Source organism: Oncorhynchus nerka, linkage group LG7, assembly GCF_034236695.1.
Source record: "Oncorhynchus nerka isolate Pitt River linkage group LG7, Oner_Uvic_2.0, whole genome shotgun sequence".
In the NCBI taxonomy this organism is placed as follows: domain Eukaryota; kingdom Metazoa; phylum Chordata; class Actinopteri; order Salmoniformes; family Salmonidae; genus Oncorhynchus; species Oncorhynchus nerka.
Window position 1 is genome coordinate 88,184,000 of NC_088402.1, and position 72,089 is coordinate 88,256,088.

Below are 72,089 nucleotides of genomic sequence, written 5' to 3' on the forward strand. Positions count from 1 at the left end.
GTCATCAACAGCTCATGTTAGCTCAACAGGTCATCAACAGCTCCTGAAAAGTGTGTGTGTATATGTGTGTATGTGTGTGTGTGTGTGAGAGAAAACACACACACAGGTGATCATCACGCAGACGTCTCTCCTAGTCTCCTCGGCGCTAACAATCGGCAAAACGACGTTTGGTTCCCTTTTCTTGTGCCACAATTCAAAGTGATAAAACACAATTCCTTTTTTTGGAAACACAACAGACGAGATAGTCACAACAGTTCTCGCTCTTCAATTCATTTCCACGGCAGAAACAAGTTTCCAACAAATGAACATTTATTGATATTCGGAGGACAAATAAGTGCATAAATGCACTTTGTCTCTGTGTGTGTTAAACAGCTTGGCAGTAAGCGCAGTGTGGGAAGAGGATTTTCCCTTTTCTTGTCTTCCCAATGAAACCAGGTACACAGCACAAAGCCAGAGGGTCATATTACTCCATTTAAAACAGAACACAAAAGAAGACAACTTAAAAGTTGCTTTCTCAGTGAAAACACACAAATACTAAGTAGTTTCCTTCTCTTCAGAGTTTCCTGCGAGGTTTGAGCCATAGGAAGTCCACAGTTGAGGCGGTGAGACAAATACAGATTTTTTTTCTCATACAGTTTTTCAAACAGATAAACCAGACCAACCTCCTCTTAAAACATCCTAAAACTACAACTCAGTTTAAAAAAAAAACTGCCATAAAATGTTACCAACAGTAGGTTATTAAGTCTGACAAATCTAGCTGTTTTCTGCTGGCCGCAAAAGGGGAAAACATTGTTGTTTAAAAATATTTAAAAAATAATAGCACTACAACTTATCAAACCTACAATTTTAAGTTTTCCTCAAAAAAAAAAAAAAAAAAAAGATCAGTTTCTCCAAATGTTGAATAGCCTTTTAACTGATTGATTATTAGGATTACCGTAAATCATTTGTTAGCAATGATTACCAATAAAATACTGTCATATTCAGACAAACTTGGCAACAAACATTGGTATATTAATTGAATGAAACCGGACCAACAAATGTCAACAACAACAAAAGCTTAAGTTTGTTTTTTATCTCTAGTGTAATTTTACCACACATTATAGGTCAAAGGTTATAGGTCACAAGTTACTACCAAGGGTCAGGTGGTGCTAAAGAAAATGCACACAATAAAATCTACCCTTAGCATCTCTCTTAGTGGGCTGTGTGTTTGTTGCGTCATTGCATTGATGGGCCCATCCTACAGTATATTAGCTGGGCAAAAATCACCTCTATATTTCTCATTCAGCCTCTCAATACGCCCAAGTATTACTGGTGAGTAGCTTAAACATTAAAACACATTTGGAAACCAATTGAATACACTATATTCACACCACAGACAAGTTAGGTTGAGTTTACACTCAGCAACTAAACCCCATTGTCTCGGCACATTTTGTAGTGTCATGAACCATTCCTTAACCATAGAGGTGTGGGCTAACCTAACCACAGATAGCCTACTGTGCATAGGGACATTCGATTCCTAGGTTTGAACCATTGTCATGTATTACAGAAAGACAGGAAGTCAATTTTGTCAAGTAATGACATATCCCAACATAATTGTCCCCAAATACTTTTTTTTGTGAGAAATCAAAATATGATTTATATCCTCGTCAAACAGATCTGGTGGTATCTTTCTCAAAATGTGACATGTGGCTTCATAATTCAGGACTTTTAGAAAGGGCCTTGAGGTGAAAAATATATAATTAGCTGTAAATGACACGAAATGATTGTAATGAAGCATAAAGCAGCCTAATCTACAGAGCCTTCTAGAAAGTATTCACACCCCTTGACTTTCCCCACATTTTGTTGTGTTACAGCCTGAATTTAAAATGGATTCCATTGAGATGTGTCACTGGCCTACACACAATACCACATAACGGCAAAGTGGAATTATGTTTTTTTATTTTATTTTTACAAATTAATTTAAAAAATGAAAATCTGAAATGTCGTGAAAAAAGAAGTATTCAACCCCTTTGTCATGGCCAGCCTAAATACGTCCATGAGTAAAAAATGTGCTTAACAAGTCACATAATAAGTTGCATGGACTCGCTCTGTGTGCAATAATAGTGTTTAACATGATGTTTTAATGACAGAGGGTGGATCAACAACGTAGTAGTTACTAACCTAACTGACGGCGAGAAAAGAAGCATAATAAATGGAGTGGAAAGTTCTTAAGAGACTGACCCCAGAAAGACTCACAGCTGTAATTGTTGCTAAAGGTACTTAGAAACAAAGTATTGACTACAGGGGTGTGAATACTCATGTAAATGAGATCATTCTGTATTTAATTTTAAATTAAATTTGGCAAAATTTCTAAAAACATGTTTTCACTTTGTCGGGTATTGTGTGTAGATGGGAGAGACAAACTTCTTTTAAATCTATTTTAAATTCAGGCTGTAACACAAGAAAAATGTGGAATTAATCATAAAATCATAAAATAAGGTGTATGAATACTTTCTGAAGGATCTGTATATAATAGGATCAATGGAACACTAACAGTGGACCAAATGTTGGAATGGAGCCTTCTCACACACAGCGGTTGATTCAAGTTTTCCTAATTGAAAACGGGTGCTATTTTACCTCATTTCAAGTTAGATTGTATTTCTAGAATGTCCCCCTTTTATAATACTGTCTGGAAATGAGCACACACTTATTTAATAAAACAGGGTTGCACAATTTGCCTACACATTTGTTGACTTTCAAGAGGGCATTTCATATTTATTTTGGTGGAACAAATAGGTGACATAGCCTAGCATCATACCCCTACTCTAGTAGTACCCCATCTAGTAGTACCCCATCATACCCCTACTCTAGTAGTACCCCATCTAGTAGTACCCCATCATATCCCTACTCTAGTAGTACCCCATCTAGTAGTACCCCATCATACCCCTACTCTAGTAGTACCCCATCTAGTAGTACCCCATCATACCCCTACTCTATAGTAGTACCCCATCATACCCCTACTCTATAGTAGTACCCCATCATACGCCTACTCTATAGTAGTACCCCATCATACCCCTACTCTAGTAGTACCCCATCATACCCCTACTCTAGTAGTAGTACCCCATGGAGCTGAACTCAACACACAGCATGCAATAGTAGTTACTGACATCTTTTTTTCTTTTGTACAATATCACTGATGTCCTGCTTCCTCTCTGATTGTAGTTATGATGGCCCTCGCACCACGACCATCACCAGATAGTCCTCGTCGGTTTTGGCCAGAGCTTTAGCCGAGGCATCAATGAACTGCTGTGAGAACTCACAGGGAGGGAACGCATGGAGAACACCCTGGTGGTCCTTATCCCGGCTGCCTCCAACGGGCAGGCTGATGACTCCAGCTGCCTGCTTCTGTTTCAGGTAGGACACCAGATTGCGGAGAGGACGCTGGGTGGAAGCTGCAGGGTCCGTCGACGACACCTCCTCGCCGCCGGAACCGGGAACCGCCAGGAGGACGGCGTAGCCGCCGGGGCCGGCCGCTTTGATGCGTCTGGAGACCTCGTCCAGCTTGGGCTGGTCGAGACGGAGACGCTGGGTGATCTTGAGTTCGCCCACCTGTCTCCCCGTGGGGCCGTCGACGAGGAGGTCCTTGGCCACGCCCTGGTGACCCTCCAGGAGGTGCATGTTGGCGGGGAAGTTGCTGTTCTTCAGGAGGAGCATGCCGTGCCAGGCCAGGCTCAGCTTGGATGACTGACTGCCTTTAGAGCCGCCCTGGTCTGAGGAGCGATCCCTCTTAGCTCCGGGTCCTCTGCTGCTGCTGTCGCCGGCTTTACGTTTCCGCTCCCCTGTTGAAGATGTGAGGCCACTGCTGGAGGCCCCTCTCTCAGCGAGATTCCCCTGGTTCTTCAATCTCCTGTCTCCTCCGCCAGGACGCTCCAGACTGGGGCGGCGGTCTCGTCCAGGGGAGGGTCTGTCGTCACCGCGAGGGGGGCGCTCTGAGTCACTGAAGCGGCCTCCGTCGGGGCTACCGTCTGGGGATGGGCCACCTCTGCGCCGGCGTGCCGTGCGGTCAGTGCTGTCAGGAGAGACATCAAGATGGCGACCGTCGTCCATGAGGCGTCGTTTCCGTCCCGGGTCACCGCCGCGCCCCACCAGCTCACGCTCCAGAGACCAGGGCTCCCTCCCCCCCGGCCGCCGGTCTCGCTGCAGGTGATCTGGCAGCTCAAAGACCCCGGGACGTACTCGTTCACGCATAGCCGGGTTAGGGGGCCACTCACCCCCGGGGAAGCCCAGATCTCTCTCTCTGAAGTGGAGCGGCGGTGGAGTCCTTTCTCTGTCCCTCAGCGGCTCAGCTGTGGCTCGGTGGATGAAAGCCTCTGCCACCATGTCGAAGGGGGGTAGAGGAAGAGGCTGAAGGAACTGCTGCTGGTAGTGGTGCTCTGTGTCTGCAAAGTCCACCCTGAGTCTCCTCTCTGGCCCCCCCAGAGGGAAGCCACGCATGTGAGTGCACGCAGCCTGAGCAGCGTCAAGGCTCTCATACTGTATATAAGCCCAGGTGTCCCCCTTTCTGTAGTCAATGGTCCTTATTGTACCAAAGCGGTCAAACTCTCTGGCCAATGCTGCTAGGGGGACCCAGGGTCCGAGCCCACCCACCCATAGGCGTGTGGTGGGGGTGGCCTTACCATAGCCAATCTTTATGGGGTTACGGCCCACTATCTTCCCAGACATGGTGAGTTTGGCACGATGGGCCATGTCTAGGTTCTCAAACTTCAGAAATCCGTATGTGCTGGTCTGTCCCCGTGTGGGCTTTATATCCACCTCTGTTATCACCCCAAACCTGTCAAACGCCCTCCTCAGGTCCGTCTCTGTGACTGTAATGTCCAAGTTGCCCAGAAACAGCGTTCTGTTAGCTCTTTGGTCATCCTCGGGAGAGATAAAATCCTCCTCGCGGAAAGCAGCAGCTCTCTCTGCAATGAAAGCAGGACCTGGGCGTGACCTGGCTTCAAACAGGGCAAACTCCCTCTCCCGTTCTAGGTCTCTGGGCAAAGGGGGAAGTGGGGGAGGAGGGAGGCGCCCAAGTGCCAGCTGCTGTAGTCTGTAGTCTCTGTATCCAAGCCCTGATGGGGAGAGGGGTCTCTGGGTGTGAAGGTGTCTGTGCCCTGGGGCTCCAACATAAGGGTCTCTGTCAACTCTCTCAACTGGAGAGCGACTTCTCCGTCTGTTTATGTACACTGCGTCGATTTTCAGAGGACGGTCGTAAAGTACTAACCTACCCCGGGCGTGTTTAGCTGCTCTGGCATCCTCGGGCTTTCTGAAGTTGACAAACGCGATTCTCTCGTCGTTGCTGCGGCTTATTTTGACACTCACGTCCCCAAATTTTTTGAATTCGTGGAAAAGTCCGTCTTCGATGTCTTCATCGCTCAACTGAGTTCCCAATTCGCTGATTTTAAGAGTTTTGTACTCACTTTCGTTGTTGTTGGGGGGAGGCAGAGCACGCTCGCCACGAGAATTACTAGTCCTTGCGGTGGCTAAATCGAGAGTCAAGCCCAAGTTGTGGTTCTTACCGATAGCGCTAGCAACAGCACCGGGATAACTATGGTTACTCACGCCGGATCGACTGGAAACATGCCCGTCAAAATCCCTGTCTCTCTTTTCGCCCAACAAACTCCTTCTTGTAGATCCTGCGTCACTTTTAGTCGAGCTATTTCCATTATTGCTCCCACTGGAAACTGAGATAGCCCCCATTTTCTTGCTGGGCGGATGGCCTCCTCCCCTGTCTCGGATATCATCCAAAACCCGAGAGCGCTTTTTAATCGGCGACCTTTCTTTGCCTTTCATTACAGTCCACCTCGCAAACCCTTACAACGATGAAGGTTGTCGCCAACGATATTATGTATGTATTTTCTTACAGTAAATCGGTGAAAAGGCGAACTCCGATTAGCACTGACCCTGCGGCAAAACAACAACATCCGCCATTTTGTCTGGAATACTGTCAGAGCCCGCCCCTTCGAGCTGATTGGAGGAAATAGTGGGTGGAAGAAACAACTACAAATTTACAGTGTATGTCAGTCAAATCGTAAATTACAGAAACTGGGGCATTATTTATTTAGGGTTATATACAATGTTGCATAGAGCCTTACTTTTTATATTTTGTTATTCACTTTATTCAAATAGCTAATTTCTCATATGAAATTAAACAACAAATTATTTGCCCTGAACCTTTGGGTGTTTCATATTTGGTCTCTTTCAGCCAATTTCTGTGAACTCAGTGCTGTTCGCTTATTTTGTTGTGCAGTGCGAACATTCCAAAGTAACTCAGACCCCTCAAAAGAGCCCCCGAAGCGAACCCGACTGAGACCATCTCAAGAGGTGTTCTGAGTTCGGTTCGCTTAAATTCCGGGTTACCTTTTTATTGGACAATGTGAATGCAAAGCACCCCAGGATCGCTTGTCATTATTTCCGCACCACACACTAGACTACTGCTACACCTTTTCCCTGCCATAAACCCTCACATTGGTGATGATGATGTCCAGGTTCGCGAAAAAGAAACGTGTGCTGTTTTTGGATATTGGTTAGCGATTGTCAAGTACACAAAGAAATTCCTAAATGTGTGGAGTTTTAAGTTCATGTGATCTAAAATCTATTATAAACTGGGTGGTTGGAACCCTGACTGCTGATTGGCTGACAGCCGTGGTGTATCAGACGTATATCACTGGTATGACAAAACATGTATTCTTACTGCTTTAACTACATTGGTAATAACAATAAGGCACCTCAGGGGGTTGTGAAATATCAAATTAAATCAAATCAAATTGTGTTTGTCACATGCGTCGAATACAACAGGTGACAGTGAAATGCTTACTTACATGCCCTTAACTAACAATGCTTTAAGTTAATAAAATACAATAAGTGTTAAGTAAAAAATAGAAAACAGAAAATAAAAGTAACAAATAATTAAAGAGCAGCAGTAAAATAACAGTAGAGAGGCTATATACAGGGGTTACCGGTAGCGAGTCAATGTGCGGGGACAGCAGTTAGTTGAGGTAATTGAGGTGGGTACATGTAGGTAGAGTTAAAGTGACTATGCATAGATTATAAACAGAAAGTAGCAGCAGCGTCAAAGAGGGGTCCTCGGGTCTGGGTAGCCCTTTGATTAGCTGTTCAGGAGTCTTATGTCTTGGGGGGTAGAACCTGTTAAGAAGCCCTTTGGACCTCTCGACTTGCCGTGCTCCGGAGGACAGTCTCGCTTGCCGCTTAGCAGAGAGACAGTCTCGCTTGTTTAGCAGAGAGGACAGTCTCGCTTGCCGTTAGCGTCTAGCGTTAGCAGAGAGAACAGTCTCAGAGAGGACAGTCTCGCTTGCCGTGCGTTAGCAGAGAGGACAGTCTCGCTTGCCGTGCGTTAGCAGAGAGGACAGTCTCGCTTGCCGTGCGCTTGCCGTGCGTTAGCAGAGAGGACAGTCTCGCTTGCCGTGCGTTAGCAGAGAGGACAGTCTCGCTTGCCGTGCGTTAGCAGAGAGGACAGTCTCGCTTGCCGTGCGTTAGCAGAGAGGACAGTCTCGCTTGCCGTGCGTTAGCAGAGAGGACAGTCTCGCTTGCCGTGCAGTAGCAGAGAGGACAGTCTCGCTTGCCGTGCGTTAGCAGAGAGGACAGTCTCGCTTGCCGTGCGTTAGCAGAGAGGACAGTCTCGCTTGCCGTGCGTTAGCAGAGAGGACAGTCTCGCTTGCCGTGCGTTAGCAGAGAGGACAGTCTCGCTTGTGCCGCAGAGAGGACAGTCTCGGCTGCGTTTAGCAGAGAGGACAGGACAGTCTCGCTTGCCGTGCGTTAGCAGAGAGGACAGTCTCGCTTGCCGTGCGTTAGCAGAGAGGACAGTCTCGGTTGCCGTGCGTTAGCAGAGAGGACAGTCTCGACAGAGAGGACAGTCTCGCTTGCCGTGCAGTAGCAGAGAGGACAGTCTCGACAGTCTCGCTTGCCGTGCGTTAGCAGAGAGACAGTCTCGCTTGTGCGTTAGCGTCTCGCGTTTAGCAGAGAGGACAGTCTCGCTCGCTTAGCAGAGAGGACAGTCTCGCTTGTTAGCAGAGAGGACAGTCTCGTCTCGCAGAGAGGACAGTCTGCCGTGCGTTCTCGCTTGCCGTGCGCAGAGGACAGTCTCGCTTGCCGTGCGTTAGCAGAGAGGACAGTCTCGCTTGCCGTGCGTTAGCAGAGAGAACAGTCTCGCTTGCCGTGCGTTAGCAGAGAGGACAGTCTCGCTTGCCGTGCGTTAGCAGAGAGGACAGTCTCGCTTGCCCTGCAGTAGCAGAGAGGACAATCTCGCTTGCCGTGCAGTAGCAGAGAGGACAGTCTCGCTTGCCGTGCAGTAGCAGAGAGAACAGTCTATGACTAGGGTGGTTAGAGTCTTTGACAATTTTTAGGGCCTTCCTCTGACACCGCCTGATATAGAGGTCCTGGATGGCAGGAAGCTTGGCCCAAGTGATGTACTGGGCTGTACGCACTACCCTCTGTCGTGCCTTGCGGTTGAAGGCCAAGCAGTTGCCATACCAGACAGTGATGCAACCAGTCCAGATGCTCTTGATGGTGCAGCTGTAGAACCTTTTGAGGACCTGAGGACCCATGCCAAATCTTTTCAGTCTCCTGAGGGGGAATAGGCTTTGTCGTGCCCTCTTCACGACTAATCTTAGTGTGTTTGGACCACGGCTAATGGCTGTGTCCAGGCACTCCGTGTTGCGTCTTGCGTAAGAACATCCCTTAGCCGTGGTATATTAGCCATATACCACACCCCTTCGTGCTCTATTGCTTAATTCTAGCTATTCTAATTCTAATTCTATTCTGGCTCTTAAATGGGCAGTAGCCTACCTTGGGTGTACAATTTTCAATTACACCATTATTTATTCTGCAGTCATTCTATTACTATTTATTCTGTTACGAATCAGATGTACATGTTAATAGTATCTTCTATTTGCAATTATTATGTCTCATATTTTAACTAAATGCAATCCATTCGCTTCATACATGTAAGTAGGTATATCTAGCTGTCCAATAACACATTCTGACTGAATGGCTTGCCCTGCACTTTGTAAAAAAACAGAGTGCATGATGAAAAAATATCCTGGGTCCTTTCTAAACATAGCAATGTGAATGCAAAGAGGACTCAGTCCACAAAATAGGTGAAGTGAACTGGCAAAATAGTTGAGTCCTCATGCAAAGGCAATGTGAATGCAAAGAGGACTCAGTCCACAAAATAGGTGAAGTGAACTGGCAAGAGTTGAGTCCTCATGCAAAGGCAATGTGAATACAAAGAGAACTGAGTTAATTTACCTTCTTTTTTTTTATACCCAAGTACACCTTTAAGAAGACTGAGATCGGTTATTTTAAAAGAGGACTGTGTGAAAACACCCTTAGTTACTGTTACTAGCCAGCTACCACATGGTACTCTACCCTGAACCTTAGAGACTGCTTTTCCCTATGTACATAGTCATTGAACACTGGTAACCGATCTACCACAATACTTCATAATGACAAAGTGACAGCATGTTTTTGTAAAAACTTTTGCAAATGTATTGAAAATGAAATACAGAAATAACTAATTTACATAAGAATTCACACCCCTGAGTCAATACATGTTAGAATCACCTTTGGCAGTGATTACAGCTGTGAGTCTTTCTGGGTAAGTCTGAGCTTTGCACACCTGGATTGTAAAATATGTTTACATTATTCTACTGCTGTACACACCTTTTCTATTCATATACTGTCCATGTTGTCTGTAGTCCGCCACAGTGGACACATTCTACAGATGTAATGTCATCAATCAAATGAAACTTTATTTATATAGCACATTTTTTACAACAAATTAATTTCAAGTTGTTTAAAGTCGTGCACTGAAAGGCATGTAGCACTTAACATCCTTCCTGTAGGCATGTCTCTAGAGGTGACCACTTCCTGTTGACAGGTCTCTATAGTTGACCACTTCCTGTTGTCAGGTCTCTATAGGTGAACAGGGGATTATTTCTACCACATGTAGCTCTTAACCTCCTTCCTGTTGGCAGGTCTCTAGAGGTGACCACTTCCTGTTGACAGGTCTCTATAGTTGACCACTTCCTGTTGTCAGGTCTCTATAGGTGACCAGGGGATTCTCTCTACCACATGGGAATGCCTCCATCGAGCTCATCCGTGTAGCCATGAAGCCTATTTTGGTGTTTACCGATATTGTCCGTACGGATATGGAATGCGAGTGAAGGAAGCCAGCCGTGCCCAACGAGGCGCAGTCAGTGGAGGATCTGTACCTGGCTGAAGACTAAAACCCACTGTCCCGAGAGCCCACAGAGGAGGTTCTTCAGTGACTAAGGAACCGGTTCAGTGGAATAGCATGTCTCCTTAAACCTGAGCCAGAACAACCGCTGCCCTCTCTGGGGCATGCAGGCATCCTGGCTGGCATGACTCTGTCGGTGGAGCAGCAGGAGACTATACGGCAGGCAACAGTTGGACAGCACACCAACCTCAACTGGCACATCATGAGGAGAGGAAAGTTGACGGCCAGCAATTATGGGACAGTGGTTAGGGCTAAGTGCGTTACTTCGTCGCTGATTAAAAAATAAAATAAATAAAAAGAGTCCTCAGATCACAGTTGTTGGATGGGGTGATGTCTGTAAAGTGGGGCACAGTTAACAAAGAGGAGTGCATCAAGGCATTCAAAATGTCTACAAGGATGGATGTGCAGGAGTCAGGGCTTTGGGTCATAAGGTCTGGGATCCTAGGTGCCTCACTGGATGGTCTGGTGGGCACCACAGCAGTGCTGGAGGTCAAGGGTCCATATGGTGCACGGGCCCTTACTGTACCATTGTAGAGGCAGTGAAGTCAAAGGATTTCTATATCTAGGAAGTAAATAAAATAAAATCAAAGACATACAATCAAAATTTCGATGCATCTACAAATTCAATGTTTTACACACTATTGTATCATATTTGACGTGTTACTGAGCTGTCCGTCCACAGACTCGATGTGCTGTAGTCTCTGCAGCTGGACGCTCACATCCCACTGGAACAGGATGTCCCGGATGGTCTGAAGGATCCACTCCTGTTGGGACTGGAAAACAGAAGAGACATTTGATCAGTGGTGGGTCTTTTTTTAAATGCCGTATCAACATCTTTATCTGGACAGAAAATGCCTTGTTTATCATAACACAAACCCACCACGGACAATGTGACAAGTTGTATCCCTGAACACCCAATCGTCATGCCTCATTGTTTGTTCTTGTTTCCCCAATCAACAGTTCTGGATCGTTCTCTCCTACTGGTAAATACAGGGCCCTTTCTCTTTCCCGTCAGGAAAATGGCAGCTACAGACCCGAGTGTCGTAACTGGGTTTCCGATCCAGCCTTCTGAAAGACAAAAAATAAAATACTTTTACAAGCTAGCTAAGTTGAGTACTAAAATGGTAACAGTTATATTCAAATACCATAAACCTACAGATTTGACTATAGTAACAGTGAAAATACCTGCACATCTAAAAATCCTACTATGTGGATGGGACGTTTCTACCGGGATGGAGGAATGATCTGGAATGATCAGATAGTGATCTAGGGTACAATTTGCCCGAAATGGTGAAGTATTGCAATGATCTATCCAACTGTACTTCTGATTCTAATTCTCAAGAGGAAACGTTCCAACCCTCCGCCGGGAGGTCACTGTAGAGGACTAACAGTGATAGAGGGATCGTCTGAAAGATACTAACATGCAGGGATGGAACATAAGGATTTTGGGCACTGGCCAGCAGTCCTCCTCTTTGTAATCTTCAGGCCCATTTCACAGGCAACACCCCATCCAACATCTAAACACCTTGAAATGCATTCATTGTAAGAATTGTGCTATATAAATAAGATTTGATTAATGACATTACAGCTGTATAATATTTAAGTGCTGTTTTTCCATAAACTTTTAATTGATCATTTAGGATTTTAAATCACTTGACATATCAATTATATTGTGGAAAGGATCCTAGATATCAAAGACTGTGTGAATGCAAGTGCCACTCCAAAATAAATCAATAGTGTCCTTTAGAAGATTTGTCTCTGGTCATGAAACTACAAGCTGGATGGCTAAACTAAGTCAATTCTGAATGTCAATAGATTATTACATTCATTTTCATCAATGACAACATTCTAGAACGGAGTTATCACTCTTGGAATTCTTGTATAAGAGATAATATCGCCAATGATTATATAATTGATTAAGCGGCTCTTTCCTTGCAGAATGTTGACAGCTGTATACAACACATTGTACTGCTAAGATGCTCAAAATGTACTTAATAGCTTCACTCACCAACAAAGGATAAACTTTATCCCTCATGCTGGGCCTGACCAAACCGGTAAGTTGCTCCTCACTATAGCTGCACTTCTCCACATGGCCAGACTTCTAGTGGTCTCCTCTTATGCTCATCCTTAAAAATGCCTTAAGGTCTGAAATAGACACCAAAGTCGACATACTGTACAAACAATTATCTAGGCTTGTAACGGGGTGAGTGACTGGTTGCCGGGAAGTCAGGCGCAGGAGAGCAGAGATGGGTGATAACAGGAGAGCTTTAATATACACCCTGGCCCAAAGGCACAGGCGAGGAAGCACAAAGCACAACCACAGTAACATGAACCGGATAAAACGAAACAAACCTAGGTTAGAAACAAACCTAGCGCAAGCCAGCCTGTAGCGTAAACACCCTACACAAAGAACAATTCCACACACAGACATGAGGGAAACAAAAGGTAATAAACATTTAGTCTGATGAGGGAATGTGAAGCAGGTGTGCAGGAAAACAAGACAAAACAAATGGAAAATGAAAGGTGGAGTGGCGATGGCTAGAAGACCGGTAACGTCGACCGCCGAACGCCGCCCCAAGAAGGAGAGGGACCGATTTCGGCGGAAGTCGTGAAAAGTCTAAGTAAAACAATATAAATATATATTTTTTTAAATATACACACAGGTGAAGTCGGAAGTTTACATACACCTTAGCCAAATACATTTAAACTCACTTTTTTACAATTCCTGACATTTAATACTAGTAAAAATCAGTTAGGATCACCAATTTATTTTAAGAATGTGAAATGTTAGAATAATAGTTGAGAGAATGATTTATTTCAGCTTTGATTTCTTTCATCACATTCCCAGTGGGTCAGAAGTTACATCCACTTAATTAGTATATGGTAGCATTGCCTTTAAATTGTTAATTTGGGTCAAACATTTCAGGTAGCCTTCGACAAGGTTCCCACAATAAGTTGGGTGAATTTTGGCCCATTCCTCCTGACAGAGCTGGTGTAACTGAGTCCTCCTTGCTCGCACATGCTTTTTCAGTTCTGCCCACACATTTTCTATAGGATTGAGGTCAGGGCTTTGTGATGGCCACTCCAATACCTTGACTTTGTTGTCCTTAAGCCATTTTGCCACAACTTTGGAAGTATGCTTGGGGTCATTGTCCATTTGGAAGACCCATTTGCAATCAAGCTTTAACTTCCTGACTGATGTCTTGAGATGTTGCTTCATTATATCCACATCATTTTCCTACCTCATGATGCCATCTATTTTGTGAAGTGCACCAGTCCCTCCTGCAGCAAAGCACCCCCACAGCATGATGCTGCCACCCCCGTGCTTCACGGTTGGGGTGGTGTTCTTCGGCTTGCAAGCCTCCCCTTTTTTCCACCAAACATAACAATGGTCATTATGGCCAAACAGTTCTATTTTTGTTTCATCAGACCAGAGGACATTTCTCCAAAAAGTACGATCTTTGTCCCCATGTGCAGTTGCAAACCTTAGTCTGACTTTTTTATGGTGGTTTTGGAGCAGTGGCTTCTTCCTTGCTGAGTTGCCTTTCAGGTTATGTTGATATAGGACTCGTTTTACTGTGGATATACATACTTTTGTACCGGTTTCCTCCAGCATCTTCACAAGGTCCTTTGCTGTTGTTCTGGGATTGATTTGCACTTTTCACACCAAAGTGTGTTCATCTCTAGGAGACAGAACGCGTCTCCTTCCTGAGCGGTATGACGGCTGCGTGGTCCCATGGTGTTTATACTTGCATACTATTGTTTGTAAAGATGAATGTGGGAACCAGACTTGTGGAGGTCTACATTTTTTTTCTGAGGTCTTGGCTGATTTCTTTTGATTTTCCCATGATGTCAAGCAAAGAGGCACTGAGTTTGAAGGTAGGCCTTGAAATACAACCACAGGTACACCTCCAATTGACTCAAATGATGTCAACTAGCCGATCAGAAGCTTCTAAAGCCATGACATAATTTTCTGGAATTTTCCAAGCTGTTTAAAGGCACAGTCAACTTAGTGTATGTCAACTTCTGACCCACTGGAAATGTGATACAGCGAATTATAAGGTAAATAATCTGTCTGTAAACAATTGTTGGAAAAATGACTTGTGTCATGCACAAAGTAGATGTCCTAACCGACTTGCCAAAACTATAGTTTGTTAACAAGAAATTTGTGGAGTGGTTGAAAAACAAGTTTTAATGACTCAAACCTAAATGTATGTAAATTCTGACTTCAACTGTGTGAGATATTTATATACTGCTCTGCTAACTAGCCAGCTAAAGTGTAGTCAGTGGCTAGCTAAAACAGAAAGGGGATGTAAATGCATAGATTGGGCACAAAGGTCCGATTGCGCTGTTGAAGCGTAGCTGACAACAGGGTTGCCAGATCTCGCTCAAAATTCTAGACCATGAACTCTGAAAACCCACCCACAAGGCCTGAAAACTAACCCCCCAAAAAAGTTTTCGCAGCAAGAGAGGAGTTGCCACATTTATCCAATAAACCCCTTTTTCTATAACGCTATTGAGCGAATTAAGGAATATCAACATTTTTTCACAAAGTAGGCTAAGAAGCAAAATTCGGTTTTCCATCAAAATAATAATTATTGCGAGTTTTAAGAATATGTCTCAAGAGAAAAAATAAATCCCCTTTATTAAACTCTCCAGATCATTTTCCATCAATGGATGTAGATTTAAATTGTTTTAACTGCTATGATTAAGCAATAAGGCCCGAGGAGGTGTGGTATATGGCCAATATACCACGGCTAAGCGCTGTTCTTAGGACATTGGCCTTAGACGTGGAATCCATATACCACTTATTGCTTTATAAACTGGCTACCAACGTAATTAGAATAGTAAAAAGTATGTTTTTGTCATTCCCCTGGTTCATGTCTGATATTCCATGGCTTTCAACAAATTAGTATTCAGGGCTCAAATCACCCAGATGTATTATTGTAAATAAATCCAGTTTGCGCATGTGCATAACTATAGGAAAATTCGATAGGAGAGTTTGAGTGATGAAATTGACAGATGATCTCAATCTCTGTGAAGAAACACTTGGACGGACTTCAAAAAAATGAATGTTAGGCTATTTTCTGGCAATTGTGCCATTATTATATGCCTGGTGTTGAGAGTACAAACCGTTGTAAATGGCCTATTTGCGAGATTGACTTATTATTCCAATAGGCATAGGCTTGTAAATTAGGACTTTAGGTTTTACTTTGTGTTAGCGCCTGTGTGCTGGTAAGGTGGGCGGAGCTACAGTTCTGATATGATGAACTGACATTACTGAATTGTTTAACTACAAATAATTCACAGCCTTTTGTACAGTGGCACTGACTAAAATCGGGGTTCATAATTGTAATTAAATTTTGCCGTGATTTGCTGAGATAGGCTACCTGCATCTATAGGCCCTGATAGGCCAACATCTCATTTCAGGGAGAAGTCCACAATGAAACTGACATTAAATGTGGAGAACGGTACATTTACGATAGAGCTGTGACCATGATCACAATTGATAACTTCCAATTTCCTTAACTAAACATGGCCATTCATGATTGCATAACAAACTGAGTTATAGGCTATTTATTACATCCGTTTGCCAGCTCCAGGCAGGCTACACAAGTGGCACAAATTGATTTGCAATAGCTGAAGTGATATCGTCATTTCAATATATTTATTGTATCAAATGGTAGGCTACATTAGCCTGTAATGGCATAGACATTTTCCTACTTGATGACCAACTGATGCAAATGTAGACTATAATTCTCCACATTTAATGTAATTTTCATTGTGGAATTTTTACCATAAAACACAAGCATGCGAGGGATTTCATTTCATTTCAAATTTCCACTCACATTTCCACAAGCGCTCCAGACCCTAGAACTGAGCATGAGTAAAACCCTTCGCTTGATACTGTTGATACTTTTCCAGAAGAAAAGTGGACATTAGAATGTAGTTTACTTTAAACCACCCCTGGGCGAAGTTATCTAGAGCGCCTAAATTCGTCTTCCAGTACTTTGTCGCCATTATATCAGTTCTATTAACATGTTTTATGGGCAATAATGACTCATCTTAATAGTCTACCTCCAACTGTTAAAAAGTTGTCACGACTTGAGGACGTGCCGCTGTCTCCGTGACTCAGCTATGGAACGGCGTTTGCCGTATAGGTCTTTGCATGTCAAAAAAGATACACGTCAAACAACACTATTTTACGCGTTAAATAAGCTTTTAATTTTGACCCGTCAAATAACACAAGTCTACTATAGAATGTTGTGTGTGCTGAATTTGAACGTGCAAGCCCAGCGCCACCAATACTATCAGTGGCACTGTCAAAGTTGTACAACAAAAAAGTCTGCAAACAAGCACACAAACAGGCCACGAACGTTGTGTTTAAAATACCACGTTGGTAATAAGGCATTATTAAGGCATTATTTGTTAGACAGCTACTTCTGGGGTAGCTAGCTATATTTAGCTTGATACCTAGCTAGCACCAATACAACTAGCCTGAAAACAATAACCAGTAGAAACTGCAGTCATTTTCATTATTCTTAGCAATGATTTAGGAAACCTTGTAAGTATTAGCTAGGTTGCCACTTGTTGTTCGTCTATTGAAACTGGACTTCAGTACATGAAAATAAATATATAAATAAATTCAGAATAAAACCAATCAATTCTAAAAGCTTTAACAAGAGCAAGGTGACCAGCAAGAGCGACATTTGAAAACAGCATCACATTTTGTAAAAGCAGAATATTTCAGGTCATCCAACCCCCCTAACCTTTGACCCCCTAACAGTTTATTCCATGGGTGAAAGCACATGCAACCCTGTCGCCCAAAGCTAACCTTTATAAGCAGCCAGATAGCTTCATCTGACCAGTGAGACTCGCCTGGACCGTGGTGTGAAGCTAGCCACAATAAGGATTAGGCACAATAAGGGGGAATTTGCGATTTGCCTTCAAAATAAAAGTACCTCTTTGAAAATTATGTAGAAGGTTACAAATTGGTGGAATCATGCAATATATATTCTAAATAATGTTAAACAAGATTGGAATGTGAAGCAATGGAATGGGGGGGGGCATCAGTCTACTCGGTGACACCGACAGAACACAACTGTGAAGAATTTACGCAAATATTAGGGTTGTAAGCTCTTATCGCGGGACTGTGACTATGAAATCACCTCCCAGTCAGCCTATTGTGTGTATTGACATTCATATTGCACTGTACAGCTTTACCTTTCCGTACGTTAACCTACTTTTCCTAACCTGTTACGTTAATTCTCCAAGCCTTTACTGTAAATTCTCCTAATCTGCTATAAAAAGTAAAATAGATGTTAAAATTTGACAAAAATATGATCCCTTCTAGCAATGACTATAAAAAAGAAGAGACACAAATTGTACAATATGAGGTCCATATAGCCAGGAGGTGGACATTGTCAAAAATATATAATTTGTAGAGAACATGATTCACAAGAGAAAATGTATGGATATTACAGCACATGAGAAATATCTCACTGGGATAGGACAAAATACTGTGACTAAATGGTTGTTCCAGCCCAACAATAGATTTCATCTTTATGTGACACGAAAACACCTGAATTTAACACAAACAAAACATTAAGAGCCCTGGTGGTATAGGTGACCTGAAGAAGTGATTTTCTAGCACCAGGTGCGCTTTTCATTTGTTAAGGTACAGTAGGTTCACCAGCTGACCTCAATCAAGGCACCCATGTGGACTGGATTCCCACTGTGAAGATGAGCAATGTTGCAGCAGCATCAGATTCTACTTTGTCCTTTTCCAGATGTGACAGGAGACGTCCCTCAGTTATACATGGCGGTTGTCATGTGCTGCACTTTGCTCAATCGGAATGATTCCCAGTTGTGCCAATTGAGTAAAGAGCACCTTCACCTTGTTGTCATGACAAAACCTGCATGAATATATATAAAATGTCATTTGGAACATGTAAAACACTACTGTTTATGATATTGTAAACATTCTGTACATTAATAATAGGTTACTGTTGTATGGGTGAAATGAAAAGTGTTTTGTGTGTCATCTCTGCTTTGCCTTTAACCCATTGAAAAAAATAAAAATGTATTTCTTATAGCCTAACTAGTCATTATTTTACAATTTAAACACATTTATACAATGTAATTGTGGTAGTCTTAAGCAAACCATCTTCATGATCACAATGGCACCTCCAACTGCCACTCAGACCTTCTGGGGGGAAAAGTATCTGGCATTGAACTTGGTGGTGGTAGTTAGTTGTGTGTATGTTTTAAGCTATGGATACCATCATCTCCACACATTTCGCCATCTAGATTACAAGGGTTAGATTTGCACACACAGACAAAAAAATGTCCTGTCAGCACAAGGCATGTACAACATCTAGTATAATTAGCCTCATATGCAGTACATGGTCAACTTGTATTATATTTGTTAATGAGAACATATAACTCAAACAATATGTAAACAATTTGAGTTAAACTATTCTCTGCTTCAGATGCACAATGTAAAGGGGTGCATTACAAATGCCCATAAGCAGGGTGCAGACTGCTGAGGGCCCAAAAAGGTGACACTTCTTTTTATTTTTTTGCACTGAAACATGCAGAAAATCCCTGCTAGGGGGATATGCAGGTTTTAACTAATCAAACAAAGAATATGATCTACATGATCAGTCTCTGTGTGTAAAATAAAAAGTAGTTCATGTGAACCTAAGAGCAGTTGGAGGCCACGGAAGGAGGGTTGTATGGCATTGAAGCTCGTCTGGAGGGTTGTTAACACAGTGTCCAAAGAAGGGCCAGAAGTATACAGAATGGTGTCGTCTGCGTAGAGGTGGATCAGAGAATCACCAGCAGCAAGAGCGACATCATTGATGTATACAGAGAAGAGAGTCGGTGGCACCCCCATAGGTGAACTCTGTGGCACCCCCATAGAGACTGCCAAAGGAGCGGACAACAGACCCTCCGATTTGACAACACTGAACTCTATCAGAGAAGTAGTTGGTGAACCAGACGAGGCAATCATTTGAGAAACCAGGCTGTCGAGTCTGCCGATGAGGATGTGGTGATTGACAGAGTCGAAAGCCTTGGCCAGGTCAATGAATACGGCTGCACAGTATTGTTTCTTATCGATGGCGGTTAAGATATTGTTTAGGAGCTTGAGCGTGGCTGAGGTGCACCCATGACCAGCTCTGAAACCAGATTCCATAGCGGAAATTAAGGAACAAGGTGGAAGGTGTGTTCCACCCCGCTCTAGCGGAGTGGAACTCACCTTCCAAGGAGTTGCATCCTTTTCCAGAGAACGCATAGAGCCAGGACTTGATTGTCCCTTTTATACCATGGCTATAATTGAACACATTTGCCTCTATAAATGTGTTCATTTGCCTCTATAAATGTGTTCATTTGCCTCTATAAATGTGTTCATTTGCCTCTATAAATGTGTTCATTTGCCTCTAGAAATGTGTTAAACAACCACTGAAGTAGCTAGTAAGTTTACTAGATTACTACTACTATTTTCCAACGTCATTAGAGCAGTACAAATATTATTTTTTTCATACCTGTGGTATACAGTCTGATATACCACGGCTGTCAGCCAACTACACATTTGATCAAATTAACCAACTCATCTTCAAGCTTTGATTTGAATCAGCTGTGTAGTACTAGAGCAAAAACCTAAATGTGCACCCAGGGGGGTCCTAAGAACGAGTTTAGGAAACCCTGCTCTAGAATGCCATTCAAGCCAATCAGAAACGAGTCTTCAACAATGCCATGTTATATAATATTCCGGACTCTGGCGTTGCTCGTTCTGAAATTTCCTTATTTTTACTTTTTTTGGATTAGGTGTGTATTGTTTTGTAAAAATGTTTTGCTAGGATATTATTACTGGACTGTTGAAGATAGAAACACAAGCATTTCACTGCACCTGCGATAACATCTGCAAATCTGTGTACACAACCAATAAACTTCGATTTGGTTTGACCTCTATCTTAAACTGCACCTTTGCAATCTCGCCACAGGATGGCGCCATCTGAGTTGCATACAAAAGCCACAAGCTATTTGTAACCATGCAGTAGTGTCTTGTAACCATGCAGTAGTGTCTTGTAACCATGCAGTAGTGTCTTGTAACCATGCAGTAGTGTCTTGTAACCATGCAGAAGTGTCTTGTAACCATGCAGTAGTGTCTTGTAATCATGCAGTAGTTTCTTGTAACCATGCAGTAGTGTCTTGTAACCATGCAGTAGTGTCTTGTAACCATGCAGTAGTGTCTTGTAACCATGCAGTAGTGTCTTGTAACCATGCAGAAGTGTCTTGTAACCATGCAGTAGTGTCTTGTAATCATGCAGTAGTTTCTTGTAACCATGCAGTAGTTTCTTGTAACCATGCAGTAGTGTCTTGTAATCATGCAGTAGTGTCATGATGAGCAAATTCATGAGCTACTGTATACAGTGGGTGAGTTCGCAAATTCGACTTGGCTATCTATTCCGATTTCAGAGCACTCATTTGAGTGTGCCAGAGCGCAGAATAACTAATGAATTTACCAACGCTCAATACCAACACCTGCTGAATATGGCTGTTGTAAGTAAACATTGTCAAAAAAGCAGAATTCAATTGTTGCCAGCAGCACAGTTAGTTACCAATGCTCTGGATAACATGAAAACAGCCTAACCAGCTCTCCTAGGGTGAGTAAAATGGTCAGAGTTAAGTGATCTTTGTGTCTGGAAGTAGCTAGCAAGCTAGCCAACATTAGCCAGTTAGCTTTGACTGCTTTAGCTTGACTGCCGTTGTGAGGTCAGAACGCTCCGATCCACCCTACTCCTCGGCCAGAGGGTCAGAATTTACGAACACCCAGAGCGCACTCTGAGCACCCTCTGGCACTCCAGATTGAATTTATGAACACACCCTGTTCCGTTTTTCAGAAGAAACATTTTGTTGTCTGTTATTTTTTTTTTTATTCCCTCTCAAACCAATCCTAAGTGCTTTTGGTCGAACATTTTCTAAGACATCTTATGAGTCTCAGTATCAGCGGCCTGCGACAGACCTAGTAATCTTAGTTTGGGTCAGTGTTTAACCTGGGACCCTAACTAGGGGGAACAGGTCAACAGGTATTTAAGCCCCTCAAATACACCTGTTCAGATTAGATATTTGTCACCGATAGGCCTATAGTTAATACTGTGTTGTCACTGATAGGCCTATAGTTAATACTGTGTTGTCACTGATAGGCCTATAGTTAATACTGTGTTGTCACTGATAGGCCTATAGTTAATAGTGTGTTGTCACTGATCAAGTCTATTTCTGAGGGCAACCATTTGGTGACCATAGTGTTTTGAAGAAATGTTTGGGGTGTGGTTGATTGAACTAATTAGGTCGGCCTATGTGTTAACTCTGGTTCTCAGTGTTTGTTTTTTCAAGTTTGACATACAGCATGTCTACATATTGGCTTTAGATTTGGTGCTAAATCTATCCTACTTCCCTTCTCTCTCCCCACATGAAAAAATACTACAGTTTACTAGAATACTGCATTACTTACAATAGAATTATGTAGTGTACTGTAGAATACTATACTACACACTGTAGTATCCCTTGATCGTGAAGTACTTACTATAGAATATTGTAGTATACTATAGAATACAATAGTAAATACTACAGTAGTTTCTGAAAAAAAACACTGTAGTAAATATTACAGTAATCTTCAAAAACACAACACTTTTTTAACTATAGTAAATACCACAGTATTTAATTAGCATATATGCTGCTCATTCCTCTCCCCCCATATCTCAATTTATGCCACCCATAAGTGAGAAACTTGCATGTTAAGTATAGACCATATTGTGTTGCCTACAGATTTTAGAAAATGTGCTCTTTTAGTATTTCTCCAGTAGATTTCCTCAAGGAGAAGGTCTACGCATTTATGTCAAAGATAACGAGACAAAAACACTATAGTAAATACTACAGTAATGTCTGCAAAAACACTACAGTATACTACAATTAATTACCATAGTGCATATACAATAGTTTTCTTTTACTGCAGTATTAATACTATAGTTAACTGTAAATACTACAGTGAATACTACAGTAATATAAATATAGTAATACTATAGTATTTTGTTCATGTGTTTCCTTTCTCCTGTGAAAGCAAGCCAATGCAACCTGACACGTATAGCTGAGCTCTCTCACCCTAATTCTATTACCTCTCATGTTTACAGTTACAGTAGGGATTAGGCCTGCAATGCAGGCTGCCAACTGTGGACTTACAGTATAGGTACAAAACTATTAACGCCATTTAATCACAGCAACCATCTCAGAGTAGGAGTGCTGATCTAGGATCAGTTCCCCCTGTCTTATATTTGATTAATTATTATCAAAAATGATACCATGGCATTGTTGAATAGTCATTTCTGATTGGCTTGAAGGACATTCTAGAGCGTGCATTATTTCCCTACAACGCACTGTATATCAGCACGGTACAATTCAATGGCTATAGTTCATCCTTACACGGTCTATTGAGCTGCTTTTGAAAGCAAACGTCGAATTGAAAACATTATTGGTGTTGTTGATTTCAATTTTCATAATAGCAAGCTAGGACTGATGGCCTGGTAAGCTAATAGTCAAGTCTGTTTATTTGGTTACCAAGGCAACTACTGTAGCTATCTAGTAAACTTGCTATCTACTTTAATGGATGTTGAACACATTTCTAGCGGCAAATGAACACATTTCTAGCATGGTGTAACAGGGGACAATCAACTCCTGGCGCTATGAGTTCTCTGGAAAATAATGCCACTCCGTGGAAGGTTAGTACCACTCCGCTAGTGCTTCGTGGAACAGCAACTTCCACGCCAGTTCATTATTTTCCAGGGAACTCATAGCGCCTCATTGATTATCGCTCACGTATAATAACGCTAAAACAGATCTTAGATTTGCACTCCTATTCTGCGAGGCTTTTATGAGTACAAGGCCTGGATTTATGGGCATGAACCTGATGCGTGAGTTGTTCAAAATAGAAGCACAGAAACTGCTTCTCTGGTTTATGATTCAGGAACTACTCTTGCAGTCAAGGTACATCTCTGGCCTAGATCAAAAGCTTGGTGTACTTTTTGAAACTATGGTCGGGACGACAGCTTTGCAGATTTAATGACACGTTCAGAGGTCTTTTCTTTTGGGTAATGAGGTTAATATATGGATGTACAGGCGCCAGTGACAGCCCTCACCCAATGACCCTGGATAAAGAGTGTGTGTGTGTGTGTGTCAGAGATGGAACGGTTGTCACACACCTAGGACCTAAGCCGTTTGCCGCTCTGTAGTGTTTTTGATGGATGACTCTCATGCACCAATGACAAATAGCAACGAAGCGCAGGCCGGCATATTATAGCCTGGTTTACTGAGTTAATAGACACAAGCTCCTTAGTCTACTTGGAATACAACTTAGGTAGCCAATTCAATGTACTGTACACACTATTTTCAGGTTAAAATAGTTCCATTTCACTGTGACTGACCAGGCTTTAGAGAGATGTTTTAATAATTTTGTCTCAAGATTTGCAATGAACAGGGACAGTTGATGAACTACTGTTCTTATAATACAAAACATTTGCGGTACTTACTATATGACTGCTGTTTTTACAACCGTCTGAGGTAAAGCAGTGTACTGTTACATTTTAGACGCATCAATTTCACTGTATCTCCCTTTGTAATGGTTAAACATTTACTCTGTCTGATTTTAAAGTTTAATACGTCTATTTTGGGAGTCTGATACCTCTGCATTAAACATTACAGTAAATGCTACTTTGAGGGACCAAATGACTCATTCATTGTGATAATGTCCTATAAGCCATTATACACTATTTCCTCAGCTTGCTTTCCACACGCCGTCCATCATTCTCCTTAGTTCCTGATCTGTTCTGAAGGATCCTCTTATCTCTTCTACTTAATCGTATGTTTAATCAGTGCTTGGGTTGTGTAGCTGGGGAGTGAGTGCCAGGGCATATTCAGTGGGGCGCACAACGGAAAACGTTTTAAAACAGTCTGCAACAGAAAACGAAAATGAGCGTATTCTTAGTTCAGGTAGTTGTCCCTCTCTGTTTCGGTCTGCTTTCTTCAGTTTGGTGCCTAATGAATATGGCCCTGCTGCTGTCTCGTTGGGTCTGGCTGGAATTTGAAGGCTGCATGTGGGTGTGGAAAGTGTCTCTGACGGGTTAGCTTTACACTCCCTCCAGTCTGCTCAGCTCCTCTATTGGAACCACATGTTGTCTTACACAAAACACGACACAGATCAGGGGAGGCCGGGAGGGGACTGGCTGGCAGCTAATCAGTTCCAGCATTGCTGTAATAGTACTGAAGTTACTAGAGGGAGAGTAGATAGAATGTAAAGAGTGTCTACCAAATATTTGCCCATAGCAATCTAACCACTTGGGGAATCAAAAGTAGCTTTGAAGGATCTATCTTTCACAGTAAATCATTTTGTTTTTAACCCAGAGATGATGGTTTAACGAAAATCACCCAGATTATCGTGTAAGGTTAGCTGACACGGAGTGGGCATCTTGTCATGTTTACCAGATTGGGTGGTGGCACGTAACTCTACATATCACAGCAGCACCATCCAATGATGTGAAGACAGTAGACACAGAGAAAACATGAAGTTCTCTCTCATGAATCTTCATCTTCCTTCAATCAATAGTAGCCAGCAGCCCCACCATCCGCCTGCTTCCCACTGCTGGCTTTATTGCTTCTTAAATGAATCTGCCCTGTAGAGGTGGGCACGGTTGATCCTTGGATGGGAGATGGTGCTGGATGTGTTGTCAGAAGGCCAGTAGGGGGCACTCTTCCCAATGGTCTAAAGGAGACCCCAATAGCAGCGGTGAATTGAAATGGCGGCTGAACTTACAACAAATGCCTCGTTGTACATTCCCACCTACTCTTTTCTCTATGGTCATTAGCACAGTATACATAATCCCAATTTATTGGTGAATTGAACCTTGGTGCACGCCATAGTTTAAAAACTCTGTGGATAGTGCTAAAAACAATGACGTCACATAACTCTGGGTCATTGAAACCCATTTTGGAATGTGGGAAATCACGCCACACCACCGCTGTGTCAAGGCAAGAGCCTATCAGTAAAGAATAATGAATCACCTCTCCATAAAATACTCATTGTGATAAAAAAAAAGAGGACATTATAATCCCAATTTCTTCAGTGAGACTTACAGGGCCTTCAGAAAGTATTCATGCACCTTCCACATTTTTGTTGTGTTACAGCCTGAATTCAAAATGTATTAATTAAATTGTGTTTCTTTCTCACCGATCTGCACACAATTCCCCATAATGACTTATTGAAAACATGTATTTAGAAATGTTAGTTCTGTATTTAATGTTCAATAGTTCTGTATTTAATGTTCAATAAATGTGCTATCTCACACAGTGCATTCAGAAAGTATTCAGACCCCTTAACTTTTTCCACATTTTGTTACATTACAGCCTTATTCTAAAATTGATTAAATCGTCCGTCCGTCCCCCCCTCATAAATCTACACATAATACCCCATAATTACGAAGCAAAAACAGGTTAATATCCCATAATGACAAAGCAAAAACACATTTTCAAAATTTTTGCAAATTTATTAGAAAAAAACTGAAATATCAAGTATTCAGACCTTTAGTCAGTAATTTGTTGAAGAACGTTTGGCAGCGATTACAGCCTCAAGTCTTCTTGGGTATGACGCTATGTGCTTGGCACACCTGTATTTGGGGAGTTTCTCCCATTCTTCTCTGCAGATCCACTCAAGCTTTGTCATGTTGGATGGGGAGCGTCGCTGCACAGTTATTTTCAGGTCTCTCCAGAGATGTTTGATCAATGTTTGGGTTCAAGTCCACAATCAAGGACATTAAGAAACTTGTCATGAAGCCAATCCTGCATTGTCTTGGCTGTGTGCTTAGGGTCGTTGTCCTGGTGGAAGGTGAACCTTCGCCCCAGTCTGAGGTCCTGAGCGCTCTGGAGCAGGTTATCATCAAGGATCTTTCTGTACTTTGCTCCGTTCATATTTCCCTCAATCCTGACTAGTCTCCCAGTCCCTGCCGCTGAAAAACCTCCCCACAGCATGATGCTGCCACCACCTTGCTTCACCGTAGGGATGGTTCCAGGTTTCCTCCAGACGTGACGCTTGACATTCAATGCTGCAGACATTTTTTGCTACCCTTCCCCATATCTGTACCTCGATACAATTCTGTCTCGGAGCTCTAAGGACAATTCCTTTGACCTCATGGCTTGGTTTTTGCTCTGACATGCACTGTCAACTGTGGGACATTATATAGACAGGTGTGTGCCTTTCCAAATAATGTCCAAACAATTGAATTTACCACAGGTGAACTCCAATCCTGTTGTAGAAACATTTCAAGGATGATCAATGGAAAAACAGGATGCACCTGAACTCAATTTCGAGTCTTGTAGCGAAGGGTCTGAATATTTATGTAAATAAGGTATTTCTGTTATTTATTTTTAATAAATTATCAAACATTTCTGAAAACCTGTTTTCGCTTTGTCATTATGGGGTATTGTGATGCCATTATGGGGTATTGTGATGTCATTATGGGGTATTGTGTGTAGATTGATGAGGACATTTATTTTATTTAATCCATTTTAAAATAAGGCTGTAATGTAACAAAATGTGGAAAAATGTCAAGGGGTCTGCATACTTTCCGAATGCACCGTACATCCCTGAGTCATGACTTTATATAAGCCCCTTTGACAGTGATTATGACTTTGAGTCTTAGAGCTTTCCACACCTGGATTATGCAACATTTGCCCATTTAAAAAAAAAGTTTTATTCTTCAAACTCTGTCAAATTAGTTGTTGATCATTGCTAGACAGTCATTGTCAAGTCTTGCCATTAGATTTTCAAGTATATTTAAGTCAAAATAGCCACTCAGGAACATTCACTGGCTTCTTGGTAGAAACTATAGTGTAGATTTGGCCTTGTGTTTTAGGTTTTTGCACCCAAACATAACACTTTGTATTCAGGACAACAACAAAAAATGACTTTGACACATTTTCTGCAGTACTACTTTAGTCCCTTATTGGAAACAAGATGTGTTGGAATATTTTGAATCTCCACAGGCTTCCTTCTTATCACTCTGTCATTTAGGTTAGTACTGTAGAGTAACTACAATGTTGTTGATCCATCCTCACTTTTCTCCTTTCACAGCCATTAAACTCTGTAACTGTTTTAAAGTCACCATTGGCCTCATGGTGAAATCCCTGAGTGGTTTCCTTCCTCTACGGCAACTCAGTTAGGATGGACGCCTGTATCTTTATAGTGACTGGGTGTATTAATACAACATCCAAAGTGTAATAAATAACTTCACCATGCTCAAAGAGGATATTCAATGTCTGCTTTTTATATGTTTACCCATCTACCAATAGGTGCCCTTCTTTGCAAGGCATTGGAAAACCTGCCTGGTCTTTGTGGTTGAATCTGTGTTTGAAATTCACAGTTCGACTGAGGGACCTTACAGATAATCATGTTAAACATTATTTTTGCACACAGAGTCCATGCAACTTTGACTTTTTTACTCCTGAATTTATTTAGGTTTGCGCTAACAAACCCAGCTTTTCATTTATTATTAATTTGCCCCAAAAATAATCATTATAGGGTATTGTGTGTAGGACAGTGACCCCCAAAAAATCTACATCAAAATCAATTTTAAATTCAGGCTGTAACACAACAAAATGTGGAAAAAGTCAAGGGGTGTGAATACTTTCTGAAGGCACTGTATAGCTCATCCCTTATTTGACAGACGTGAAATGCTGGATATTCATTTGATCACCCTGTTGCATGAGAAATGTTCTGCAAAGCAGGAAATGTAAAACTTGTTGTGTATTTAAGGTTTTAAAACGACTTCTGAAGTTTTATCATTTGGACTTTGACATTTCAGACTTCTTTCACGAAAAAGACTATATCAACCCCTACAAAATGTTCATTAATTATAATTGTTGCTGCAGGATTATTTTACTGTTTTAGCAAAAACCCTGCCTTTTCGATGCAGAGTAGGGACTATAGGAGGCCCTATAGCCACCCTACACTTCATCATCAGCGGCTTAGTGCGGTCGCTCAGTTAGTTTTTCATTAATGGAGCTGCCACTTTAAACTGATGCATGGGGTGCTAGCCAAAGGTCTCTTGAAGTGAGGCCAGCTATGCAGCTATACTGCTACACACACACACACACACACACACACACACACACACACACACACCACAGCACACCTCAACAGACTGACAGCTATTGTAGTCCTGGATGTTGTATAGTCTGATCACACCACAGTCAGTAAAGGTCGTAGCCAAAGTAGTTGTTGAAATCTACCTGTGCCCATAACCTACATTAGCGGAAACATTTTCCCTCTGACGATTGGAGGCAGATGAAACCCTTTATTGTTGATCAATAAAGTACAACATACATCACATACATTACCAGTCAAAAGTTTGGACACACCTACTCAATCAAGGGTTTTTCTTTATTTTTTTTAACGATTTTCTACATTGTAGAATGATAGACATCAATACTATTAAATAACAAATATGGAATCATGTAGTAACCAAAAAAAGTGTTAAACATATAAAAATATTTTTTTGATTTTAAATTCTTCAAAGTAGCCACCCTTTGCCTTGATGACAGTTTTGCACACTCTTGGCATTCTCTCAACCAGCTTCGTGAGGAATGCTTTTCCAACTGTCTTGAAGGAGTTCCCACATATGCTGAGCACTTACTGGCTGCTTTTCCTTCACTTGGCGGTCCAACTCATCCCAAACCATCTCAAATGGTTTGAGGTCGGGTGATTGTGGAGGCCAGGTCATCTGATGCAGCACTCCAGCACTCTCCTTGGTCAAATAGCCCTTACACAGCCTGGTGGTGTGTTTTGGGTCTTTGTCCTGTTGAAAAACAAATGATAGACCCACTAAGCGCAAACCAGATGGGATGGTGTATCACTGCAGAATGCTGTGGTAGCCACACTGGTTAAGTGGGCCTTGAATTCTAAATAAATCACAGACAGTGTCATCAGCAAACCACCCCCACACCATCACACCTCCTCCTCCATGCTTTATGGTGGGAACCACACATGCGGAGATGATCCGTTCACCTACTCTGCGTCTCACAAAGACACGGTGGTTGGAACCAAAAATCTCACATTTGGACTCATCAAACCAAAGGACAGATTTCCACTGGTCTAATGTCCATTGCTCTTATTTCTTGGCCCAAGCAAGTCTCTTCTTATTATTGATGTCCTTTAGTAGTGGTTTCTTTGCAGAAATTCGACCATGAAGGCCTGATTCAGTCTTATCTGAACAGTTGAAGTTGATGTGTCTGTTACTTGAACTCTGAAGCATTTATTTGGGCTGCAATTTCTGAGGCAATTTCTAACTCTAATGAACTTATCCTCCGCAGCAGAGGTAACTCTGGTCTTCCTTTCCTTTGGCGGTCCTCATGAGAGCCAGTTTCATCATGGCGCAGCAGAGGTAACTCTGGTCTTCCTTTCCTTTGGCGGTCCTCATGAGAGCCAGTTTCATCATGGCGCAGCAGAGGTAACTCTGGTCTTCCTTTCCTTTGGCGGTCCTCATGAGAGCCAGTTTCATCACAGCGCTTGATGGTTTTTGCGACTGCACTTGAAGAAACGTTCAAAGTTCTTGACATTTTCTGGATTGACTGACCTTCATGTCTAATTAAAGTAATGATGGACTGTTGTTTCTCTTTGCGCTGTTCTTTCCATAATATGGACTAGGTCTTTTACCAAAATAGGGCTTTCTTCTGTATACCACACTACCTTGTTACAACACAACTGATTGGCTCAAATGCATTAAGAAGGAAAGAAATTCCACAAATGAACTTTTAACAAGGCACACCTGTTAATTGAAATGATTTCCAGGTGACTACCTCATGAAGCTGGTTGAGAGAATGCCAAGAGTGTGCAAAGCTGTCATCAAGGCAAAGGGTGGGGGGTCTTTGAAGAATCTCAAATATAAAATATATTTTGATTTGTTTAACACTTTTTTGGTTACTACATATGTGTTATTTCATAGTTTTGATATCTTCACTATTATTCTACAATGTAGAAAATAGTAAAAAAATAAAGAAAAACCCTTGAATTGAGTAGGTATGTCCAAACTTTTGACTGGTACTGTACTTTATTAACATCTACATCTTACATATTTAAATAATATTGTTTTTATATTCTTTGGTCTCACTATGTTTGTGATAATGCTCAAATCTGGATTCAATAAAAATGTCTGCAAAATGGCAGGTTTTGTGCCTGATGGTGGCCTAACAAACTCAAACAAATGGTCGGTCCTGTCACGGTCTGAAGTCTGTGGGTTTACGGCAATGTTACATTATTTGGAGGAAAGTAGCGGAGGTGTATGTTGAAAGTGTGTGTGTGTGTGTGTGTGTTTAACTATACTTGTTTGGACCAGAAGTCCCCACAGGAATATTTTAAATCAATCAACATTTTTACAAACTGGGGACATTTTGTTAGTCCCCACAAGGTCAAATGCTATTTCTAGGTGGTTTCCGGTCAAGGTTTGAGCCAATCAGTGTTAGGGTTAGAATTTGGTTTAGCGTTAGGAGCGAGGGTTAGTTTTCAGGTTGGGAGCTAGTATTTGACCAGGGTTAGGAGCTAGTATTTGACCAGGGTTAGGAGCTAGTATTTGACCAGGGTTAGGAGCTAGTATTTGACCAGGGTTATGAGCTAGTTTTCGACCAGGGTTAGGAGCTAGGGTTAGTTTGGGGTTAAAGGTTAGGTTTTGGGGTTAAGGTAAGGGTTAGGTTTAGGTTTAGGGTTAGGGAAAATAGGATTCTGAATTATGTGTCCCCACAAGGTTAATTATACTTGTGTGTGTGTGTGTGTGTGTGTGTGTGTGTGTTTGTGTGTGTGTGTGTGTGTGCATGCGTGTAGAGTTTTGACTTCTGCTGTCATTTCAACATGCAGGAACACAAATACATGTGGCCATAACTATCCTTCGGGTTGCTAGTATACAAGATTGAGTTTGAATGTGTGTGTGAATGCATTAGCTCAGTCAATACATGGTAGGGATCTGACCCTGACACTGTGGTGGTCATGTAGGCCTGGATAGAAGACTCCCAGGTTCCTTAGCCTTCATCCGCATGGCCAACAGACTGGATGACTTATACTCTGTCTCGGGCCCCGGCTCAAAGGAGTGGCCCCCGAGGGCCCCAGGGAAGCTGTGGAGGGAGTAGAGGCCGTTGATGCCAGGGTGGTGTTGGGGGTGATGGTGAGGGTGGTGTGGGTGGCTGGAAGACGGGGGCATGCCCATAAAACCCACAGAGGGGAGGTTGCTGTGGGGATGGGGGTAAGGGCTCATACAGGAGGAAGACATGGTGTCAGGGCCCAGGACACAGCCCCCGCCGGACCCCCCTCCTGCACCTGGCCACAGGTTGCTCTGCATCTACAAAGGAAGAGTGCAGTCTGATTAGAGACCAATGACGACGCTCCACTGATAGGCTGCATAAAGGTCATTCCCATCATGCTATTTGAAATTTAAATGCCAATGCTTGGTAATTCAATGTATGGGTCTATATCATTATTGATTGGTTTGATTGGTTGATTGATTGGTTTAAAGGATTCTAATTAGTCTGTGATGATAATGATAGAAGGGTTATAGCTAGTGACCTATGACCTATGATCTATGTCAGTGTGTATGCTATCTAGTACCTATTGGAGGGAGGCAGGAGGGTGATATCGTATGTAGTGACCAAAGATCTATGTGTCAGGGTGTACCTGGTACGTAGAGACAGGGGCGCAACTTTCACTGGGGGGGGACATTCTGAAATTGCAATTTTTTTGTCCCGCCCAGTTTTATCATTGGAATGTGATAGAAAAAGAGGCGACGGTGTGCTTTAGGACCATGCGGGCGCCTCCGTGCGGTCGGGTTGGCTGTTTGGAGTGTTTATCCGACTGGATATAAAAATATATAAAAAATATTAATAATAATTATGTTCCCACTGCACTTCTAAAAACCAAAGTTGCACCCCTGTGTGTAGATATATCGTATGTCGTGACCAAAGATCTATGTGTCAGTGTGTATGTTATCTAGCACCTATCAGAGGGAGGCAGGAGGGAGATCTATGTGTCAGTGTGTATGTTATCTAGCACCTATCGGAGGGAGGCAGGAGGGAGATCTATGTGTCAGTGTGTATGTTATCTAGCACCTATCGGAGGGAGGCAGGAGGGAGATATCGTATGACGTGACCAAAGATCTATGTGTCAGGGTGTACCTGGTACGTAGAGATATCATACGTAGCAGCAAAGTGGTTTCGCACCTCCTGGATCTTCCCGTAGCGTTCCCTCTTCCTCCACTTGGCCCGGCGGTTCTGGAACCACACCTGACGAATCAAGAGAGAGACTAAGGGAGAGATTGGAGAGATGATTTTTCTCTACCATTATATAGGATCCCTGCCTTGCCATGTTCCTACCTGCCTGAAAGAATTTGGCTTCAATTTGTTAGAATTTGGCTTCAATAGAACATAGAAATAGGCCCTGGGATATTGATTCATCTGGGGGGGTGACAAATACCTAAAACTATTGCAAACTCTGTTAGCTACTGTAGCAGCATGGGTAGAGGGGACTTTGTATTTTCTGTGTAGAGTGGCATTATTCTACCTGTACACGGGCCTCTGTGAGTTCGGTCCTGAGGGCCAGCTGTTCCCGGGCATAAACATCAGGGTAGTGCGTCTTCTGAAACACTTTCTCCAGCTCCTCCAACTGGAATGTACTGAACGTGGTGCGGTTACGGCGTTTCTTGTTCTTGCCCGATAGGTCGATGGAGTCTGCTATGGAGTCCCCTGGTTGGAGACCGTTGGTTGGCTCCTTCAGCTTGATGCAGCAGTCTGAGCCAATCACGGGATAGCCCATGGGCTTGGGACCCGCCTTCTCTCTGGCTGAGGGAGGAGCATACAGGGAGAGAAAGAGAGAATGGTGGTTACATGTACAAAACAAAGTGTGTGTGTGTGTGCGTGCGTGCGTGTGAGTGTGTGTGTGTGTGTCTATGTGTGTGTGTGTGTGTGTGTGTGTTTGTGTGTGTGTGTGCGTACGTGCGTGCGTGCGCACACAAAGTACTTTTCTGTGTTTAAGCAAGGCTCAGATGTCTACCCGTGGTAATGTTGTCACACAGAGATGCTCAGATTACACCGCCAACCTAAGGCTGACTAGGGGTGGTTCATTAATGTCCACTGGCAGCAAATGCAATATTCTCCATAATAATAAACTGAATTCATTAACGTCCACTGTAAGAGGCAGCAACGTAACATTCTGGAAAAGAATAAACAGGATGCAGGCTTGTCTTTTCTCCGGTAGAAGATCTGAACGAGAACCTTCCCATGTTGTCTCAGGGGTCTCCCAGCTCCTCCTCCCCCTAATACGAGGTATGAAGGCCTGATGAGAAACGTCGACATGAGAGGTAACTGCAGTATTATGTTAAAACACTAAAGTGATCTGCTTGTGGTATCGTTTTACTACATGAACAAATGAGATAGTGTTGGACATCAACTTTAGTCAGAAATAAATGATGGTTTAGTCAGATTTGACCAGACACAACATTCCAGCGTACTGCAACACGGTTCGTTTTGATTGGCTGTCAACACCCTTCCTTAAATGAAGGTCTCGAATCACTGAGCAGAAAACAAACTCTGATGTGTGAGAATTAAACCATTTAGGAAGTTAGAAATTCGACCCCCATTTGACCCATATTTGATTAGAAAGTACGATTGTGTGTATAAAATAACAAACCAATGAAATGGCAATCTACACTGAGTCTACAAAACATCATCAACAGCTGCTCTTTCCATGTCATAGACCGACCAGGTGAATCCATGACATAGACCGACCAGGTGAATCCATGTCATAGACCGACCAGGTGAATCCATGTCATAGACCGACCAGGTGAATCCATGACATAGACCGACCAGGTGAATCCATGACATAGACCGACCAGGTGAATCCATGACATAGACCGACCAGGTGAATCCATGACATAGACCGACCAGGTGAATCCATGACATAGACCGACCAGGTGAATCCATGACATAGACCGACCAGGTGAATCCATGACATAGACCGACCAGGTGAATCCATGACATAGACCGACCAGGTGAATCCATGACATAGACCGACCAGGTGAATCCATGACATACACCGACCAGGTGAATCCATGACATAGACCGACCAGGTGAATCAATGACATAGACCGACCAGGTGAATCCATGACATAGACCGACCAGGTGAATCCATGACATAGACCGACCAGGTGAATCCATGATATAGACCGACCAGGTGAATCCATGACATAGACTGACCAGGTGAATCCATGACATAGACCGACCAGGTGAATCCATGACATAGACCGACCAGGTGAATCCATGACATAGACAGACCAGGTGAATCCATTACATAGACCGACCAGGTGAATTCAGGTGAAAGCTATGATCCTTATTGATGTCACTTGTTGAATCCACTCCAGTGTAGATGAAGAGAAGAGACGGGTTAAAGAAGGATTTTTAAGCCTTGAGACAAATGAGACATGGATTGTGTATGTGTGCCATTCAGAAGGTGAATGGGCACGACAAAAGTTTTAAGTGCCTTTGAACGGGCTATGGTAGTAGGTGCCAGGCGCACCGGTTTGTGTCTAGAATTGCAACGCTGCTGGGTTTTTCACGCTCAACAGTTTCCCATTTGTATCAAGAATGGTCCACCACCCAAATGACATCCAGCCAACTGTGGGAAGCAATGGAGTCAACATCAATGGAGTCAACATGGACCAGCATCTCTGTGGAACGCTTTCGATACCTTATGGAGTCCATGATGAGTGGATGACTGGACTGTACCATAATGTTTTACTCTGGGCGTGTTTGGATGACTGGACTGTACCATAATGTTTTACTCTGGGTGTGTTTGGATGACTGGACTGTACCATAATGTTTTACTCTGGGTGTGTTTGGATGACTGGACTGTACCATAATGTTTTACTCTGGGCGTGTTTGAATGACTGGACTGTACCATAATGTTTTACTCTGGGCGTGTTTGAATGACTGGACTGTACCATAATGTTTTACTCTGGGCGTGTTTGAATGACTGGACTGTACCATAATGTTTTACTCTGGGCGTGTTTGGATGACTGGACTGTACCATAATGTTTTACTCTGGGCGTGTTTGGATGACTGGACTGTACCACAATGTTTTACTCTGGGTGTGTTTGAATGACTGGACTGTACCATAATGTTTTACTCTGGGTGTGTTTGGATGACTGGACTGTACCATAATGTTTTACTCTGGGCGTGTTTGGATGACTGGACTGTACCACAATGTTTTACTCTGGGTGTGTTTGAATGACTGGACTGTACCATAATGTTTTACTCTGGGTGTGTTTGGATGACTGGACTGTACAATAATGTTTTACTCTGGGCGTGTTTGGATGACTGGACTGTACCATAATGTTTTACCCTGGGTGTGTTTGACTGGACTGTACCATAATGTTTTACTCTGGGTGTGTTTGGATGACTGGACTGTACCATAATGTTTTACTCTGGGCGTGTTTGGATGACTGGACTGTACCATAATGTTTTACTCTCGGTGTGTTTGGATGACTGGACTGTACCATAATGTTTTACCCTGGGTGTGTTTGACTGGACTGTACCATAATGTTTTACTCTGGGTGTGTTTGGATGACTGGACTGTACCATAATGTTTTACTCTGGGCGTGTTTGGATGACTGGACTGTACCATAATGTTTTACTCTCGGTGTGTTTGGATGGCTGGACTGTAGATAGATGTATGGATGTTATTGTTCATGTTAATTGTCCCTCACAATGAAAACAGGGAGGGGACTGTGGATCTGTCTCCGTCTGTTAGTCCGTTGCTACATTACAGTAATAGTTATTAAGTGAAATCTGTTAGTCACACGCTCGGGGGGGTTGGGGGGGGGCATCATTCGTAGGGACGACATGTTTAATGTTGCCTTGTTACAGTATGTCTGTGGTCCCAGAAGAGAATCACTCTCCTTCACTATCTGCACTCTCCCTATGTCCTAAAAGCCTCACACAGGGACCATTTGAGAGCAGTCATTTAACATCAACCTAATTCAATTTCTGTCCCAAAACAGAGGGCTTTTCTTTCACCGTAACACAACATTCCTGTCCTGCGTCTACAAAATGGAAACCCTTTACCCAATGTAGTGCATTACTGTTGACCGGGACCCTTAGGACTCTGGTCAAATGTAGTGCACTATATAGGGAATAGGGACCCTTAGAACTCTGGTCAAATGTAGTGCACTATATAGGGAAAAGGATGCCATTTTGGATGTAACCCCCTGATGTCTATTTAGATCCAACCACACATTATAATTCATCATGCCAAGAGATTGGAAAGAGGTTATTAAAGAAGTTACAATCTAAGAATAAGTATTCAAAAAGAGGTCAGACATTCTGTCCTGTAGCTTTTACCAGTGGTGTAAAGTATTTAAGTAAAAATACTTGAAAGTACTACTTAAGTAGTTTTTTGGGGGGTACCTGTACTTTACTTTACTATTTATATTTTTTGACAACTATTTATTTTACTTCCTTACATTCCAAAAAAATGTCCATACATTTTCCCTGATACCTTAAAGTACTCCTTAAATGTTTAATGCTTAGCAGGACAGGAAAATGGTCCAATTCACGCACTAATCAAGAAAACATCCCTGGTCATCTACTGCCTCTTATCGAGTGGACTCACGAAAACACAAATCCTTTGTTTATAAATGTTGTCTGAGTGTTGGAGCCTCTGGCTAGCCATACATTCAAAAAATGTTTTAAAAGTGTGGCGTCTGGTTTGCTTAATATAAGGAATTTGAAATTATTTTTTACTTTTGATACTTAAGTATATTTTGGCAATTTCGTTTACATTTTGATACTCAAGTATATTTAAAACCAAATACTGTTAGACGTTTAATTCAAGTAGTATTTTACTGGGTGACTTTCACTTTTACTTGATTCATTTTCTATGAAGGAATCTTTACTTTTACTCAAGTATAACAATAGTTTTTCTCTTCCACCGCTGGCTTTTACCAAGAGCCCACATCCTCTCTCCCTATGGTCCAGTGTAATTGGAGATGCACAGTATGTGAAATGCATTACAAAACTGTGCAGTCGAGATAAAGTCCAAATGGACCAATGTGAGTATATACTGACGTCACGTGGAAATTTCAGCTGTTCTCTCCCTGGCCTCTTGTTCTGTGAAATGAAAAATGTAACATTTCGGGAGCATTGGATTGGGTTGGACAGTATTTTATAATGGACGTCTTATGCAGATTAGATCATGAGATTGAAGTCTTGAAGCGTTAGTAACAAGTTTTGCATTTTTGTAATTGTACTTTTACAAATGTAAAATGTTTTCTTTTGAATCATTTTGCATTTGTAAATTATTATTTTTTGACTGTGAAGGGTCAAGAAGTGTCAACGTGCATGAGATCTCAGGTTATGAATACCTGATCAATTGATCATCCCCCTATCTCAATATATCTATTTATTTCTAAAACATTTTTATGCTATGTGGTATACCATCCCACTGCTCTACCATCCTTAAACCCTAACCCTCCCCCCACCCAAGCACCGATAGACAAAACAGGAAGACTAGTCTGCCTTTGAAGGTGTGTGAGTCTGACTGTGCCCCAGAATGTTGGACAGCAAGCAACTGTCATGTGGACCACATCTCCACTCAAATCTGACCCAGAAAACCAACACTCAGGTTAAACTGCTTTAGAGTTCACAGACTGACAACAAATGGATTTCTCTTGTCCCCAAAAAGTATTCTAATCATACCAATATTTGGGGTTCTCAGGAACCGCAGTATTATATAGTCAACAACCCCTATTTTGAAAATTTTAATAAACTCTTTCATTTAGGTGTTTTTATTTATTTTTAAACTTTGAGTGCATGCGTGTGCGTGCGTGCTTGGCGTGCATGCGCACTAGTGTGTGCGTTCCTGTGTGTGTATACACGCCTGCGTATGGGTCAAGTGAGTGTGCGTGGGTGGGTTGTGTTTGCTAATATCTGAAGAATCTAAGAAAATAAATCATTCAAGACCACAGTCAAAGCCTATGGAAATAGAATATCATCCAGTCAATTTGACATCAGACCTGTTATCTAGATTTCAGATAAAGATAAACTGTCAAGATGGAGGTTCTCTGCTCCATCATATGGCTGTCTTTGGCAACAACATGAATCAGACTGATATGAATGTTATTCTGAACACATACATCACTAAGTCCTTATCAGGACTCACATGCCTTCATTGGCAACTTTAGAGGATGGATTTCAAAACTTCAATAAATAATACTGAAGAACCATGTCATATCCTAAGACTTGAGTTCATGGGATATTATACAAGTTTAATAAAGTGTTTCAAACTTGGACTGTTGTATTGTAGCATGCTTCAAGCGTTGTTGTTGATCAAATCTCACATTACATTATCAAAACATCTGAGTTGGCCAAAGTTTTATCTCATTTGCATTTTCAGTTTTTATATCTTTAAGTTAATCTAGTTCTAATTTTGAATTCAATGGTATTAATGAATTGAATATATTTTACAATTATTTTGGGAATGTCCTAATGTGGTTAAATGTGATGATATTGAAAAAGAAAATGTAATCTGAAAAGTTTGACGTAAACAACAAAATGACACGGAGTCAAATTTTGCATAAAGGACATCTTGAGAATCTAATTTGGATATGTGCAACTTTACTTAGCTATTCAGAAACAAAAACAGAACTTTCAGATAAGAAACATGATCAATTTCAAATAAACTTTAGCTGTATTATTATTATTATTTAAATGTATGAATGTATTTTGTGAAGGCTGCACGGGATTGATGTGTTTATACCGCACGGGTGGAAGCTTCCTGCACGGACGCCGTAATCACGCACCTAGACGGCTCAGTCACTTTCTGACCTTTGGCCCGCTCGCACTTTACATCAAAACTAATTGTGACTACCAGTGTCAAGTGCAGATAAAACCCGATGACATATTTATCACCAGTGATGTGCGTCCACTTTTACCAAGTGATTTTTACATTGTGATAGCCTACATTTAGTGACAAAACTAAGGTAGCCTAAAGGCTAAAATACGTTTTTAGATATAGTTGCACATTCATTTTAGTAGGCCTAGACAATTACGCGGGCTATATCATTTTGTAGTCGTCTAGGCTTATAACATGCCATGGCCCTATATATGTGTTTCAACATTTTATTAACATTTTATAGGCAACATTGGGGAAATTATGTGCACCAAAAATAGAATTAAGTTCTGAAAAAGAGCTCGCAAGGAACAAAATATAGGCCTAATTCAATATGTTAGCCCTAGTATTATCATGTGTGGACTAAGTAAGCCGTAGCAGCATTCCGTTTTGAGGGGAGATTTCTTTGATCCGGGCCTGCTGTGGAACACTTTGGAACAATATCATAATTTATTCAAACAAGCTGAATAGTAATACAATTGTAGGTGAACAATTAAAATCAGACATTTAGTGAAAATGAATTACGATCATTGGAGACGTTTTTGTCCAAGGCCTTGAAAAATACGCAGGCTGTGCAGCGCCAAAGAAACTCTGAAAATATATTTATCCGAGTCACCACACTATAAAGTCAAACTTGAAACAATTTGAGGTAGCTGGCTACAGAAATGTTGATCTCCATTATCTTTATCACGATGGATTTTGCCAATGTTTGATAAGTCAAACGGTTTCCACAGGCAATAGACTCAGGACATTATTCAGTTAGGCCTATATTATTTTGGTAAATAGCCTACGTTATAATAATAATAACGATTATTATGATAATTATTACTATTTTCGTAGCCTCACACACTGATGGCCGTGATTTCGATTATTTTTTATAAAAACTCCACTTACCCTCCGAGTAATTGTCATAAAACGAGCCCTTCCCGCTTACTGATAAAACCTTTTGGTCTTGATTAATATTTTCCATGTATTTGCTGTGTTTGTTGGGCAAGGCGCGAGGATTCGTGGAGGCTGCCCCGTGCGTAAAGTCCGCGGACGCGCCGTCGTTAAACCGTCCCATGGAGCTTGAGCTGTAGAAGTCACCCTGATCCCGGAGACTCAGACGGTGAGCGAGAGGAAGATGTGTACTTTTCTGTAGTTCATCGCAGGGAAGGAACGAACCTCCAGAACTATTCTGATCCAAACCGGGAGAGTTATTCAGTGTTGTCCGGTTTGGCTGCGAAGAGAAAGATAAACAACTGTCCGCCTCCATCATGAGGTCAGTCCGGGATGCACTTTAACGACTTTACTCTGGTCCCGGTTACAGTGAAAGCAAGGTTTCTGTGCGAGCGCGAGTTTTTTCTTACTCTTTTCTTCGTTTCAAGTGGGTGGGATTTAGGAGATCATGAACAAAGACCCGTGAAACAGGGAGGACCAAGCGGGACAGTGGGCTGATATGATCCGCCAAGAATTCAATCACGTGTGATTCCTGTCGCTACAATTAACCATTTAAATCCTCTTTCATTTTGTTACAAAAACAAGCAGATGACTAATTCGGGCAGGGATATAGAGAGCATTTTACGCAAGGCACATTAAACAAACATGAAGGCGTTTTGTTATGTTCGGTGCCAAATGGCCAAATGCGCCCGAGGAAATGTATTGGTGCCCTCATTTTTTTCCCTTTGTTTTACAGATTATATTATTTTAGACCCAACTGTCCGGATTAATGTCAATGTAACAGTAATTCTTTGTGACTAAATTCAGGGAATGTGGGGGATATCTATGGATATCTTGTATTATATTGCATCATAATCTGTTGGCTACAATTCATGCACAACGCTTGAATTTCAAGCTCTTTTTGATGTTATTTCTCAAATGCATTCTACTTGAAATGTTAGAATACGCATAATTTCAGTAGAACACTGCCGATACATATTAAAAACATTAGTGGGCCATCTGTTAGGCATTTTTTTAATGCTGTTGGCTACTTTTTGAATATCCACAACGAAACTCAACTAAAGGCATTTTGGTTGAAGATGAATATCACCTAAAATCTACTGAATAGACGAGATATCTTAGTTATGCGCTAGCTTTTATTTTCTCCTATCAATTAGACTTCATAGACCCTTTCAAGCAATAGCAACAGAGTTTGTCATTATACTGCTGGACCGGCTCCCTTGAATAATGCATTTAACACCAAGAAAACGGGTACAGAAATATTTGTATATTTTACCACTGCCATTACCACTGCCATGTCCCAACAGCCTTTGGATCGTCTTGGCGGGAAGACAGTGTGACATTTACTATCTGTTTACTACGTGTTTTAGTTTGGTAATGGTATTAATGTGTGTGTGTGTGTGGGGGGGGGGGGGTAATGTTATCATTGACAGACTGTCATATTCGATATGGATATGTCTTGCTTTCTTGTGGCATTTGCTTGTTTCCATTTATTTTCAAAATATCTTTTTTTCCAATTGAGACAGTCTTGAGTTAAAAACAAACAACAACAAAATACAATTGCATGAAATCAAATAGAGCAGCAGGACAAGTTATGCAATTACTCCGTTGCATTTGATTAAACAAATAATAATTAAACGTCGAAACAAACAAGCAGTTGATTATTTCAGAGGTCAGAGGTCAATAGAAACTGACAACTGAAGATATTCAGAATAACCACGTACAATATCGAATGAAATTAACCAGGGCCTCGTTTCCCACAGCCTGTTGTATCATTATGATCGTTAGAACCGTATAACTTCAGCACGAAGTTGAAAACAAATACTAAGTTGCCCAAGTATTTGCAATTGTTACTAACAAATGAAGGATAAAAAATGATTCAACTGAAAACCGAGACGACTGTAATTAATATAGACATGTAGGCTACATGCGCCTATATAGCCTATTTCAATCATATTGAAATCAATTTCATGTTCAATCAATTGAGTTGTATTTTTTTACTAAGCTACAGTCTGTATTTTTTTTGCCTCAATGTGTTTCATGACGTGTGACAAGATGACAACAATAATGTGTCCAATCTGTGATTTTAGTGCATTAGTATTGGTTAAGCGTAATACTCCGCATCAATAGCCTATCTGCAGCCATAGATGGTAATATCTCTCTATGAGCTGATCCGTCGTCAGAATTGTGGAATAATTCCAATGTTATTAAGGTAAGATTTGAATAGAGTTAGCGAACTTCTCTCTTCGTGTTTGTTTGTAAAACTTAAAAAGTTGACTAGAAATATAACAATGCATCTGGTACGATCATCGCAATGCTTCAGTTAGAGCTCAACTGGGAAACGATACATTAGAAAACACCTACACATTTTATACATGTCAATGGAACATTATCAGAAATGTAAAATAAAAATAGGTTTTTATTCATTAGGCGTACTGAAGTTAATCCTTTGCAGATGACACAGTATCAAAAGCAAAATATCGCGAATCGCCAGCCACAAAAGGCTGAACAGGTAGAGGTCGTACAGTACCAACATAAAAAATAACGACATTTAATAAAAAATAAAAAAGGAAGTTTCGTTAAATAGTTGTCGGATCAGTAGGCCTAAATAGCCTACTTCATAATAAATAAATAAAAGCGTTTTTTGGGCCTATTTTCGAGGCTAAATATAGTGCAGGTGGGCATCGCCATTACCTTAAACATTAATGAATTGAAGTGTAAAATTACCGAAGTTGTGATTTCACAGAAAATAAATCAGATAGCAAGGGAATTATTATTTTTTCTCAGGGAATCTAGGCCTACAACCATTTGAGTTCCATTTGAAATGAACAGAAAAGGTTAACCAATTTAAGACACTGTAAAACTTCAATGCTTCCCAGTTGGCTTTTAAATGAACTTTTCACTACTCAGAAGTATATTTCCAGGTGAATAGAATGAACCTCAAATAACGTCAGCTTCTAGTAAATAGTGCTCGGAACTTGAGGTTTTGACAACAACGTTAAAGTTATCGGAAATACTGAAAACATTAGTACTTTACTGTGACTAACATAATGTGACTATAAAAATAGACATTTAAGCACTCTCATTAAATTCAAACGTTTTATGGCGGGCAGTCCTGGGTCAACCTATTATTTATTTTTCCTCAAATAAATAGCTACAGAATAGGCTAAATAAAGTTGTCGCATGAGCAAACAAGACAGAAATACACACATTCTCTGATTCAAATTTTCACTCTTTAAATATAAAACATACAAAGTTTGACTACTCTGCAGAAAGATGTAGCCTGTAAGATTAAAGGAATCTGAATGTTGATATTGACACGGGATCTCCAATCTGCGCCTCCATCTCTAAACACCGTGCACTTACGGAGCTCAGAAATGGCAACGTTGGTTTTGAAGACCTCTCATAATCTTTTGGATACATATGGAGACCGCATGGAGCCAAACCTGATGGACAAGTGTGTAAACAACCGGGCCATTTGGGTATATAGGGGACATAAGTACCGTTTGTATTTAGTGTGGCGTTCCAAAAGTCTAAACTGTCAACAGAGAAGGGAAGCTATATCACTTCACTATAACATACAGAAATTGCATGACGTGTGCAGTTAAAGGGAATGTCTACCATTGCAGAACTCGTTTTATAGTTTATAGTTTATAGTAGGCTACTGTATTACTAACATATGCCTAAATTCACTCTACAGCACAGCTTCCAACAACAGCCCACTGGGCACACACCGGTTGAATCAACGCTGTTTCCACGTTGAATCAACATGGAATGGACGTTGATGTCTGTGCCCAGTGGGATATCTGTGGATCTACTGCCAGCCACATTCCCAAGTTGGTCATTTCAGAACAAAATTAGATGTCCATGAAACATTCACAAACAAACACCTGCTTGTTATCATTTTACTCTCTGGACCCAAAAGGAGTGATCATGATACTAAATGGGGTGATCGTGACCCAAAAGGAGTGATCATGATACTAAAGGGGGTGATCGTGACCCAAAAGGAGTGATCATGATACTAAAGGGGGTGATCGTGACCCAAAAGGAGTGATCATGATACTAAAGGGGGTGATCGTGACCCAAAAGGAGTGATCATGATACTAAAGGGGTGATCGTGACCCAAAAGGAGTGATCATGATACTAAAGGGGTGATCGTGACCCAAAAGGAGTGATCATGATACTAAAGGGGGTGATCGTGACCCAAAAGGAGTGATCATGATCCTAAAGGGGTGATCGTGACCCAAAAGGAGTGATCATGATACTAAAGGGGTGATCGTGACCCAAAAGGAGTGATCATGATACTAAAGGGGGTGATCGTGACCCAAAAGGAGTGATCATGATACTAAAGGGGGTGATCGTGACCCAAAAGGAGTGATCATGATACTAAAGGGGGTGATCGTGACCCAAAAGGAGTGATCATGATACTAAAGGGGGTGATCGTGACCCAAAAGGAGTGATCATGATACTAAAGGGGGTGATCGTGACCCAAAAGGAGTGATCATGATACTAAAGGGGGTGATCGTGACCCAAAAGGAGCCATCATGACCCAAAGCCACAGTGCAAGCTGGTTCTAGAAGTTGCTGACATAAATTACAAAGACATGACTACATAACAAGTGGAGAACACCAGCTGCTTTATGATCTGCCTGACTTGTGTCCTTTGACTTTAATGCAATTAATTAATGTGCAACATGACTCCGATTATGTTATTTGGGTCAAGACGAGAGAGCACGGCTAGAGAGTGTTGTCTTGGGGTCATTCCATATGATTTCAGGAGGTAAGAGGTGCTCAAAGTTGACCCATTTCTTTTGCATACCCCACCTTACCAATGAGACTTCCATGTCTTCATGACTGACAAAGATAAACGGTTGAGTTTGATATCATTTGAAAGCTTACAAACAGGGTTGTCAAACTATTTAATAATTTATTGGAAAAAATAAAGGTTTTTAATTTTAAAAAACATATTTTGGAAACACTTTATTTTAAGGGTCCATAATAAACCATGTATAAGGCATTTACAAACCATTTGCTCATTATTTATGAATCATTACTCCCACATTTGTAAATGTTAGTAAGCAAGTTATTCTCTCTCTCTCTCACACACACACACACACACACACACACACACACACACACACACACACACACACACACACACACACACACACACACACACACACACACACACACACACACACACACACAGTGCCTTCATGAAACCAAGTCATGAGGTCGAAGGAATTGTCTGTAGAGCTCCGAGACAGGATTGAGTCAAGGCACAGATCTGGGGAAGGGTACCAAAACATGTCTGCAGCATTGAAGGTCCCCAAGAACACAGTGACCTCCATTTTTAAATGAAAGATGTTTGGAACCACCAAGACTCTTCCTAGAGCTGGCCACCCGGCCAAACTGAGTAATCGGGGGAGAAGGGCCTTGTTCAGGGAGGTGATCAAGAACATGATGGTCACTCTGACAGAGCTCTAGATTTCCTCTGTGGAGATGGGAGAACCTTCCAGAAGGACAACCATCTCTGCAGCATTCCACCAATCAGGCCTTTATGGTAGAGTGGCCAGGAAGCCACTCCTCAGTAAAAGGCACATGACAGCCCGCTTGAAGTTTACCAAAAGTCACCTAAAGACTCTTAAACCATGAGAAACAAGATTCTCTGGTCTGATGAAACTAAGATTGAACTCTTTGGCCTGAATGCCAAGCATCATGTCTGGAGGAAACCTGGCACCATATCTACAGTGAAGCAAGGTGGTTGCAGCATCACATTGTGGGGATGTTTTTCAGCGGCAGGGACTGGGAGACTAGTCAGGATCGAGGGAAAGATGAACAGAGCAAATTACAGAGAGAGAGATCCTTGATGAAAAACTGCTCCAGAGCGCTCAGGACCTCAGATTGGGATGAAGGTTCACCTTCCAACAGGACAACGACCCTAAGCACACAGCCAAGACAATGCAGGATTGGCTTTGGGACAAGTCTATGAATGTCCTTGAGTGGCCCGATCATCGATCATCTCTGGAGAGACCTGAAAATAGGAGCTCCTCAAACTTGACCCCAATAAAACTTCTGGGTCAGATGGTTAAGACCCTTTCTCCTTTAAGGTTGCTGCCCCTATCATCGCCAAGCCTAGTTTGTCCTTTATTTTTCTAGGGGAAGATCAAGCTGTTCCTAACTGTTGGAAAAACTTGTCAATAATCAACTGACTGGTTTTCTTGATGGGTATGCAATCTGGTTTCTGCTCAGGTTATGGATGTGTCACTGCAACCTTAAAGTTCCACAATGATGTCACCATTGTCCTTGATTCTAAGCAATGTTGTGCTGCTATTTTGTTTGGCCAAAGCTTTGAATACGGTAGACCATTCTATTCTTGTGGGCTGGCTAAGGAGTATTGGTGTCTCTGAGGGGTCTTTGGCCTGGTTTGCTAACTACCTCTCTCAAAGATTGCAGTGTACAAAGTCAGAAAATCTGCTGTCTCAGCCACTGCATGTCACCAAGGGAGCACCCCAAGGCTCAATCTAAGGCCCAACGCTCTTCTCAATTTACATCAACAACATAGCTCAGGCAGTAGGAAGCTCTCTCATCCATTTATATGCAGATGACACAGTCTTATACTCAGCTGGCCCCTCCCCGGATTTTGTATTAAATGCTCTACAACAAAGCTTTCTTAGTGTCCAACAAGCTTTCTCTGCCCTTAATAACCTTGTTCTGAACACCTCAAAGACAAAGGTCATGTGGTTTGGTAAGAAGAATGCCCCTCTCCCCACAGGTGTAATTACTACCTCTGAGGGTTTAGAGCAAGTATTTGGGAGTATGGCTAGACAGTACACTGTCCTTCTCTCAGCACATATCAAAGCTGCAGGCTAAAGTTAAATCTAGACTTTGTTTCCTCTATAATCGTCCTCTTTCACCCAAGCTGCCAAACTAACTCTGATTCAGATGACCATCCTACCATGCTAGATTACAGATACATATTTTATAGATCAGCAGGTAAGGGTGCTCTCGAGCGGCTAGATGTTCTTTACCATTTGGCCATCAGATTTTCCACCAATGCTCCTTATAGGACACATCACTGCACTCTATACTCCTCTGTAAACTGGTCACCTCTTTATACCCGTTAAAAGACAGACTGGTTGTTGCTTATTTATAAAACCCTCTTAGGCCTCACTCCCCCCTATCTGAGATATCTTAGGCCTCACTCACCCCTATCTGAGATATCTACTGCAGCCCTCATCCTCCACATACAACACCCGTTCTGCCAGTCACATTCTGTTAAAGGTCCCCAAAGCACACACATCCCTGGGTCGCTCCTCTTTTCAGTTTGCTGCAGCTAGCGACTGGAACGAGCCTCAACAAACACTCAAACTGGACCGTTTTTATCTCAATTTCTTAATTCAAAGACTCAATCATGGACACTCTTACTGATTGTTTTGGCTGCTTTGTGTGATGTATTGTTGTCTCTACCTTCTTGCCCTTAGTGCCCAGTAATGTTTGTACCATGTTTTGTGCTGTTGTCATGTTGTGTTGCTACCATGTTGTTGTCATGTTGTGTTGCTACCATGCTATGTTGTCATGTGTTGCTGCCTTGCTATGTTGTTGTCTTAGGTCTCTCTTCATGTAGTGTTGTGTTGTCTCTCTTGTCATGATGTGTGTTTTGTCCTATATTTATATATATATATTTTTCCTTTTAATCCCAGGCCCCCGTCCCCGCAGGAGGCCTTTTGCCTTTTGTTAGGCCGTCATTGTAAATAATCATTTGTTCTTAACTGACTTGTCTAGTTAAATAAAAGGTTACATACAAATACAATAAAATCCAACCTGACAGAGCTTGAGAGGATCTGCAGAGATTAATGGGAGAAACTCCCAAAATACAGGTGTGCCAAGCTTGTAGCGTCAAACCCAAGAAGACTCAAGGCTATAATCGCTGCCAAAGGTGCTTCAACAAAGTACTTAGTAAAGGGTCTGAATACTCATGTAAATTTGCTATTTTTGTAATAAATGTCTAAAAACCTGTTTTTGATTCGTCATTATGGGGTGAATTTTTCCACATTTTGTTACGTTACAGTCTTATTCTAAAATTAATAAAATTATTTTTTTCCTTCATGTATAATATATACACACTACCGTTCAAAGGTTTGGGGTCACTTCACAATGTCCTTGTTTTTGAAAGAACAGCACGCATTTTTGTACATTAGAATAACATAACATTGATCAGAAATACAGTGTATACATTGTTAATGTTGTAAATGACTAATGTAGCTGGAAATTGCATATTTTTTATGGAATATCTACATAGCGCTATTATCAGCAACCAGCTGTGTTCCAATGGCACGTTGTGTTAGCTAATCCAAGTTTATTATTTTAAAAAGCCAGTTGATCGTTAGAAAACCCTTTTGCAATTATGTTAGCACAGCTGAAAACTGTTGTTCTGATTAAAGAAGCAATAAAACTGGCCTTTAGACTAGTTGAGTATCTGGAGCATCAGCATTTGTGGGTTCGATAACAGGCTCAAAATGGCCAGAAACAAAGAACTTTCTTCTGAAACTCGTCAGTCTCTTCTTGTTCTGAGAAATGAAGGCTATTCCATGTGAGAAATTGCCAAGAAACTGAAGATCTCGTACAACGCTGTGTACTACTCCCTTCACAGAACAGCGCAAACTGGCTCTAACCAGAATAGAAAGAGGAGTGGGAGGCCCCGGTGCACAACTGAGCAAGAGGACAAGTACATTAGAGTGTCTAGTTTGAGAAACAGATGCCTCAAAGTCCTCAACTACAGCTTCATTAAATAGTAAACACAAAACACCAGTCTCAACGTCAACAGTGAAGAGGCGACTCCGGGATGCTGGCCTTCTAGGCAGAGTTCCTCTGTCCAGTCTTAATGTCTACAGTGAAGAGGCGACTCCGGGATGCTGGCCTTCTAGGCAGAGTTCCTCTGTCCAGTCTTAACGTCTACAGTGAAGAGGCGACTCCGGGATGCTGGCCTTCTAGGCAGAGTTCCTCTGTCCAGTCTCAACGTCAACAGTGAAGAGGCGACTCCGGGATGCTGGCCTTCTAGGCAGAGTTCCTCTGTCCAGTCTCAACGTCAACAGTGAAGAGGCGACTCCGGGATGCTGGCCTTCTAGGCAGAGTTCCTCTGTCCAGTCTTAATGTCTACAGTGAAGAGGCGACTCCGGGATGTTGGCCTTCTAGGCAGAGTTGCAAAGAAAAATCCATATCTCAGACTGGCCAATAAAAATAAAAGATTATGTCTACGGATGGCATGCCCATCTTTTTGAGAAAAAATACACTGGTCACTCAAAACATTTAGAAAGTATTTCTAAAATATAAATAGCACCCACTTTAGATGAAGGACTGAAGAAATACATTTACTAATGATTAGTAAATGGTTTGTTAATATGCGAGTAATGATGAATAAATGGTGAACACACACAATACCTTGACCTTTTAAAGTCTATGATCCAAAAACGTGTAAATTTGACATCACGCTCGGTTGAGACTCGACATGCCCTTGAATACAGGGTGGGTGTGATGTTTTTGCTGATAAATGTACTAAAATTGAAATACAATTTTACATTTAAACGTTCAAATGGTACCACAAAGACGGTTGTAGGTTCACACATCTGAGAATGTCGACTTGAGTGGGAATATCCATTGTTTTAAATTAAATGGTCAACCCTCCATAAGAAACCTGTTGAATTACAGGGTAGCCTAGTGGTTAGAGCGTTGGACTAGTAACCGGAAGGTTGCAAGTTCAAATCCCCGAGCTGACAAAGTACAAATCTGTCGTTCTGCCCCTGAACAGGCAGTTAACCCACTGTTCCTAGGCCGTCATTGAAAATAAGAATTTGTTCTTTAACTGACTTGCCTAGTTAAATAAAGGTAACATAATTTTTTTTTTTAAATGTCAATGGTGTACCAGCTAAATTGCAGTGTTCTGAAGGGATAGGTCCTATTCTATGCATTCTGTTTCTATGATTTAAATGACACCCACACTGTATTTAAGACTATGCTGTGTTTCAACCGATAACGTCCACAACAGATGATGTAAATTAGGGTCTAAATTACAACATATGCGAAAATGAGACAAATCTGAGTTAACACGTTTTTAGATAATTGAAATTAAAAGTAAAATTTTTTTTTTTTTTTTTTTAAATATATACTTTTCCAAGAAATTATGAAATTGTTTGAAACGCTGTTTGTAAACTTAAAAAAAAAGGATATCAAACTCAGCAGTTTTCAGTGATCAAGACCTGTATTTCTAATGGTAGGGTGGGGTATGGAACCCTATCATTTACTGTAAAACAAAAGGGGAGCAGACAGAAAATGATTCAATTCATAAGGGTGTCAGGTGGCCTAGCGGCTAAGAGTGGCCATTTGATGAATTGTTCAGCAGTCTTATTGCTTTGGGGTAGAAGCTGTTAAGTAACCTTTTGGATCTAGATTCTGCGCTCCGGGACCGCTTTCCGTGCGGTAGCAGAGAGAACAGTTTATGACTCGGGTGACTGGAGTCTTTGACAATTTTTCGGGGGGCAAGGATCTCTCTGTACTTTGCTCCGTTCATATTTTCCATTGATCCTGACTAGTCTCCCAGTCCCTGCCACTGATAAACATCCCCACAACATGATGCTGCCACCACCATGCTTCACGGTAGGGATGGTGCCAGGTTTCCTCCAGATGTGACACTTGGCATTCAGGCCAAATAGTTCAATCTTAGTTTTATCAGACCAGACAATTGTGTTTCTCATGGTCTGAGAGTCCTTTAGGTGCCTTTTGGCAAACCCCAAGCGGGCTGCCATGTGCCTTTTACTGAGGAGTGGCTTCCATCTGGCCACTCTACAATAAAGGCCTGATTGGTGGAGTGCTGCAGAGATGGTTGTCCTTCTGGAAGGTTCTCCAATCTCCACAGAGGAACTCTATAGCTCTGTCAGAGTCACCATCGGGTTCTTGGTCACCTCCCTGACCAAGGCCCTTCTCCCCTGATTGCTCAGTTTGGCCGGGTGGCCAGCTCTAGGAAGAGTCTTGGAGGTTCCTAACTTCTTCCATTTTTAAGAATGATGAAGGCCACTGATGATGAAGACCACTGTGTTCTTGGGGACCTTCAATGCCTAGCTAAATAAAGGTGAATTAAAATAAAATGCTGCAGATATTTTCTGGTACCCTTCCCCAGATCACAATCCTGTCTCGGAGCTGTACGGACAATTCTTTCGACCTCATAGCTTGTTTTTTTGCTCTGATGTGCACTGTCAACTGTGGGACCTTATATAGACAAGTGTGTGCCTTTCCAAATCATGTCCAATCAATTGTATTTACCACAGGTGGACTCTAATCAAGTTGTAGAAACATCTCAAGGATACATTTCTTATTTTGAATAAATTAGCAAAGATTTCGATTGTAGTTTCATTATGGGGTATTGTGTGTAGATTGATGAGGAAAACATTGAATTTAATCAATTTTATAATTAGGCTGTAACTTAACAAAATGTGGAAAAAGTCAAGGGGTCTGAATACTTTCCGAATGCACTCCAGCTACAATCCATCAAACTCATAAAGACCACATAACATTTACAATTCATCAAATTCATAAGCTGCGTACCAATTATAAGGCTACATTCTCTCTGTACGGTTATAGGGAAATTAGGAGGACGGGGTTAGAATGTTGCTGCTTAAATGTCATGACAACCATGTCGACTCAGCCTGAGGCCACAGAGAGCTCTGGAACTCAAACCTCAGCTCAGTAAATACATGCCAGATATTTGGAGTAAGACGAGGAACATGCCTGTGCTGCTATGATCTCTGGGGTATTTCCCCGCAGGTAACAACAGGGTTTTCATGAATCTTGCCCGAAGAGAGTGGAGTGAGGGAAAAGTAGGAAGAGAGGATGTTGGTGAGGATCAAGGGCTTTATGTTATTTGCTGCTGGATGTGAGTTCCACCCCTGTCTACTGGGTTGGCCTATGACAGGGGTTACTATGGACAGGGGTTACTATGGACAGGGGTTACTATGGACAGGGGTTACTATGGACAGGGGTTACTATGGACAGGGGTTACTATGGACAGGGGTTACTATGGACAGGGTTTGCTATGGGAAGGGGTTACAACAGATAGGGGTTACTATGGATAGGGGTTGCTATGGGCAGGGGTTGCTATGGACAGGGGTTACTACAGATAGGGGTTACTATGGATAGGGGTTACTATGGACAGGGGTTACTATAGCCAGGGATTACTATGGACAGGGGTTACTATGGACAGGGGTTACTATGGACAGGGGTTACTACAGATAGGGGTTACTACAGATAGGGTTACTATGGATAGGGGTTACTATGGACAGGGGTTACTATGGACAGGGGTTACTACAGATAGGGGTTACTATGGACAGGGGTTACTATGGACAGGGGTTACTACGGATAGGGGTTACTACGGACAGGGGTTACTATGGACAGGGGTTACTATGGACAGGGGTTACTATGGACAGGGGTTACTATGGACAGGTGTTACTACGGATAGGGGTTACTATGGATAAGGGTTACTATGGACAGGGGTTACTATGGACAGGGGTTACTACGGATAGGGGTTACTATGGATAGGGGTTACTACAGATAGGGTTTGCTACGGATAGGGGTTACTATAGATAGGGGTTACTATGGACAGGGGTTACTATGGACAGGGGTTACTATAGCCAGGGGTTACTATGGGCAGGGGTTACTATAGCCAGGGGTTACTATGGACAGGGTTAATATAGCGTGATCTCTATTTCTATATGTAGCAGGGAATCCCACCTGAGCCAGAGGTACACCAAATGACCAAAAGTATGTGGACACCTGCTCGTCGAACATCTCATTCCAAAATCATGGGCATCAATAAGGAGTTGTTCCCCCTTTGCTGCTATAACAGCCTCCACTCTTCTGGGAAGGCTTTCCACTAGATGTTGGAACATTGCTGCTATAACTGCCTCCACTCATCTGGGAAGGCTTTCCACTAGATGTTGGAACATTGCTGCTATAACAGCCTCCACTCTTCTGGGAAGGCTTTCCACTAGATGTTGGAACATTGCTGCTATAACAGCCTCCACTCTTCTGGGAAGGCTTTCCACTAGATGTTGGAACATTGCTGCAGGGGACTTGCTTCCATTCAGCCACAAGAGTATTAGTGAGGTCGGCACTGACGGTGGGCTGATTAGGCCTGGCTCGCAGTCTGTGTTCCAATTCATCCCAATTCAGGTGTTCGATGGGGTTGAGGTCAGAGCTCTGTGCAGGCTAGACAAGTTCTTCCACACCAATCTCGACAAACCATTTCTATGTGGACCTCCCTTTGTGAGTGGGGACATTGTCATGCTAAAACAGGAAAGGGCCTTCGCCAAACTGTTGCTACAAAGTTGGAAGCAAAGAATCGTCTTGCATCATTATATGCTGTAGTGTTAAGATTTCCCTTCACTGGAACTAAGGGGCCTGAACCATGAAAAACAGCCCCAGACCATTATTCCTCCTCCACTAAACTTTACAGTTGGCACTATGCATTGGGGCAGGTAGCATTCTCCTGGCATCCGCCAAGCCCAGATTCGTCTGTCGGACTGCCAGATGATGAAGCGTGATTCATCACTCCAGAGAACGCGTTTCCTCTGCTCCAGAGTCCAACGGCGGCAAGATCTACACCACACCAGCCAACGCTTGGAATTTTGCATGGTGATTTTAGGCTTGTGTGCGGCTGCTCGGCCATGGAAACCCATTTGATGAAGCTCCCGAAGAACACTTATTGTGCTGACGTTGCTTCCAGAGGCAGTTTGGAACTCGGTAGTGAGTGTTTCAACCGAGGACAGACTATTTTTACGTGCTTCAGGACTGTTCTGTTCCTGTTCTGTGAGCTTGTGATGCCTACCACTTTGCGGTTGAGCCGTTGTTGCTCCTAGATGTTTCCACTTCACAATAACAGCACTTACAGTTGACCGGGGCAACTCTAGTAGGGCAGAAATTGGACAATCTGACTTGTTGGAAAGGTAGGATCCTATGACAGTGCTACATTAAAAGTCACTGAGCTCTTCAGTAAGGCCATTCTACCGCCAATGTTTGTCTATGGAGATTGCTTGGGTGTTCGCTCGATTTTAAACACCTGTCAGCAACTGGTGTGGCTGAAATAGACAAATCCACTCATTTTAAGGGGTGTCCACATACTTTTGTATATATAGTGTATATACTATACATACAGATGCATCTTTACTCATTGGTCCATGATGAAAACACCACTTGACTTAATATGAGGAGGTGAGCTACTCTATTCCATTCAATGTCTAACTCATGAGTCTATGTTGGGGTCCTAAAGCCTAAAGCCCTGGTCATTCCTCTGATCTGAACCTGGCCTTAACATGACCCCACACAGGAAATCAGTTCAGCCTGCTGGGAGTCCCAGGGCTCCCTTCTACTGCCCCTTCCCCCTTATCTGCCTGCTACTGGATAAGGGCTCCCCTCCTCTCCTTCCCCCTTCTCTGCCTTCTACTGGATAAGGGCTCCCCACTCCTCCTCTTCCCCATTCTCTGGTTGCTACTGGATAAGGGCTCCCCACTCCTCCTCTTCCCCCTTCTCTGCTTGCTACTGGATAAGGGCTCCCCACTCCTCCTCTTCCCCATTCTCTGGTTGCTACTGGATAAGGGCTCCCCACTCCTCCTCTTCCCCATTCTCTGGTTGCTACTGGATAAGGGCTCCCCTCCTCTCCTTCCTCCTTCTCTGCCTGCTACTGGATAAGGGCTCCCCTCCTCTCCTTCCTCCTTCTCTGCCTGCTACTGGATAAGGGCTCCCCTCCTCTCCTTCCTCCTTCTCTGCCTGCTACTGGATAAGGGCTCCCCTCCTCTCCTTCCTCCTTCTCTGCCTGCTACTGGGTAAGGGCTCCCCTCCTCTACTTCCTCCTTCTCTGCCTGCTACTGGATAAGGGCTCCCCTCCTCCTCTTCCCCCTTCTCTGGTTGCTACTGGATAAGGGCTCCCCACTCCTCCTCTTTCCCCTCCTCTGCTTGCTACTGGATAAGGGCTCCCCACTCCTCCTCTTCCCCATTCTCTGCTTGCTACTGGATAAGGGCTCCCCACTCCTCCTCTTCCCCCTTCTCTGCTTGCTACTGGATAAGGGCTCCCCACTCCTCCTCTTCCCCATTCTCTGCTTGCTACTGGATAAGGGCTCCCCACTCCTCCTCTTCCCCCTCCTCTGCTTGCTACTGGATAAGGGCTCCCCACTCATCCTCTTCCCCATTCTCTGCTTGCTACTGGATAAGGGCTCCCCACTCCTCCTCTTCCCCCTTCTCTGCTTGCTACTGGATAAGGGCTCCCCACTCCTCCTCATCCCCATTATCTGGTTGCTACTGGATAAGGGCTCCCCACTCCTCCTCTTCCCCCTTCTCTGCTTGCTACTGGATAAGGGCTCCCCACTCCTCTCCTTCCCCTTTCTCTGGTTGCTACTGGATAAGGGCTCCCCACTCCTCCTCTTCCCCCTCCTCTGCTTGCTACTGGATAAGGGCTCCCCACTCCTCCTCTTCCCCCTCCTCTGCCTGCTACTGGATAAGGGCTCCCCACTCCTCCTCTTCCCCCTTCTCTGCTTGCTACTGGATAAGGGCTCCCCTCCTCTACTTCCTCCTTCTATGCCTGCTACTGGATAAGGGCTCCCCACTCCTCCTCTTCCCCCTTCTCTGCTTGCTACTGGATAAGGGCTCCCCACTCCTCCTCTTCCCCATTCTCTGCCTGCTACTGGATAAGGGCTCCCCACTCCTCCTCTTCCCCCTTCTCTGCCTGCTACTGGATAAGGGCTCCCCACTCCCCCTCTTCCACCTTCTCTGCTTGCTACTGGATAAGGGCTCCCCTCCTCTCCTTCCCCTTTCTCTGGTTGCTACTGGATAAGGGCTCCGCACTCCTCCTCTTCCTCCTTCTCTGGTTGCTACTGGATAAGGGCTCCCCACTCCTCCTCTTCCCCCTCCTCTGCTTGCTACTGGATAAGGGCTCCCCACTCCTCCTCTTCCCCCTTCTCTGCCTGCTACTGGATAAGGGCTTCCCACTCCTCTCCTTCCTCCTTCTCTGCTTGCTACTGGATAAGGGCTTCCCACTCCTCTCCTTCCTCCTTCTCTGCCTGTTACTGGATAAGGGCTTCCCACTCCTCTCCTTCCTCCTTCTCTGCCTGCTACTGGATAAGGGCTTCCCACTCCTCTCCTCCCTCCTTCTCTGCCTGCTACTGGATAAGGGCTTCCCACTCCTCTCCTTCCTCCTTCTCTGCCTGCTACTGGATAAGGGCTTCCCACTCCTCTCCTTCCTCCTTCTCTGCTTGCTACTGGATAAGGGCTCCCCACTCCTCCTCTTCCCCCTTCTCTGCCTGCTACTGGATAAGGGCTTCCCACTCCTCTCCTTCCTCCTTCTCTGCCTGCTACTGGATAAGGGCTCCCCACTCCCCCTCTTCCCCCTTCTCTGCTTGCTACTGGATAAGGGCTCCCCTCCTCTCCTTCCCCTTTCTCTGGTTGCTACTGGATAAGGGCTCCCCACTCCTCCTCTTCCCCATTCTCTGGTTGCTACTGGATAAGGGCTCCCCACTCCTCCTCTTCCCCCTTCTCTGCTTGCTACTGGATAAGGGCTCCCCACTCCTCCTCTTCCCCATTCTCTGGTTGCTACTGGATAAGGGCTCCCCACTCCTCCTCTTCCCCCTTCTCTGCTTGCTACTGGATAAGGGCTCCCCACTCCTCCTCTTCCCCCTTCTCTGCTTGCTACTGGATAAGGGCTCCCCACTCCTCCTCTTCCCCATTCTCTGCCTGCTACTGGATAAGGGCTCCCCACTCCTCCTCTTCCCCCTTCTCTGCCTGCTACTGGATAAGGGCTCCCCACTCCTCCTCTTCCCCATTCTCTGCCTGCTACTGGATAAGGGCTCCCCACTCCTCCTCTTCCCCCTTCTCTGCCTGCTACTGGATAAGGGCTCCCCACTCCTCCTCTTCCCCCTTCTCTGCTTGCTACTGGATAAGGGCTCCCCACTCCTCCTCTTCCCCCTCCTCTGCTTGCTACTGGATAAGGGCTCCCCTCCTCTCCTTCCTCCTTCTCTGCCTGCTACTGGATAAGGGCTCCCCACTCCTCCTCTTCCCCATTCTCTGCTTGCTACTGGATAAGGGCTCCCCACTCCTCCTCTTCCCCCTCCTCTGCTTGCTACTGGATAAGGGCTCCCCTCCTCTCCTTCCTCCTTCTCTGCCTGCTACTGGATAAGGGCTCCCCACTCCTCCTCTTCCCCATTCTCTGCCTGCTACTGGATAAGGGCTCCCCACTCCTCCTCTTCCCCCTTCTCTGGTTGCTACTGGATAAGGGCTCCCCACTCCTCCTCTTCCCCCTTCTCTGCTTGCTACTGGATAAGGGCTCCCCACTCCTCCCCTTCCCCCTTCTCTGCTTGCTACTGGATAAGGGCTCCCCACTCCTCCTCTTCCCCCTTCTCTGCTTGCTACTGGATAAGGGCTCCCCTCCTCTCCTTCACCCTTCTCTGCCTGCTACTGGATAAGGGCTCCCCACTCCTCCTCTTCCCCCTTCTCTGCTTGCTATTGGATAAGGGCTCCCCTCCTCTCCTTCACCCTTCTCTGCCTGCTACTGGATAAGGGCTCCCCACTCCTCTCCTTCCCCCTTCTCTGCTTGCTACTGGATAAGGGCTCCCCACTCCTCCTCTTCCCCCTTCTCTGCTTGCTACTGGATAAGGGCTCCCCTGCCCTCTCCTCTCCCTTCCTAGTCCTGACCCTCTTCGCTTCACCACTGCCTCCTGCCTGGCCATCCATGGTTGTGGTCCTAGTCCTGGCTTAGGGCACAGACAAATAACAGACAGCCAACAAGGGTGACCCCAACCTTCTGAACCTCTCCCCTCTCACCCTAGTAGCCCCAGGCCATAGGCTGCTTCCCCCCTACATCCTCTCTCTCTCTCACCCTAGTAGCCCCAGGCCATAGGCTGCTTCCCCTCTACATCCTCTCTCTCTCTCACCCTAGTAGCCCCAGGCCATAGGCTGCTTCCCCCTACATCCTCTCTCTTTCTCACCCTAGTAGCCCCAGGCCATAGGCTGCTTCCCCCCCTACATCCTCTCTCTCTCTCACCCTAGTAGCCCCAGGCCATAGGCTGCTTCCCCCTACATCCTCTCTCTCTCTCACCCTAGTAGCCCCAGGCCATAGGCTGCTTCCCCCCTACATCCTCTCTCTCTTTTTTTTGCTTTCACTTTTTTGTTGTTGTTCACTCTCTGTTTTTACACACACACACACACACACACACACACACACACACACACACACACACACACACACACACACACACACACACACACACACACACACACACACACACATACACACAGATAGACACAGACACACACAGACACAGACACACACACACACACACACACACACACACACACACACAGACACAGACACACACACACACACACAGACACAGACACACACACACACACCCCTCAAGGCACTTTACTTTTTTTCAATTCAATTGTTCAAATAATGTGGCCCTGCTCTCTTTGAACATATGTTCAGAATTGTGGCCCTGGAAAGTTATGATGGTGATAGAGTCGAAGCATAAAATAGAAGGTCAGACGTAACGTATTCTGTGGTTATGGAAGAGTAGTATAGAAGGCATGACTTTAAAACAGGATTATTGTATCATATGAATGACAAAGTAAAGAAAAGCCAAAGAGCTGACCTCTTCCTTCCATGGGCATGCTGGGTGATCCTTCAACAGCATGTAGATGGAGAGTTGACAAGCAGCTCGTCAGTCGATCGCCATACAAGACTCCCACTATTACATCCAAACTCTGTCAGGGCCTCAGTATACACATTGTCGACATGTGTCTGTCTTTGTCTGGCTGTCAGCCCCTGAAACCCTTCCTCTCACTACAGACCAGGGTGACGGTCGGTCCAACCTGGGGTTAGGGTTTGAATAGGGGAAGGAAACATGAGAAAGAGGAGGGAGGGATAATTCAATTACACACCATGAATGCACAGAGATGATCCCATGTGAGCGACCTGGGCCTTTCTTTCAAAGGTCCCCTCACAGAGGGAAAGGAGAGGCTCGGGAAGCCAGCTGAGGGACGTGACTGACAGCTGCCGACCCCTGGGTCAGCACTCAGACAGGAAGAGTGGTGCAGGCTGGGAAATAGGAGTTGTAGTTGAGTTTGTGTGGGGAATTTGGGGTGTTCTGTCCTCTCTTTGACCTCATTTGAGGCAAAACACACTGAGGTCCAGTGAACCAGTGAATGGATCCATCCACAGATGACTACATTTGAGAGATGAGTTACAGTTTGTTTTTGTCTGAGCACATTCTGCCAGTAAATCAATGCTGGGTTGTGATGGTACCGTCTCTGGCAAAAATAATCCTAGTTAGGAAATAGGGTGACATTTCTGATTTGCCCCCTGGTAAAACCAACCAAAGTCCACTCTAAGCTATGGAAAGAGTTGTGTCAGTCACAGAGTTCCTAAACCATACTCTCAGACTGCACTTCTTGTTCCATTTAAACGATCGAAAACTTTTGTGCCAGCATCATAGAACAGCATCATAGAACAGTAGCATAGAACAGCATCATAGAACAACATCATAGAACAGCAGCATAGAACAGCATCATAGAACAGCATCATAGAACAGCAGCATAGAACAGCATCATAGAACAGTAGCATAGAACAGCATCATAGAACAGCATCATAGAACAGTAGCATAGAACAGCATCGTAGAACAGCATCATAGAACAACATCATAGAACAGTAGCATAGAACAGCATCATAGAACAGCATCGTAGAACAGCATCATAGAACAGTATCGTAGAACAGCATCATAGAACAGCATCGTAGAACAGTAGCATAGAACTGTAGCATAGTGCTGTGTGTGGCGGACCAGAGGGTTATGAAAGCTTTATCAGTCATTCTGATCAATGTCCCTCTGCCTCTCTACTCTGCACTAACTCCTAATGAAGGACAGGCCAGACAGAGAACGCTCTCTAACTCCTAATGAAGGACAGGCCAGACAGAGAAACAGTATCTAACTGCTAATGAAGGACAGGCCAGACAGAGAAACGCTCTCTAACTCCTGATGAAGGACAGGCCAGACAGAAACAGTATCTAACTCCTAATGAAGGACAGGCCACACAGAGAAACAGTATCTAACTCCTAATGAAGGACAGGCCAGACAGAGAAACGGTATCTAACTCCTAATGAAGGACAGGCCAGACAGAGAAACAGTATCTAACTCCTAATGAAGGACAGGCCAGACAGAGAAACCCTCTCTAACTCCTAATGAAGAACAGGCCAGACAGAGAAACCCTCTCTAACTCCTAATGAAGGACAGGCCACACAGAGAAACCCTCTCTAACTCCTAATGAAGGACAGGCCAGACAGAGAAACACTCTTCAACTCCTAATGAAGGACAGGCCACACGGAGAAACAGTATCTAACTCCTAATGAAGGACAGGCCAGACAGAGAACAGTATCTAACTCCTAATGAAGGACAGGCCACACAGAGAAACAGTATCTAACTCCTAATGAAGGACAGGCCAGACAGAGAAACCCTCTCTAACTCCTAATGAAGGACAGGCCAGACAGAGAAACCCTCTCTAACTCTTAATGAAGGACAGGCCAGACAGAGAAACCCTCTTTAACTCCTAATGAAGGACAGGCCAGACAGAGAAACCCTCTCTAACTCTTAATGAAGGACAGGCCAGACAGAGAAACCCTCTTTAACTCCTAATGAAGTACAGGCCACACAGAGAAACAGTATCTAACTCCTAATGAAGGACAGGCCAGACAGAGAAACCCTCTCTAACTCCTATTAAAGGACAGGCCACACAGAGAAACACTCTCTAACTCATAATGTAGGACAGGCCAGACAGAGAACGCTCTCTAACTCCTAATGAAGGACAGGCCAGACAGAGAAACGCTCTCTAACTCCTAATGAAGAACAGGCCAGACAGAGAACCCCCTCTAACTCCTAATGAAGGACAGGCCAGACAGAGAAACAGTATCGAACTCCTAATGAAGGACAGGCCAGACAGAGAACCCTCTCACCTTAGCAGAACCATCCGGGTAGCTGCAGTTAGCTGGAATACAGGGAGTACTGAGGGGATGCACACCAGTGCTAAAAATAAAGGCTCTCTAAATGTGTTTATAGTGAATGGAACTGCTGGCGATGTCCCCATGACCCGAGAGACATGATTGAATTAGAGGTGGTCAGAGGAACGAACAAACAATGACCGTGAAGTAGAGCCGGAGCAGTGTGTGTGTGTGTGTGTGGGGTGGGGTGGGGGTGGGGGGGGGGGGGCAGAGAGAGAGAGAGAGGATGCATGGTATTTTGATTAGGCATCCTAGGCCTCAAGCCAGGAACCTTCTCTCTGTTCCTCTTATTCTACCCTCCAGCCTGGTGTCACGCCCCAAATACAAGACCCTGGTTGGACATCTTCTTAAGCCGTTACACATGGGGACAGAGCACTGAGAACAGCACCTGTGGAAGGAAGCCACTAAATGCAGAAAGTCCAAATCACTTTTAGAAGAATAGCAAAAAACAAAAAGGAGAAGAAGCATTAGAGGTGTGTTGAGTAGTCGGACATAAACGAGTATCCTAAAGGATATGGGCAATGATTATGATCCGATTATTTTTGTAATTATCAAGGATCTTTTCGTGTGTCAGTCAGCAAGCATCTTTCTCACATCAGTCAGTCACAGACTTCCTAAAGCATACTGTACTGTCTTTGAGTCAGTCACAGACTTCCTAAAGCATACTGTACTGTCTTTGAGTCAGTCACAGACTTCCTAAAGCATACTGTACTGTCTTTGAGTCAGTTACAGACTTCCTAAAGCATACAGTACTGTCTTTGTGTCAGTCACAGACTTCCTAAAGCATACTGTACTGTCTTTGAGTCAGTCATGTGCGGCGGTTCTACGTGATCTAAATAACTCAACTTGATCCCGCTGTTCTGATTGGATAGAAGAGTGAAGTTGTATTTCTCTGTCGATTTGGGTTCTTCATTTCATCAGATCCCTTTTCCTCGCATGTTTTCGGTCTGATGGTTTAAATTGCTGCAGTTATAATATATCACATGGCGGGGCCGTTTGCTATCAAGCTATCAGTATGCATAATATCTAACAACCCGACTAAGGATAGGGAAAAGAATATAAAACGCTGATCCACATTCTGACTGAGTGACAGCAAACTTGGCTGCCCGCTGCTCCTAATCTACAGTTTCTTTGTTGTTAAAGAGAGTTACTTAGCGAATATATATTTAGGCATATTAAAACACTTCACCCCCATCACGAGTATAATCCGATTGACTACCAACTGTCGATTTACGGATACGATTACAACACCGGTAGGAAACATCCTCATCCTCATGTAGAAGTGACCAAGAAGCATGCTATATTGTGTTTCTAATAAATTACGATCTAAAATGATCTGATTACAGGACCCCCCTCCCACAAAAAAAAAATCACAATTTAACTGAATTATTGAGATTGAAATGATAGATGGAGATCTTCCTTGCGTGTGTTTTTCTTGGTACGATAAGGCACAGTGCGAGGTGCTTTATATTTTATAAGTCAATGTGTTTCAGCTGTTTTATATTCTGGATGAATATAAAAAAAACTAATCATAACATAAAAACAGTAGCTTTTAAAAAATAGCATTAATAATGTCTGTTACCACCAAATACAGTCCTAAAATACAGCGGGATGTGTGTCGACTAAAATGTAACATAAAAGTATTCTAAGACATTCTGAAGTAAAATTATAACCAACAAAAAGTATAATAAATACTAATGAATATTAGGTTATAATAAATATACAGTATAGTCATTTTGAAAATATAGGCTATCAAAAACTCCACCGTGATAAAATAAACTTTGACAAATCAAAAAATCTAAATAATTGATTAATCTATCCGTTTCTGGCTCCAGTGTCACTAGCTTTTCAGACTAGATATTTCACAATACATTATTTTCGAGAGACCATATTTGGCCGATTCATCCAGTCGTGGGTGAGACGAACAGAGAGTCTCTTTAGATTTTCGCAGCAGAACAGATGAGCAGTCAGTTTCTTCAGGGCGCTACATGACATCCATGCCAGTTTTCTGTCATCGTTAGGACACCAGTAACTTATCAACGATGGCTGTAAATAACTGATGATGAAAACAATGACAACTTTAAAGAATATAGAGAGCAAACGAAGTTCAACTGAGGACATTATTGAGAGATATTATATTTTTTGCAGTTGCCTTAAAAAAAATGTAAGTGTACGTTTTTAATATACTCAAATGCTTACAGTAATTTCAGAAATAATTAATTTGAAGATTATACATAGAAAATTATATTAGAAGCGCTTAAATGTTTCCAAATAATTTTCTATCTAAATATCGAACCGTCATCACTTCATTATAAAAAATGGACTTTATTGGTGGATAGAACATAAAATATTCCTAGAAACCAAAATAGCATAAAATACACTATTACATTAACTTGTTGAATAGGCTGCAAGTCAAGAGTTAAAATATTTCAAAGGTCTTATTTCTGTGTAATTATCCGGCAGTGTGACAATATTGCAATACCCACTGCAGTGTACTCAGCCCTACTATATGTACAATTTAATGGTCTAGGCTACTTATTTTGCCATTATTTTAGGGGAGAAACATAGGTTATATATACAACATCTCATTTAACCATTCGATTGTTATGCCTTTACTAGTGTCGTTGAATTTGTCTTCAATATTTAGGGGTGATATTTTCATAATAGCCCTGTGAAATGCAGCGATGGGAGACAGCCAAACATCATGCCCGTGACCCGCGGTCTGGTTCCACGTGACCCGCGTGACCCGCGGTCTGATTCCAGCGCTTCACCTGACAACACTCCCGACGCAAACGACTTCTCGGGTAGCCTGCCATTGTTATGTCGCAAACATAATGAGAATTCATCTTTGAAACGGGGCTTTTTTACACTGTCAGCAAAATTCTGGATAAATCATTAAGAAGTCTTACAGGGGGTAACACTCACCGAATGGCTGACAGCCATCTCCAAAAGTGACGTTTTTACGCACGTTCTCTCTTCATAATTAATAATGTTCCAAGCTAGTTGTGGCCTCTAAAGCTATGATACAAATGATAAAAGTGAGTGGAAATTGATCGATTTAACACACAATTCCATTTGCTTGTCTTTAGCCACTGTTGCAATCGAGAAAGTAAGGGTGGGATACAAAGCAGCGGCAGGCCTAATACAGTTGTAAAATGACCATTCTATTTGAATTGGGGGGAAAAGACACACCGAACATGGCTTCTGCTTTTAACAGCCTGCTTTCACTTCAGAGATTTTCCTAACAGACAGATTAGAATTATAAATGGGAAATGTGATAGGAAGTAGGCTGAGTGGCTTATTAAATGTGATTCCTTGTAGGAGTCCACGACAAGGTCCCAAATGGCACCCTATACCCAATATAGTGCACTAATTTTGACCAGGACCCATATGGCTATGGGCTCTCGTGTATCCCCCTGTCTGCAGAACTGAAACTGAACACGGAAGACAGTGCAGTACACTATACGAGTCTAACCAAGGCCCAAAGGAAAGGGTTTTATTATGCTAATTACTTCTTCTTCTTCCTCCTTTTACAGACTCGGACAGAGACGCCATCAGATGCTTGGCCGGCCCTTTATAGGAGGCTTGGTGATCATTACTGTTGTAATAATTCCTCATTTCTCATTTCTCTGACGTGATGGATACACATTATAATATTATGAGAATAACTATTTATTTCATGCCTTCTCATTCCTTCTACCTGACGTGTTTGGAGGTGCTCAGTCTACACAGCCAAGAATTAAACCAAAACAAGTTCTCTCTTTTCAACAGAGAAGTTCCACATTGTTTAAAAAACATTCAGTGATGTTTGTTTTGGGGCAGAGGCAGAGAGCCAGCTCGGGAGAGAGGGAATAGGATGGTTAGTATTTGGAGAGAGGGGATAGGATGGTTAGTATTTGGAGAATGAACAGCCCAATAGCCTCTGGCCTGAGCCTGGCCCTGTGTTTGGGCCTTGGTTTGGGCCTGAGTGGGCCTGGGTTTGGACTCAGACCTGGGTTTGGGCCTTGGTTTGGGCCTTGGTGGTCCTGGGTTTGGGCCTGGGTTTGGGCCTGGGTTTGGACCGTGCCCTGGGTTTGGGCCTGGTGGGCCTGGGTTTGGGCCTTGGTGGGCCTGGGTTTGGGCCTGGGTTTGGACCGTGCCCTGGGTTTGGATTAAGAGTGTAGCTCTGTGTAGCTACAAGGCAAACGTGGGGCAGCTAACACAGGCCTTTGTTCTTAGCCAATCAGAGGCAGCTGTGTAAGCCCAGCTCGACAGGGTGGGATAGTGGGGGTCATCTTTACAGATGCTGCTGTAGGCCTCAAGCCCATCCTGCTGCTGGAGCCTGAGGGCCCGGGCACAGGGGGCATGATCCCACAACAGCCACCCAGACACTGGCTAGAATAGCCTTCCTGCCCCCCAACATGGTCTCCAATGTTTAGTCTTGGATTAATCTGGCCCTCTCTCTATGTCATTGTTATCTAATACACGTAAATATACATGTACACGTGGACACTCTTCTGGTCGCAGGATGAACTGAGTAACTGGAGTTGGCCTTTGTGTGTTTGTTGGTTATCTTAGTCAAAGGCCGGGCCATCCTCTACATGTCCCCACACCCTTCTCTACATATTCCTACACCCTTCTCTACATATCCTCACACCCTCCTCTACATATCCCCACACCCTTCTCTACATATCCCTACACCCTCCTCTACATATCCCCACACCCACCTCTACATATCCCTACACCCTCCTCTACATATCCTCACACCCACCTCTACATATCCCTACACCCTCCTCTACATATCCCTACACCCTCCTCTACATATCCTCACACCCTCCTCTACATATCCTCACACCCACCTCTACATATCCCCACACCCTCTACATATTCCTACACCCTCCTCTACATATCCCTACACCCTCCTCTACATATCCCTACACCCTCCTCTACATGTCCCCACACCCTCCTCTACATATCCTCACACCTTCCTCTACATATCCCTACACCCTCCTCTACATATCCCCACACCCTCCTCTACATATCCCTACACCCTCCTCTACATATCCCCACACCCTCCTCTACATATCCCTATACCCTCCTCTACATATCCTCACACCCTCTACATATCCCTATACCCTCCTCTACATATCCCTACACCTTCCTCTACATATCCCTACACCCTCCTCTACATATCCTCACACCCTTCTTTACATGTCCCCACACCCTCTACATATCTCTATACCCTCCTCTTCATATCCCCACACCCTCCTCTACATATCCCCACACCCTCCTCTACATATCCTCCTCTACATATCCCCACACCCTCCTCTACATATCCTCACACCCTTCATTACATGCCCTACACCCTCCTCTACATATCCTCACACCCTCCTCTACATATCCTCACATCCTCCTCTACATATCCCCACACCCTCCTCTACATATCCCTACACCCTCCTCTACATATCCCTACACCCTCCTCTACATATCCCTACACCCTCCTCTACATATCCTCACACCCTCTACATATCCTCACACCCTCCTCTACATATCCTCACACCCTCCTCTACATTTCCTCACACCCTTCTTTACATATCCCTACACCCTCCTCTACATATCCTCACACCCTCCTCTACATATCCCTACACCCTCCTCTACATATCCCTACACCCTCCTCTACATATCCCTACACCCTCCTCTACATATCCTCACACCCTCCTCTACATATCCTCACACCCTCCTCTACATATCCCTACACCCTCTTCTACATATCCTCACATCCTCCTCTACATATCCCTACACCCTCCTCTACATATCCCTACACCCTCCTATACATATCCTCACACCCTCTACATATCCCTACACCCTCCTCTACATATCCCCACACCCTCCTCTACATATCCCTACACCCTCCTCTACATATCCTCACACCCTCTACATATCCCTACACCCTCCTCTACATATCCCTACACCCTCCTCTACATATCCTCACACCCTCTACATATCCCTACACCCTCCTCTACATATCCCTACACCATCCTCTACATATCCCCACACCCTCCTCTACATATCCTCACACCCTCAACATATCCTCACACCCTCCTCTACATATCCCTACACCCTCCTCTACATATCCTCACACCCTCCTCTACATATCCTCACACCCTCCTCTACATATCCCTACACCCTCCTCTACATATCCTCACACCCTCCTCTACACCCTCCTCTACATATCCCTACACCCTCCTCTACATATCCCTACACCCTCCTCTACATATCCTCATACCCTCCTCTACATATCCTCACTCCCTCTACATATCCTCACACCCTCCTCTACATATCCTCACACCCGCTACATATCCCTACACCCTCCTCTACATATCCCTACACCCTCCTCTACATATCCCTACACCCTCCTCTACATATCCCTACACCCTCCTCTACATATCCCTACACCCTCCTCTACATATCCTCACACCCTCTACATATCCTCACACCTCCTCTACATATCCCTACACCCTCCTCTACACACCCTCCTCTACATGTCCCCACACCCTCCTCTACATATCCTCACCCTCCTCTACCCTCTCTACATATCCTCACACCCTCCTCTACATATCCCTACACCCTCCTCTACATATCCTCATACCCTCCTCTACATATCCTCACACCCCTCTACATATCCTCACACCCTCCTCTACATATCCCTCACACCCTCCTCCCTACACCCTCCTCTACATATCCCTACACCCTCCTCTACATATCCCTACACCCTCCTCTACATATCCCTACACCCTCCTCTACATATCCTCACACCCTCCTCTACATATCCTCACACCCTCTACATATCCTCACACCCTCCTCTACATATCCCTACACCCTCCTCTACATACCCTCACACCCTCCTCTACATGTCCCCACACCCTCCTCTACATATCCCTACACCCTCCTCTACATATCCTCACACCCTCCTCTACATATCCCTACACCCTCCTCTACATATCCTCACACCCTCCTCTACATATCCCCACACCCCCCTCTACATATCCTCACACCCTCCTCTACATATCCTCACACCCTCTACATATCCATACACCCTCCTCTACATATCCTCACACCCTCCTCTACATATCCCTACACCCTCCTCTACATATCCCTCACACCCTCCTCTACATGTCCCCACACCCTCCTCTACATATCCCTACACCCTCCTCTACATATCCTCACACCCTCCTCTACATATCCCTACACCCTCCTCTACATATCCTCACACCCTCCTCTACATATCCCCCTCACACCCCCCCTCTACATATCCTCACACCCCCCCTCTACATATCCTCACACCCTCTACATATCCATACACCCTCCTCTACATATCCTCACACCCTCCTCTACATATCCCCACCCTCCTCTACATATCCCCTCTATCCTCACATATCCTCACACCCCTCCCTCTACATATCCTCACACCCTCTACATATCCCTACACCCTCCTCTACATATCCTCACACCCTCCTCTACATATCCCTACACCCTCCTCTACATATCCTCACAACCTCCTCTACATATCCCTACACCCTCCTCTACATATCCTCACACCCTCTACATATCCTCACACCCTCCTCTACATATCCTCACACCCTCCTCTACATATCCCCACACCCCCCTCTACATATCCTCACACCCTCCTCTACATATCCTCACACCCTCTACATATCCCTACACCCTCCTCTACATATCCTCACACCCTCCTCTACATATCCCTACACCCTCCTCTACATATCCTCACACCCTCTACATATCCTCACACCCTCCTCTACATATCCTCACACCCTCTACATATCCCTACACCCTCCTCTACATATCCTCACACCCTCTACATATCCCTACACCCTCCTCTACATATCCCCACACCGCTCTGAGATAGCAGGGTTACAGGAAATTGCATCCCACTCTAATGAAAAGCCACATCTCAGAACTCAGCTGGGGAGGAAAAGAGAGCAAAACGAATCAGCCTAAGTGACTTCACCAGAGAAGAGAACATGTTGTGAGAAGTCTGCTTTTTCCAGAGAAGAGAAAGACCTTGGGGTACTGAAGTGGTTGAATACAGAATAAACTGTTTAGAATGACGATGCACATTGTAGAATATAAAGCAGCTGCAAATGGGAAAGTTGTGATGCCCACTCCACTCCATGCATTTGAAGACCTTTCAACAAACACGTCAACCTAACCTCTATGCTGTGACAGCTTAAAAACATCAGTATTTCATGGAATGTGGCCGATGCTCGAGGAGGAGTAAAATAATCCACTGTTTTTATCCTTTCTTTTGTGTTTCAGTTAGAAAATAGAGGACTCCGTCAGTATCGTTTGCCAGACTCTGTCAGTATCGTTTGCCAGACTCCGTCAGTATCGTTTGCCAGACTCCGTCAGTATCGCTTGCCAGACTCTGTTAGTATAGCATGCCAGACTCCGTTAGTGTAGCTTGCCAGACTCCGTCAGTATCATTTGCCAGACTCTGTTAGTATCGCTTGCCAGACTCTGTTAGTATAGCATGCCAGACTCCGTTAGTGTAGCTTTCCAGACTCTGTTAGTATCGCTTGCCAGACTCTGTTAGTATCGCTTGCCAGACTCCGTTAGTATCGCTTGCCAGACTCATGACGCTCCACCACAGCATCTTTGGGAAGTGACTGGTTGAAACATATAGTTGCTCTGAGCTGTGACTCTTTTCCCAGTAAGGGGAGTATACTGCATCTTTAATCCTAGCTCTGTGACTCTATTCCCAGTAAGGAGAGTATACTGCATCTTTAATCCTAGCTCTGTGACTCTATTCTCAGTAAGGAGAGTATACTGCATCTTTAATCCTAGCTCTGTGACTCTATTCCCAGTAAGGGGAGTATACTGCATCTTTAATCCTAGCTCTGTGACTCTATTCTCAGTAAGGGGAGTATACTACATCTTTAATCCTAGCTCTGTGACTCTATTCCCAGTAAGGGGAGTATACTGCATCTTTAATCCTAGCTCTGTGACTCTATTCCCAGTAAGGGGAGTACACTGCATCTTTAATCCTAGCTCTGTGGCTCTATTCTCAGTAAGGGGAGTATACTGCATCTTTAATCCTAGCTCTGTGACTCTATCCTCCAGTAAGGGGAGTATACTACATCTTGAATCCTAGCTCTGTGACTCTATTCTCAGTAAGGGGAGTATACTACATCTTTAATCCTAGCTCTGTGACTCTATTCTCAGTAAGGGAGTATACTGCATCTTTAATCCTAGCTCTGTGACTCTATTCTCAGTAAGGAGAGTATACTGCATCTTTAATCCTAGCTCTGTGACTCTATTCTCCAGTAAGGGAGTATACTGCATCTTTAATCCTAGCTCTGTGACTCTATTCTCCAGTAAGGGGAGTATACTGCATCTTTAATCCTAGCTCTGTGACTCTATTCTCCAGTAAGGAGAGTATACTGCATCTTTAATCCTAGCTCTGTGACTCTATTCCCAGTAAGGAGAGTATACTGCATCTTTAATCCTAGCTCTGTGACTCTATTCTCAGTAAGGAGAGTATACTGCATCTTTAATCCTAGCTCTGTGACTCTATTCTCCAGTAAGGGGAGTATACTGCATCTTTAATCCTAGCTCTGTGACTCTATTCCCAGTAAGGGGAGTATACTGCATCTTTAATCCTAGCTCTGTGACTCTATTCCCAGTAAGGAGAGTATACTGCATCTTTAATCCTAGCTCTGTGACTCTATTCTCCAGTAAGGGGAGTATACTGCATCTTTAATCCTAGCTCTGTGACTCTATTCTCAGTAAGGGGAGTATACTGCATCTTTAATCCTAGCTCTGTGACTCTATTCTCCAGTAAGGGGAGTATACTGCATCTTTAATCCTAGCTCTGTGACTGTATTCCCAGTAAGGAGAGTATACTGCATCTTTAATCCTAGCTCTGTGACTCTATTCTCCAGTAAGGGGAGTATACTGCATCTTTAATCCTAGCTCTGTGACTCTATTCTCAGTAAGGAGAGTATACTGCATCTTTAATCCTAGCTCTGTGACTCTATTCCCAGTAAGGAGAGTATACTGCATCTTTAATCCTAGCTCTGTGACTCTATTCTCCAGTAAGGGGAGTATACTGCATCTTTAATCCTAGCTCTGTGACTCTATTCCCAGTAAGGGGAGTATACTGCATCTTTAATCCTAGCTCTGTGACTCTATTCCCAGTAAGGAGAGTATACTGCATCTTTAATCCTAGCTCTGTGACTCTATTCTCCAGTAAGGGAGTATACTGCATCTTTAATCCTAGCTCTGTGACTCTATTCTCAGTAAGGGAGTATACTGCATCTTTAATCCTAGCTCTGTGACTCTATTCCCAGTAAGGGAGTATACTGCATCTTTAATCCTAGCTCTGTGACTCTATTCCCAGTAAGGAGAGTATACTGCATCTTTAATCCTAGCTCTGTGACTCTATTCTCAGTAAGGGAGTATACTGCATCTTTAATCCTAGCTCTGTGACTCTATTCTCCAGTAAGGGGGGAGTATACTGCATCTTTAATCCTAGCTCTGTGACTCTATTCCCAGTAAGGGAGTATACTGCATCTTTAATCCTAGCTCTGTGACTCTATTCCCAGTAAGGGGAGTATACTGCATCTTTAATCCTAGCTCTGTGACTCTATTCCCAGTAAGGGAGTATACTGCATCTTTAATCCTAGCTCTGTGACTCTATTCTCCAGTAAGGGAGTATACTGCATCTTTAATCCTAGCTCTGTGACTCTATTCTCAGTAAGGGAGTAT

At 43.4% G+C, this 72,089-nt stretch overlaps 2 protein-coding genes and 1 long non-coding RNA gene across 7 annotated transcripts; all 3 read right to left on the reverse strand.

Annotated features, from left to right (window-relative positions):
• Positions 1 to 291: 291 nt before the first annotated feature.
• On the reverse strand, positions 292 to 5,959 carry LOC115132531 (RNA-binding protein 15-like). Its single transcript, XM_065020946.1, has one exon. It carries the CDS (start codon positions 5,809 to 5,811, stop codon positions 3,202 to 3,204), a length of 2,610 nt encoding a protein of 869 aa, XP_064877018.1. The 5' UTR covers positions 5,812 to 5,959; the 3' UTR covers positions 292 to 3,201.
• A 3,582-nt stretch (positions 5,960 to 9,541) lies between these two features.
• LOC115132548 (uncharacterized) lies at positions 9,542 to 17,188 on the reverse strand. 4 transcript variants are annotated; one of them, XR_003864085.2, is made up of 4 exons: positions 17,112 to 17,188; positions 11,157 to 11,344; positions 10,941 to 11,049; positions 9,543 to 10,838 (listed from the first exon to the last, which is right to left on the reverse strand). It is a non-coding gene; the product is annotated as an uncharacterized LOC115132548 (long non-coding RNA). The 4 variants fall into 4 exon arrangements; XR_003864084.2 differs by having other exon boundaries at positions 10,916 to 11,049; XR_003864083.2 differs by having other exon boundaries at positions 9,542 to 11,049.
• An 11,450-nt stretch (positions 17,189 to 28,638) lies between these two features.
• On the reverse strand, positions 28,639 to 40,632 carry LOC115132537 (homeobox protein aristaless-like 3). Of its 2 annotated transcripts, none has more exons than XM_029665283.2 (4): positions 40,197 to 40,632; positions 32,922 to 33,199; positions 32,582 to 32,644; positions 28,639 to 31,707 (listed from the first exon to the last, which is right to left on the reverse strand). In XM_029665283.2, exons 1-4 carry the CDS (start codon positions 40,558 to 40,560, stop codon positions 31,357 to 31,359), a joined length of 1,056 nt encoding a protein of 351 aa, XP_029521143.1. In that variant the 5' UTR covers positions 40,561 to 40,632; the 3' UTR covers positions 28,639 to 31,356. The 2 variants fall into 2 exon arrangements, with proteins under 2 accessions (XP_029521143.1, XP_029521142.1); XM_029665282.2 differs by having other exon boundaries at positions 32,537 to 32,644.
• Between the last annotated feature and the right edge of the window lie 31,457 nt (positions 40,633 to 72,089).

Excerpts from the sequence above, each read along its gene's own strand:
- LOC115132531 (XM_065020946.1), bottom strand. The coding sequence starts at position 5,811 with ATGAAAGGCAAAGAAAGGTCGCCGATTAAAAAGCGCTCTCGGGTTTTG.
- LOC115132537 (XM_029665282.2), bottom strand. The coding sequence starts at position 40,560 with ATGATGGAGGCGGACAGTTGTTTATCTTTCTCTTCGCAGCCAAACCGG. Across the intron at positions 33,200-40,196 it reads TTATGACAATTACTCGGAGG|CCAGAGAGAAGGCGGGTCCC; the intron begins GTAAGTGGAGTT and ends CTCCTCCCTCAG. Across the intron at positions 32,645-32,921 it reads TCACAGAGGCCCGTGTACAG|GTGTGGTTCCAGAACCGCCG; the intron begins GTAGAATAATGC and ends TTGATTCGTCAG.